Source organism: Ascaphus truei, chromosome 10, assembly GCF_040206685.1.
Source record: "Ascaphus truei isolate aAscTru1 chromosome 10, aAscTru1.hap1, whole genome shotgun sequence".
NCBI classification, from domain to species: Eukaryota; Metazoa; Chordata; class Amphibia; order Anura; family Ascaphidae; genus Ascaphus; species Ascaphus truei.
In genome coordinates, this window is record NC_134492.1 from 63,342,323 (window position 1) to 63,414,411 (window position 72,089).

The window sequence follows — 72,089 nt, forward strand, 5'->3', positions numbered from 1 at the left end:
CATGACCCAGTTTTGATGCCTTCTCCATTTGCAAAAGTATTTTAGCTTCCTCAAACTCACAGATATTTGGTGGTTTATAGCATATTCCCACAAACATTTTCTTTATACTTTTACCTCCACTGCTAATTTCTATCCACAAGGTCTCTACATTTTCATCATTCCCTTCATAGACATCATCCCTTATAATAGGTTTTAGATCTGGTTTAACATATAGACATACAGCAGCGGCAGCTTTTATTCTTACAAATCACCGGCTTTTACCTGGCATGTTCCTGGAATGCCACGCTGTTCACCCAGAGCATGCCGCGCTCCCAGCCAGGCATATGCCCGGCTGACGCGCGGTTGATGTATTAATTGATAATGGTTCAGGATTTACTAGGCTGCAATGCTTCGCGTGTCCGCCAGATGGCATAAATTCATGAATTGTAATGCAGTATATATATATATATATATATATATATATATATATATATATATATATATATATATACTGTATAACAACAACCTCTATAACCCCTAACATACAGTACTGTACACATACAGTACTGTATATGCACATCAATGATACTATAGGCCGGCGGGGGCGAGATGTGTTTGCAGCAGAGAGAGATCCGCTGCTCTCTCTGCGCAAACATCGGCACATTAAAAATTATTTAAAATACATTTTTATTCATAGTGTAGATGTGCAGGGGGTCTCCGGAGCTGAACCGCGTTGGTTTCAGGTCCGGGGACCCCCTGCTTCCCGAGATACAGCCCCCTTTATGAGGTGCCGGTATCCCTCTGCATTTAAAGGTCCCGATCACGTGACCGCGGCATGTAAACAAAGCAGAGGGATACTGGCACCCCCTAAAGGGGCCTGTATCTCGGGAAGCAGGGGGTCCCCGGACCTAAAACCAAAACATTTCTGCTCCGGAGAACCTCTGCACATGTACAGTATAAATAAAACACATATATAAATAAACACTCGTTCCTTACCTTAGCGGCTATGTGCTATGGTAACGAAGCAGCATTTGTGTATTTTAATAATATTGTACAGTGAGCAGGGGGTTCCCTGAGCCAGAAATTAATGCTCAGGGGACCCCCTGCTCCTGCACAATATTATTAAAAATACAGAAATGCTGCTTCATTACCATAGCTGATAGCCGCTAAGGCAATGAAGGGGTTAACCCACTGTGCCCGCTTTATTGTGGGTAGCGGGGGTGGGTGAAGGGGGTATTTGGCCCTTGGTGTGAGTTTAGGACTTGCGGGGGGGTTGCGGGCGCACTTAACCCTTTCACGACCATAGCAGTTAATACCGCTACGGTCGTGAAGGGGTTAAGTGCACCTGCTACCCCCCCGCAAGCCCTAAACAACCACCGTTGGGGATAATACCCCCTTCACCCACCCCCACTACCCACAATAAAAAAAATTCACACACAGCAGCAGCACAATTAATAAATAAATCTAAATAAATAAATAAATACATCAATAGAAATAAATACATTTAAAATACATTTTTATTCATAGTGTAGATGTGCAGGGGGTCTCCGGAGCTGAACCGCTTTGGTTTAAGGTCTGGGGACCCCCTGCTCCCCGAGATACAGGCCCCTTTAGGGGGTGCCGGTATCCCTCTGCTTGGTTTACAGGCCGCGGTCACGTGATCGGGACCTTCAAATGTAGAGGGATACCGGCACCTCATAAAGGGGGCTGTATCTCGGGGAGCAGGGGGTCCCCGACCTGAAACAACGCGGTTCAGCTCCGGAGACCCCCTGCACATCTACACTATGAATAAAAATGTATTTTAAATGTATTTATTTATATTCATTTATTTATTTATTTATTTAGATTAATTTATTTATTTTTTGGGCGGCTGCTGTGTGTGAGTTTTTTTTATTGTGGGTAGTGGGGGTGGGTGAAGGGGGTATTAACCCCAACGATGGTTGTTTAGGGCTTGCGGGGGGGGGGGGGGGTAGCGGTAGGGGTTAACCCCTTCATGACCGTAGCGGTATTAACTGCTACGGTCGTGAAAGGGTTAAGTGCGCCCGCAACCCCCCCGCAAGTCCTAAACTCACACCAAGGGCCAAATACCCCCTTCACCTACCCCCGCTACCCACAATAAAGCGGGCACGGTGGGTTAACCCCTTCATTGCCTTAGCGGCTATCAGCTATGGTAATGAAGCAGCATTTCTGTATTTTTAATAATATTGTGCAGGAGCAGGGGGTCCCCTGAGCATTAATTTCTGGCTCAGGGAACCCCCTGCTCACTGTACAATATTATTAAAATACAGAAATGCTGCTTCGTTACCATAGCACATACCCGCTAAGGTAAGGAACGAGTGTTTATTTATATACTGTATGTGTTTTATTTATACTGTACATGTGCAGAGGGTCTCCGGAGCAGAAACGTTTTGGTTTTTGGTCCGGGGACCCCCTGCTTCCCGAGATACAGGCCCCTTTAGGGGGTGCCGGTATCCCTCTGCTTGGTTTACAGGCCGCGGTCACGTGATCGGTACCTTTAAATGCAGAGGGATACCGGCACCTCATAAAGGGGGCTGTATCTCGGGAAGCAGGGGGTCCCCGGACCTGAAACCAACGCGGTTCAGCTCCGGAGACCCCCTGCACATCGACACTATGAATAAAAATGTATTTTAAATAATTTTTAATGCTAATTTTTAATGAGCAGCGGTTCTCTCTTTGCTGCAAACACATCTCGCCAGGGGACGGCCTATAGTATCATTGATGTGCATATACAGTACTGTATGTGTATGTTAGGGGTTATAGGGGTTGTTGTTATACAGTATATACTGTATGTATACAGTATATACTGCATTACAATTCATGAATTTCTCGGCTTCATAGACAACAGCTCGCAAACGCCCCTATGTGTTTTTACACGGCATTGCAGTATTGCAGCCAGCGGGAATAAAATGCTTAAATCACGGGCGCGAAATAACGCAATACACCCCGGGAGAAAACGACACACAAAACCGCACATCACCGGGATATTCCGAAATTCGCGGAGCTAGCCAAGTAAGAATAAAGTTGGTCGCTACTGTACTCCACCTCCCCTTCTATTTGTTCGATCCTTCTGAAAAAGAGAATACCCCTTTAAATTAACTGTCCAGTCATGAGTTTCATCCCATCATGTTTCAGTAATGCCTATGATATCATATTGCTCCCTTGTAGCTATTAATTCAAGCTCCCCCATTTTATCTGTCAGGCTTCTTGCATTAGCAAGCATGCATTTAAGTTTTTTTTCAGCCTGTACTATTATCTTATCTGCTCCTTCCTTTCTGCTCCCACTTGGTTTAGTCTTTAGAAGTTTTCTAGTATTATCTCTATTTACTATGGGTATCTCACTGCTTGTCAAACTTGCACTTGCCCCCATTCTACCTCCATACCACCTAGTATCCTCATCTATTCCATTTAGTTCATTATCTGTTTCATTCCCATCCCCCCTCCATCCTAGTTTAAAATCTTCTCCAACCTTTTTAGCATTCTCCCCCCTAGCACAGAAGATCCCTCTTCATTGAGGTGCAATCCGTCCCTAGAATATAGATGGCACCTCTCAGAAAAGGAGTCCCAGTGCTCTAAAAACCCAAACCCCTCCTTCCTACACCACGTTTTAACCTCCCTGATCTCTGACTGTCTCCCTGCGGTAGCGCATGACACTGGTAGTATTTCAGAAAATACTACCTTGGAGGTCCTTGCCTTAAGCTTTTGGCCTAGATCCCTGTAATCATTTTTTAGGACCCTCCATCTTTCTCTAACTTTGTAATCGGTGCCAACATGTACCAAGACCGCCGGGTCAATCCCAGCCACCCCCCAACAATCTGTCTACCCGATCCGCAATGTGCCGAACCCGAGCACCCGGGAGACAACAAACTGTTCGGTTCATGCGGTCCCGGCAACAGATTGCCCTATCTACCTTCCTAATAATGGAGTCCCCTACCACCACAATCTTTCTTTGCATCTGAGCATCCTGAGTCCCCAATGTGCTGGAGGAACTATTCCCCTGGCTGCTAGAGGAATTAGTCTCCCCCAGCCTTGCCATTTCTGCCCCAACATTCCCAATATCTTCACTCAACATGGCAAATCTATTGGGATGTGTCAGCTCAGAAACTACGTGCCTCTCCCTATTGCCCCTGCTTCCCCTTCTAACTGTCACCCAGCTACCTACCTGCTCCTCACTAACAGCAACTAAGCTACCTACCTGCTCCTCACTAAAAGCGCCACCATCTGCACCACTAGTCGAAGCAAGGGCCTGCTCAGTGAGCTCTAATTCCCTTTCAAGATTGCCAATGTCCCTCAATATTGCAAGTTGCCTCTTCAGATCAGCAATCTCTGATTCTAAAGAGACCACCCGCTCACACTTCTCACAGCGGTATGCTCCTTGGAACAGCTGCTCCAAGTGCACATACATGTGGCAAGATGTGCATTGAGTGGCATTTTCAATCCTGCTCATTCTAGCAACTATGAAGTTTAGAAGTACTAACAGTAAACTGTACTTCAATAAACTATACCTTGTTTAACTGCTTCTGGTTCTAACTGCACACACTTTAACCAACAAGCACTTCAATCAACCACACATATCAGTCAGTACACGCAAGGGACAGTCTCACCGATCAGGGTCAGCTCAACCAGCAAAGTGATAGAATACTAAGGGTACTAGTAGATCAATAAAAGTATAATTCCAACTAGTTTCGTAGCAACTATAAAGGCCACTTCCCTGATGAAGTGGCCTTTATAGTTGCTACGAAACTAGTAGCGCTCTCAAAATTACAGAAAACTGAAAGCCTTCTCTGGGACCTTGCCCGTCCTGGCGGGGGAGGACAGGATAGAACCTTGGAAAGAACACACCAGTGGTGTAATGGAGGAATGGTCCTGTACCGACGCAGTCAAGCGCCAACGCATCATGGAATGTTTGAGACCCCCAGCGTCCACTCTGGTCAGCATCCACCGGGAGCAACATCCTGCCTTAACCTCCCGGATGATCGTCAAATTTTTGATGGAGGCCTATGGCGTGGCAGAAGATGATGGGGCCCTGTGGGCCAAGTACTATGCCATCAACCAAAAGGAAGGGGAGGACTTGTCGGCCTTTATCCATCGGGTGCAGATAGCGTTGGGACCTCTGCTTCACCACAAATTCGTTATGGCCTTGCAGATGGATGAGTATCTCTGTAAACAATACCTGCGGGGGTCCAGCCCCAGCCACCCCATTGCCAACATGATTCGTGATAACCTCACACGAGGAAGCCCTACTACGTTCACGGGGTTGTTACAGCAAGTTAAGGAGCACGAGGCTCATCTATTACTTCATTCTCCTCAGAAAGCAAAAGGGGCCTCCGCCCCCAAGAAAAAAGGAACTGGTGAAAAGAAAGAGGATCCCCCGGACAAAACCGTGGCGGAGTGGCTGAAGTACTCGGGTAGGAACTCTCCCCCCTACAACCGTCTTACGCCGCCCCGTGATCTTTCATGCTACAAGTGTGGGAAAAAGGAACACCTATCTTATGACTGCCGTATGGGGGAACACTGTGATCGGAGCCCCTCCCCCAAGAAGTTCAATCCTAGTGCTATGGTCTGTGGAGTATACACCGCCAACGGGGAGGTCGTGGAGGCTCCGGTACCCCCAGAGCTCCGAGCCATCAATGACATAGTTCCCACCAATACCGGTGATGACGACTCTCCCCTCAACTGGAACAATCGAGTGGGACCAGTAGCCCTCATATGCGTGTTAGTGGATGGCGTCTATTCCTCGGCCTTGCTGGACACGGGATCTCAAGTGACCATCATATATCAAGGGTTCTATGACCAGCATCTTCAGAAGAGGCCTCTGAAGTCGGCCGAACATATAAAAGTGAGGGACCTGAGCAATGAAGACTATCCTATCGACGGCATCGTGATGGTGTCTTTGGAGATTCAACAGCTCAACACTGGGAAATCCCATCCCATGAAAGTGGATGCCATAGTGTGTCCGGAACCCAAAGACCTACCCAAATATCCAATCATTCTGGGGACCAATGCCGACATTGGGCAGGCCGTTATCCGGGCCTACCTGCAAGAGACCAATGAATTGCCTATGTCCAGTCTTCAACTACAACTTATTCAGGTGGGCAAGGACCCCATGGCCTCTGTCCCTGAGAACTATGGACTGTTATTCTGCGGTCGAGCCGGCCTAACGTAAATCCCGCCTGGAGCGGTGCAGAGGGTGCCAGCCTGGTGTTCATATGACGAGCGTGAAGACAATGAGCATCTCTTCTCATTGGAGAGCACTCCGGAAAAAGACGCCCGAAGAGGATACTGAATAATACCTGAGTTTCGGGATTGGGCCGCCGCCATTCCTCGTCGAAATGTATGTGTCGGTGCAGAATCTGTCCCCCTTCACCATGGCTATAGATGCGGGACAAAAATTGGGTCGAATCTACCCGGTCAGCTTAGTTGAGGAACCTTTCCAGGTCAACGCCGCTCGAGCCGGATGCTCCCAAGAAGGGCTAGATTTCGACTTCGGGTCGTCCGGGCTCCCGATGAGTGGAGAGAGAGGCTAAGGGGCCAATTGGAGGACCGACATGAAGTTTTCTCTACTGGCGAGATGGATGTGGGGTGCAGTTGCAGTGCCCAGCACACTAATCGCATGAATGACACGACCCCCTTTCGTGAGCGCTCTCAGCGCATCGCTCCTAGGGACGTCGATGACGTACGGGCTGTGATTCATGAGATGGAGGAGGCCGGAATTGTCACGGAGTCAAGGAGCCCCTACGTGTCCCCCATTGTGGTGGTGAGGAAGAAGAATGGGACTGTGAGACTGTGTGCGGATTATAGGACCTTGAATAATCGCACGATTCCCGATCAGTATAACCTTCCTCGCATAGAAGAGATCCTGAATGCCCTCAATGGAGCCGATGGTTCAGTGTGTTGGATCTACGATCCGGATACTATCAGGTGCCCATGAGCTCTGAAGACCAAGAGAAGACTGCCTTCATCTGTCCATTGGGGTTCTATCAATTCACCTGCATGCCACAGGGCATTTGTGGGGCACCTGCCACCTTCCAAAGACTAATAGAGAAAACCTTGGGAGATCTGAATCCCAGAGAATGTTTGGTGTATCTGGACGACATTATCGTTTTCGGAAAACTTTGGAGGAACATGAGACCAGACTCCTGAAGGTACTCGACCGCCTTGCCCAAGAGGGACTCAAGTTGTCCTTGGACAAATGCCGATTCTGTAGGACCTCAGTGATCTATGTGGGTCATATTGTGTCCACCGAGGGAATAGCCACTGACCCCGCCAAAATAGAAGCCGTAGTAAGCTGGCTGCGGCCCGATAATGTGGTAGAACTGCGCTCTTTCTTGGGGTCTGAGGGTACAATCGTAGATTCGTGGAAGGATATTCCCGTCGGGCCAAACCACTCAACAGTCTCCTCAAAATATACCCGGAGGACACTGGACGGAAGGCAACCTCCGCACGGCAATCATTCGGGGACAAGTGGACTCCTGAGTGTGAGCAGGGCTTCCTGGATCTGAAACAGAGTTTGACGGCTGCTCCTGTGTTGGCCTATGCTGATCCCGAGCAACCCTATATCCTACACGTGGACGCTTGTCTCAGCGGACTAGGGGCAGTGTTGCATCAGAAGCACCCAGAGGGGCTGCGGCCAGTAGCCTGCATCAGTCGCAGTTTGACGCCCAGTGAGCAAAACTATCCAGTGCATAAGTTGGAATTTCTCGCTTTAAAGTGGGCTATCATGGACAAGCTTCACGACTATCTCTATGGAATTACATTCGAGGTGCGGACGGACAATAATCCCCTCACGTACATTATGACTTCAGCTAAACTGGACGCAGCTGGACATCGTTGGTTGGCCGCGCTCTTCAACTACAATTTCACCTTAAAATACAAACCTGGCGCTCTGAATATTAGGGCTGATGCCCTATCCTGAAGACCAGGGCTGGACGCCACTCCCGATGATGACCAATGGGAAGAGATCCCCGACCCCGGGATGCGTGCCATGTGCTGCACCGCAGCCATCATTAATGACCAAGTAGCGTTCTCCAAATTACGGGTGGCGGACTCTCTCGGGTGTGCGTCCAAAGCCATCCCGGCTGCGTACTGTGACCCCAGCGGAATGCACATCACTCCTGACAAAATCATATCCTGGAAAGATATGTGGATTAGAGTGACTAACTAATAAACCCTATAACTCAGCGCTACGACCATTAAAAAGGTGATTACCATAAGTGAAATAATATGTGATTGAAAAAGACCAAACTCTGTGTGTGATTGGTGGAGCTGCCGTGGGGTTTCTACCTAGCAAATTAACTCACAAATTTGCATACAAAATACAATGGAAATACAATATAAACCCCGGCGCTTACAATTGCAGTTTACCCCAGTCCAAAGAAATGTCCATATAGCTTTGAAAGTTCTCTTGATAGTTCAAGTGGAAATGATGTGAAAAAATCTGCTACTGGCTGGTACCCTGATAATCCTCCTGTATATGGATAGATAAGGGGAAACAGACCATTGCGCAGTGATGAGCACCATGTTTCAGCTCCAAAGACAATAAAGGTGTCAACTTACAAGAATGATGGTGTTATGTTCAATTGAGAGAATCTGTTCTTTGGTCCACGTATTCTCCTATACTCCACGAATCCCACGTGTAGTTAGTCCTCAGCCAGCCTCATCTACTGGTTCGTCACAGCTTAATACCCGAAAGTATTCTCCGTGGATCCCCAGGAATGAAATGACAATAGGAGATAATGGTGCAGACCGCTAGAAAATTTAATATGAATAAAAAACAGCCAAGAGCTTACTCACATAAACTTTGCTGCTGTAAAACAGCTGACAATGTACCGTCCGCAGCTTGTATCGGGTGTTAAGCCTGGTGCACTGAGCTGCAAGCCCTCTCACTGCTCGCAGTCTCAATGCCAGCGCTACTCTCCGCGCAACTGGATGACGTCACACGATGGCGCCACCACGACCCTCCCCGCCGACGGACACCTCAACTCCTCCTTCCCCAAACGCGTTTCATGACGCTAGAACCGAAAAGAAAAAAAGATGATGTATGTTAGCGCTTATGACAATAGATAATATACCCTACTGTAAGGGTGGGCCCTAGTGGTATAACAGGCAGTCTGGTGGTGATCTGACAGTACAATCAGAATAAAGGCATAAAACAAAGAGATATACCGGCGCCAAATGAGTCCAAACAAGTGGAATCCTGGACATCCAGTGGAGATAGTTCAAGTCCCAAGATGATCAACAGTCTCTTAGTCTTTGGGTGACCAGATGGGACTTCATTCATAGGAAGTAGAACATGCAATGAAAAAAGAGATATTTAGTGCAACACAGCTATGACAGTTTACACAGACCTAAAATCACAGACTGGCTGACACATAAAACTTTTGTCCCCTGAGGAAGTGTGTTTAGACACACGAAACGCGTAGGGCCATTTTATTCTGTTTGGACACTTTCTGGAGGATAAGCAGTACAAGTGCTGAGTGTGCTGAGTGTTGTGGTGCTGCGGTCTAGTGTTGTGAGGGGCAGAGAAGCGAGTTTTGTTGTTCCCTTGGCTTTGTTGAAGATTTGCCGTACTTAGACGCCACGTCCGGTGACGTCATCACCGGTTCCGGCACACGACGGAGACGCCATTTCCGGTTCTTGTCAACTTGGAGACACAGAAGGATCGCACGGCTTCCAGGGCACTCTGCGGACCCTCTACACGTGGAGAACAGTCCACACCAGTCCACTGCTTTAAACCATCTGCCGTCCTGTGAGTGTTACTCAGGTTTTAACCGACCGGAGCGGCGTTCCAGTTATTTGTCCAACATTTTATTTAATCTAGTTATATTAAACTTACTTTTATCACTAGCTTTGCTTTGTGTTTATCTGTCCTGTCGTGTCTGTCTGTCTTGTCATTAGTGTCAGCCAGTCTGTGATTTTAGGTCTGTGTAAACTGTCATAGCTGTGTTGCACTAAATATCTCATTTTTCATTGCATGTTCTACTTCCTATGAATGAAGTCCCATCTGGTCACCCAAAGACTAAGAGACTGTTGATCATCTTGGGACTTGAACTATCTCCACTGGATGTCAAGGATTCCACTTGTTTGGACTCATTTGGCGCCGGTATCTCTCTTTGTTTTGTGACGCTAGAACCGGTGCGCTACCAGGTTCGTGATCCGATAGCTGGCATCATCCGCCACGCTATCCAGAAAAATCGTACCGACCTGCTAAAGCATGCCCCTGGTGACGTGGGGGGTATCCTGGTGAGAGAAGCCGATAAATTCAAGATACGGGACAATCTGCTATATAGAGTCGTGGATTATTATAATCATCCAAGTAGGCGACAGCTGGTCCTCCCTAAAATGCTACAACATTTGGTGCTAAGGTCATTACATGACGAGCATGGGCATCTCGGCATCAACAAAACCTTTGGACTCGTGAGAGATAGATTCTTCTGGCCAAAAATTCAATTTTGGACCCACAGAGTCCATGTTTTGTGCCCTCCAATGACCAGGCAGAGACTATAATCCCCACCAGGGAAGAGGCTGAGCCTCAGGACTATAACAGTCAATCAGGGATATATAAAATAAGTAAACATGGGAAGGTTGTTGATCCAGGGATTAATCAGATTGACAATTCTTGGAGTCAGGAAGGAATTTATTTTCCCCGTATGAGATATCATTGGATGATGTGACTCTGGGATTTTTTGTTTGCCTTCCTCTGGATCAAAGTGATGTCACATCCTTTAAAAAAACAAACTGGAAGTTGTTACATGGTTTACTACAACCAATAGGATGATCCTCCTATCCATTTCACCATAACATCCACCTCATCCATTTACCCCTCATACCATCACTCACCTACACTGCTCCCATCCCCCTAACAGCACCCTCATCCCATCACTCTCACCTACACTGCTCCCATCACCCCAACATCCCCCTCATCCCATCACTCTAACCTACACTGCTCCCATCCCCCTAACAGCACCCTCAACCACTCACTCACCCGCACTGCTCCCATCACCCCAACATCCCCCTCATCCCATCACTCTCACCTACACTGCTCCCATCCCCCTAACAGCACTCTCATCCCATCACTCACCTACACAGCTCCCATCACCCCAACATCCCCCTCATCCCATCACTCTCACCTACACTGCTCCCATCACCCCAACATCCCCCCCATCCCATCACTCTCACCTACACTGCTCCCATCACCCCAACATCCCCCTCCCCTACACTGCTCCCATCCCTCTAACAGCACCCTCAACCACTCACTCACCCACACTGCTCTCATCACCCCAACATCCCCCTCATCCCATCACTCTCACCTACACTGCTCCCATCACCCCAACATCCCCCTCATCCCATCACTCTCACCTACACTGCTCCCATAACCCCAACATCCCCCTCATCCCATCACTCACCTACACTGCTCCCATCACCCCAACATCCCATCACTCTCACCTACACTGCTCCCATCACCCCAACATCCCATCACTCTCACCTACACTGCTCCCATCACCCCAACATCCCCTCATCCCATCACTCTCACCTACACTGCTCCCATCACCCCAACATCCCATCACTCTCACCTACACTGCTCCCATCACCCCAACATCCCCCTCATCCCATCACTCTCACCTACACTGCTCCCATCACCCCAACATCCCCCTCATCCCATCACTCTCACCTACACTGCTCCCATCACCCCAACATCCCCCTCATCTACACTGCTCCCATCACCCCTCATCCCATCACTCTCAAATCCACTGCTCCCATCCCACCTAACATCCCCTCATCCCATCACTCACCTACACTGCTCCCATCACCCCAACATCCCCCTCATCCCATCACTCTCACCTACACTGCTCCCATCACCCCAACATCCCCCTCATCCCATCACTCTCACCTACACTGCTACCATCACCCCAACATCCCATCACTCTCACATCCACTGCTCCCATCCCACCTGACATCTCCTCATCCCATCACTCACTTGCACTGCTCCCATCTCCCTAACATCCCCCTCATTCCATCTCACCTACACTGCTCCCATCACACGAACATCCCATCACTCTCAGCTTCACTGCTCACATGACCCTAAAATCCCATCACTCACCTACACTGCTCCCATCACCCGAACATCCCACTCATCCCATCACTCACCTAAACTGCTCCCATCACACTAACAACCCTGTCATACCGTCGCTCATCTACACCGTTTCCATCTCCCTAACATCACCCATCCACTCGCGTACACTACTCCCATCACCCCAAGATCCTTTCACTCTCTCCTACACTGCTCATCCCCCTCATCCCATCACTCACCTACACTTGTCCCATCTCCCCAACATCCCCCTCACCCCATCTCTAACCTACACTTCTATCATATTTATACATCTGGTGCTTCAGGGGTTAATGAGCTACAATTGGTTTAGAAAATACAAACTTTTTGGTGCGTAACACTTGGAGTTCTATCCTGTATTGCTCACTTAAAAGGGCCAGATGGGTTGTATATTGCTGATAGTCTCGAGATGAGAGTAGTTGTCTGCCAGAGGTCTGAATAAAATATGGCCCCTGTGACAACTTTCTAAACATGGTCTTTTTAGAGCTATCTTCAATGGCATTCTCTGGAGGGTTCTGCACGGTCCAGGGGTCGTGGCTAAGAAAGTATTCAACATGAGTGACTAATAAAAATCATAATATCATGTGACGTCATCTCCTCTGCATAATAAGTTATAAATCTGTAATCGTGTCACAGAGGGGGATGTACCGACACTACACACCACATGGTTGAGATAATAAGGGACAGATATTCATTTGTCGTGGAGGTTTAGGGGTAACACCACCCTGATCCCATCACTCTCACCTACACTGTATCACTCATACACAGGCCCGTCTCGCTCATTGGGTGCAAGTGTCACTGATGCATGGGCCGTATCGCTCATTGGGTGCGTGTATCACTCGGACATGGGACCATCTCGCTCTCTTGGTGCGAGTATCACTCATACACCGAGTCGTCTCACTCATTACAGGGAGCCACGGTGCTCATGGGGACCAACTGTCACTCATACACAGAGCCATCTCGCTCCTTGGATGTGTCACGCATACACAGGGCTACCTTGCTCATTGAGTCACTTATAAAATCAGACGTCTTGCTCATCCTAATGTCTGTACATTCTTCCTACCAACCAATTAGATTGTAAGTTCTTCGGGGCAAGGACTCCTTTTCCTAAAATGGTACTTTTGTCTGAAGTACTTCTCCCCTTTGTGTTATTTATATGCTTATGTGTATTACTGCTGTGAAGCGCAATGTACATTAATGGCGCTATATAAAGATATACATACATAGGCGGTATTGTCTCATAACATCCTATCTCGCTCAATTAAAGAGAGTACAGGCATACCCCGGTTTAAGGACACTCACTTTAAGTACACTCGCGAGTAAGTACATATTGCTCAATAGGCAAACGGCAGCTCGCGCATGCGCCTGTCAGCACGTCCTGAACAGCAATACCGGCTCCCTACCTGTACCGAAGCTGTGCGCAAGCGGGGAGACTATAGAGCCTGTTACATATGCGTTATTTACGTCAGTTATGCACGTATGACGATTGCAGTACAGTACATGCATCGATAAGTGGAAAAAAGGTAGTGCTTCACTTTAAGTACATTTTCGCTTTACATACATGCTCCGGTCCCATTGCGTACGTTAATGCGGGGTATGCCTGTATCACTCTAGCCGTCTTGCTAATTGGAAGCAAGTTTCAGTGACATCCTGCCCTGTCTCACTCAGAAGAGTGTCACTCATACTGGACTGTCTCGCTCATCAGAAGCGAGTGTCCTTTATGTAAAGCAGAATGTTAGGAGTGTCACTTCAATCTATGACTACATCACGCTTTGGTTCTTGTTTAACACAAGTCCCAGCCCATCACACCTTCTACACCACAGTTCCAGTTTAAGAAGGATGTAATATTTGCTCGATGGGTTTCTAGGAGCTGTATTATTAGTCCTGGAGAAGAGTAGATTGGCTGCAAGTTGTGATACCTTTTAGTAGAGTTCTTCAGAGATTAAATTAGTTACAGAGCTTTCCAAAACACGTGTTTCTGTCCCCTCTAGGACAATACACTTGGGGATGTAACAGATATAATGCATTCACACCAAATAACAATGACGTGTTTAGAGACACACATTTGATAAAAACGTATTTAATCTCTCTTCCCAGTGAACGTAGTGCATCATATTCCCAAAGACGGCGAGATATTCTATCGCTCGTATACAAACCCACCCCGTAATATTCCTTCATTATTTCCCTTTCCCATATAAAAAGGTAACGGAGAATTGTCCGCTTTCATTCCAAGCTGCACCGCGAAGCGAGTCGGCAGTCAGCCGTCGGCCGGAGATCCCAGCCCAAACTATACCGTTAAAACCCCCTCCCCCGAAGATGAGTGTTTCCTGAGGCGGCGAGATGAAAAAAAAAATATGATAATCCAATGCGAAGATTTGTGTGGCGATCATAAAAATAACGCGTTAAAAAGTTCAAGTATTAAAAAGAATCATCGGAATTTGCTGCCAAAACCAGTCTATTCCCCACATTTCCTTTCCTTTAAATAAAATGTCGACCACCCTACACCAGAGCGCCAGCTTGTGGCCGTGCGGTATCCTCTCCCAGAGCAGCACTGCAGGGGTTTGCGTTACCCGGCCTGTCCCTTTCACAACACGGAACAGCCAGAAAGCATTATGTTCACGAGCGAGTCCTCACGCTTTAATAGGGTTTCCCGACGTTTTGGGTGCATAGCCGTATAGAAACGTCGCGGCGATCACTAACAGCGTCCCGAAGAAAAATACACTGCAAGGAAGAAATAAACATTATTTGTATGTAACGGTTTATGTAATACACGTCACTGATCAACGATATTTTACAGTCAAAACAAAGCGGGTTCCACGGGTCAAAAGTCCTTAAAGCAGCACTTCCACGCCCAAATAAAATAAGCATTTCCTTATAAGATGCAGTGCCATTTACCATGTACAACTACCAAATATATATCTATATTGCTCTGAATGTTATAAATATACGGTGCATTCTAATTGTAATCTATCATAGTTACACGTCCATCAAGTTCAACATATGCTAAATTTAGATGACAGATACTTTATCCTATATCTATACTTACTTATTGATCCAGAGGAAGGCAAACAAAAAAACCCCAGAGTCATATCATCCAATGATATCTCATAAGGGGAAAAATAAATTCCTTCCCGACGTCAAATATTGGCAATAAGATGACTCCCTGGATCAACATCCCTCCCATGTTGACTTATTTGGTATATCCCTGTATACCTTTCCTTTCTAGAAAGATATCCAAACACAAACAGAGCCCAGTGCTACATCCAATGGCAAAAATACACAGTGAAATACCTATATATCTCTTGAATAAAAGGGTCATTTAGTTTAACACTTTGGCCAAAGCATTGTAAGCCTGTGAGACCCTCCAAGGCATGACCATAATTCACAGGTCCTAACACTGATTAACATTCTTAATAACCTGTACAATACTAGGAAGAATGATCAGACAAAAGGCGATATGTTGTAGAGATATTAAGAATTTTAATCAGCGTTAGGACCTGATGGTCATGCCTTGGAGGGGCTCACAGGCTTACAATGCTTTGGCCAAAGTGTTAAACTGAATGACCCTTTTATTCAAGAGTGTTTGTTAACTTTGTCCAGCTGGTTCTCAGCTGTTTGGGAGGTTGGCCCCTCCCTCCCAGGTTTAAAGCTCATCCCATCCCACTTTCCATATGCACAGGTCTTTGCATGCAGCTGATTGCAACAGATCTATTACAGAGCATTCTTCCTGGTATTGTCCAGGTAAATAAGAATTTCAATCAGATTTAGAACCATGCAGCTGATGACGACAGATCAATTATGATCATTCTTCCTAGTATTGTACAGGTTATTAAGAATGTTAATCAGTGTTAGGACCTGTGAATTATGGTCATGCCTTGGAAAGCTCACATGCTTACAATGCTTTGGCCAAAGTGTTAAACTAAATGACCCTTTTATTCAAGAGATATATAGGTATTTCACCGTGTATTTTTGACATTGGATGTAGCACTGGGCTGTTTGTGTTTGTTTGTAGTATATAATGCCATGCCCAGTAGCACACCACACACACACACCACACACACACACACACACACACACACCCCACACACACACACCACACACACTTTGTGGTAACTTTTGGGGCTTAAATGAGCTTACTGGGTATCTGTGTGTTTAAAAAGATATCCAACCTTTTTTTGAACAAACCTATTGTATCTGCCATCACAGTCTCCATGAGTAATGAACCCCACACTGTAACTGCCCTTACTGTAAAGAACCCTTTCCTTTGTTGCTGGTGAAATCTCCTTTCCTCCAACCTTAAGGATGATCCCGTGTTGCTCGTACTGCCCGTGGGATGAATAGTTCTTTTGAAAGCTCCTTGTATTGTCCCTGAAAAAGGCCTATCGCCGTATCTATATATCTTTACATGGCATCGATGCTGTAGGGGGAGTGTGTGCGCGTAGATTCATATATATTCTGGTCATCCAAAGAAATGTGGGTAAGTCTGGCAGAGCCGGTGTTACCCAAGGACACGGGTCAGTACCTGGTGGGGACAAAGTCCTGAAGCCAGAAGTAGGATATGAGGGTTGACAGGATGATGGACAGAGAGGTGGCAAAGCCTTTCAGGATGTTATCTGCATATTTAATGACCGCTGCGATGACCAAGCCTCCCAGAGCCTGGACAGGGCGAAAAGAAGATAACAAGGTCCATTATATGTCACGTGTACACACCGAGTGCTACTGTCCCCATATGGTCACATGGGTACTTTCATTCATATAGCACCGAGATAAGACACACGGCACATTATACAAATCAGAGCATCGTACATTAATGTAACACGGGGGAAACAAGTCACTGCCCTAAGGAGCTTCCAGTGTAACTAGCACGTACTCACCAAGTGTGTTTCATTTCATTCACATGTTAAAGATATTATACATATATAACTTGCACTCTATCACTTGTTCTCTCAATAGCTCTCTGTATAACACACACACTAAAAGAAAAGTGACAAAAATCCTCCATCGTACATTAAATAAAACCACTTGTCTCAGACAGTGGGATTTGTTCCCCCTCTACTATTGCTGGCATTGCCCCCAATTGAGGCTCCATGCCAGTTACTCTGGTATATGTTGTGTTATCAATGCAACGCTCTACATAATGCGTGTACAGCCCGGGACGGACAGCTTCTGGGAGGTGCTCCTCCATACGATACCTGCAGAATCACCACTGCCCAGGTTAGGTTGTTGTATCCTTGGAAGAATCCCTCCTGGGAGACACGCTTTCCGTCGTAAATATACACGCCCATCAGGCCGAATATCCATCCGAAGAACCCTGCGAGGTAAGGAGAAACATTAGCCCCACGTTGGGCGCCAAACTAACCACAGGTGGAAGAAAGGACAGCTTGAACGAGATACAAAATGGACTCTTAGACACACTGTCTTTGACACACACTTTATTCAATTTATTTTTTTAAAGTGGGGCTGGGCGGCGAGTAGATAGTTTATTTCGGTGACTAGATTTTTGGGCGATTTGTACACACAATGTTTTAATTGATTTATACTCTTGTGAGTGTTAATCTCCCCTACCCCCCCCTCCCCCCTTCCTTTTTTATTATTAAATCAACAGTATTATGCTATGGGGCGTGCGCTCTTTCTTCTTTTTCAGGTAATCTTGGATGTGGTTCATCCTTATTGAGAGCAGCCGAAGACCCCCTACACCAGCATCAATTATCCACATGTTTTATGGACTGATTTAAAAAGGACTGGATGGACTCTTTTCCTTTACGTTTTTATTAATAATTCATATGTTGTTTATAAGTAATTACACTTTGCATTTTTACACTTAAGTTCACTATATTTTATTAACACTTTAGTCACTATTAATACTGTGGCGCTACAATTTTTGTTGATATCTATATATAAATATAATCAAAAAATAAATAGATGATACCGTTCTGTGGCTAACGAAATGCTTTTATTTGTGCGAGCTTTCGAGATACACGGTAATATTTGGTCTCATTTGGAGCGTCAGGCGTGATGGAATGTATTAATATGTTTCGCATGCCAGTAAGTACTACTGAACTGAAGTTATGAAGTTATTTAGATAGGGAAAAGCAGTTTTTAAACGTCGTGGGGTGGGAGGAGTTTTACTGTCAACTTCACCGCTGATTTATGAGAGGGGCTGGGTTTAGGTGGTGTTCAAAGGGAAATAATTGTATAAGAACCAGGCTCAGCCTAGGGCTATTGTTCTTTCATGTCCTAATGTCTTCATGCTGCATGTTTTTAAATGTCTTCATGCAAGGTCTTTTCGTGGCTTTTCGTGTCTTGGAATGATGAAGATTGCTGTATGAACCGCCAGTCCAGATGTGACGGTTTCATCATTTCCATCTTTAAGTAAGTGTCTATATTTTGCCTGTTATTTGTACATTTTGTGTGTTCACCTTTATCAAGGAATAAATTATATTTTATCATATCTAAGTCTCGTCCCAGTTCAGACCCAGTTATAAATATATATTATATATATTTTTGTGTAAATTACAGCCTGCCATAAAGTCACTGTGACAGGCTTGTAATTAACTGGTTAGTATCTCGAAAGCTCGCATAGATAAAAGCCTTTCGTTAGCTAAAGAACGGTATCATCTATTTATTTTTTGATTATTGAAGCTCGGCTAACACGGTACTGATACCTCTACGTGTGTGTGTGTGTGTGTGTGTGTGTGTGTGTGTGTGTGTGTGTGTGTGTGTGTGTGTGTGTGTGTGTGTGTGTGTGTGTGTGTGTGTGTATGTATGTATGTATGTATGTATGTATGTATATATATATATATATATATATATATATGTATATATATATATATATATACATATATGTATATATATATACATATATATATATATATACACACATACATATACATATACACACACACACACACACACACACACACACACACACACACACACACACACACACACACACACACACACACACACACACACACACATTGTGAATAGGAGTAAGGATACTCAAAAGTAGGTCTACATACAGAAGGATAGCAAGACTGATAACCAGCAATACACCACCGAGTAGCAAATGAAAAAGCAATTCTAACCAAACAAGGTTATGTAGTACTGCACACCAATGAGAGGAGATGGGTGTGATCGTAGTATAATAATGTACGTGCAATGGATTATATCCTATCCACACTAAGGTAAGATACACAACTCCTCATGAAATGGCTAGCATGTGTATGCTGTTATAAAGTGGCAGTAACCCCACTAACAATGATAGATACAGCTGACCACAGGTGAAATGTCACAGTCAAGAATGTCTAGTAGACGCAGTCAGAGTTGTACATAAAGAATATTAAGTCTTGCAAATGTATCCATATCAATCCATAATCCTAAATGTGCATAGCAGCAAAGTCACATTGGATATAGCTACGTGCTCTCAGAGAAGAGCGAGTCAGGGGGTCCTGCCAGGAGCTCCCACTCCTATGCGTTTCGACCCTTTTCTTAAACTTGGAGTGGTGAAGGCAGCTTGAGCGACATACAATTTTAAAAGAGAAATCTTCGCGCCAAACAGGAACAATCATCTGATGTCAGAGGCGCTTCAGCTGTTCATCCGATCGCATTTGCATTCCATCCTATGTATGCTATCCTTCTGTATGTAGACCTACTTTTGAGTATCCTTACTCCTATTCACAATTTGTTTGTTTACATATATATACCAATTGTTTCATTGTTATTCAATTTGGCCTGAGCATCTTTGGTCTCTTGCGGATACGTACAAGTGTGTGTGTGTGTGTGTGCGCGCGCGTGGGCACACACACTTTTTTTCTTTCCAGGTGCCAGTATGCCACAATGCGGAATACACACACACAATCCCAAAGTGTGATGCACTAGGACCTGGAACACACACACACACACACACACACAATCCAAAAGTGTGATACACTGGGACCTGGAATGCACACACAGACACACAGTGTTGCAGGTCCCAGTGTGTCACATTGCGGGAAAGTGAGTGTTCAAGATGCCAGTGAGTCACACTGCGGGATAGTGTGTGCTCCAGGTACTAGTGTCACACTGTGGCAGTGTGTGCGTTTTTGTAGCTGTGTTCCGCGTGCCAGTGTTACACTGCGGGATAGTTTGTGTATCTATATATGTTCCAGGTCCCAGTGTGTCACACTGTGTTGCAGTGTGTGTGTGTGCGCGCGCATCTTCAGAACATGTCCCAAGTGCCAGTGTCGCACTGCAGGATAGTTTGTATATATATGTGTGTGTCAATGTGTTCCAGGCACCAGTGTGTCATACTGTGGAATAGTGTGTTTTCCAGGTCCTAGTGTGTTTACCTACTTTGTGTTCCAGGTGCTATTGTGTCACACTGTGGGATTGTGTGCGTATTTGTGTGTTCCAGGTCAGTGTGTGCGCGAATCTATGGTGTTCCAGGTCCCAGTGTGTCACAATGCGAGATAGCGTGTGTGTGGGTATATATTTCTGTGCTCCAGGTACTACTTGTGTGTGTGTGTTCAGGGTGCCAGTGTCACTGTGGAATAGTGTGTGTATATATCTAAGTGCGCCAGGTCCCAGTGTGTAACACTGCGGGATAGTGTGTGTATCTATGTGCGCCAGGTCCCAGTGTCACAATGCGAGATAGCGTGTGTGTGTATCTATGTGCGCGTGTGTGTGTGTTTCTATGTGCGCCAGGTCCCAGTGTGTAACACTGAGGTACAGTGTGTGTGTATGTATCTGTGTGTTCCAGATGCCAGTGCATCACTAAGCGGGATAACGTGTGTACATCTTTGTGTTCCAGGTACTAGTGTGTGTGTGTGTGTTCTGGGTGCCAGTGTCACACTGCGGGATAGTGTGTGTGTATCTATGTGCTCAATGTCCCAGTGTGTAGCACTGCGGGATTGTGTGTGTGTTTAGTTCCCAGTGTGTAGAACTGCAAGATGTGTGTGGGGGGTGTATCTACTGTATGTGTTCCAGGGTCCCACACATTACAGAGGATGCACGGCGCACACATGACAGAGCATGCACGGCGCACACACATTACAGAGCATGCACGGCGCACACATTACAGAGCATGCACGGCGCACACATTACAGAGCACGCACGGCGCACACATTACAGAGCATGCACGGCGCACACATTACAGAGCATGCACGGCGCACACATTACAGAGCATGCACGGCGCACACATTACAGAGCATGCACGGCGCACACATTACAGAGCATGCACGGCGCACACATTACAGAGCATGCACGGCGCACACATTACAGAACATGCACGGCGCACACATTACAGAGCACGCACGGCGCACACATTACAGAGCATGCACGGCGCACACATGACAGAGCATGCACGGCGCACACATTACAGAGCATGCACGGCGCACACATTACAGAGCACGCACGGCGCACACATTACAGAGCACGCACGGCGCACACATTACAGAGCATGCACGGCGCACACATTACAGAGCATGCACGGCGCACACATTACAGAGGATGCACGGCGCACACATGACAGAGCATGCACGGCGCACACATTACAGAGCATGCACGGCGCACACATTACAGAGCACGCACGGCGCACACATTACAGAGCACGCACGGCGCACACATTACAGAGCATGCACGGCGCACATTACACACCGAGCTGTATGTTCCTGATCCACACAGACTGCTTGGTTTCCTTTAGGATCTTCTCGAAGTAGACTCCGGCGAAGCCGCTGGAGAAGCAGGCGATGAGGACGGCCATGAGCCCCACGAAGCCGGAGCCAACGGACACCTCTTTGGAAGAAGGTTTGGGGGAATCCGTGGGCCACTGCAGAGAAAAACCAGAGACAACATGTCAGTGCGAGAGATGCGAGACGCCGCGTTAGGGCGCACTGCAGATAGAAAAAAAGGCGAGACGCAGCGTTACTGCGCACTGCAGCGAGAGATGCAGTGTTACTGCGCACTTCAGAGACGCAGCATTACTGCGCACTGCAGAGACGCAGCGTTACTGCACACTGCAGAGAGACGCAGCGTTACTGCACACCACAGAGACGCAGCGTTACTGCGCACTGCAGAGACGCAGCGTTACTGCGCACTGCAGAGAGACGCGTTACTGCGCACTTCAGAGATAGTATTCCGTGATTATATGCCCAGACAGCTTTTCTCTGCAGTAGAACGAGGGGTTTATGGTGTAACTAGAATTAACATGTTTGTTACTTCAGCAACGCTTCTTAAAGCGACCTTCCCAAACATCATGGCAGCAGACATTACCACAATCCCGTTTATCCACTTCCAACACTTGGTGTCCCTCCAAGAGTTCCAGATTGGCAATGATCACGCGTGCCCCGGGTGTGACCAGCCGCAAAACCTGTTCCTTCTTTCCAGCCTCCCAGCCAAAGCACACAGGGAAACGGCAGCACCCAAAGGGTTACCAGGACATTCACCCCCAACATGAGCCGGAGCACCGCACACATGGGATTCACCTGAACCAGAGCCACACCGCCCATCAGGATCACCAAGGAGAGCCACTGGTAGCGGTTCAGCTTCCTCTGGAGCATGGACACGGAGAACAGGGCCGTGGTCAGAATCTTCAGCTGATACGTGACCTGCAAAACAAAAAAAGGGGGGGTCAAGGACAAAAACCCCCACTTCAATTGTAGGTCATGATGCAGTAAAATGGACCCAACACACGAGCGTTCAGATCCAGGGCCGGCTCTCATCAACGACCAATACCAGGACCGACCCAGAAATATTACCCTTTAATTAGGAGCTAATGAAAACTCCGACGGCTTGAGCACATCCACGTAGGACGCACATCAGTTTGGAAATCTCACTGTAAAGATTACTGCTCATCCCGTCAGTTTGAGATCATATTATTATTGTGTCGCTTACACCCAGGAATCATATGGAGAGCGTGCAACACCTCCCGGGGGAAGGAGGGGTTCCCCAGTGAGATCATTGGGAAACCTTAGAAGTCTCATCTTCAGAGGTGGCTGGTCAAATTATTTAGGTGCTGCAACAAGCACTTTTATATAAAACACAGCACATGGGACACGAGTGTCTGAACATCCTCGGGGTGGAAATCTAGGTTACGTTGGTGTAACGGTAGGGGGTAGCCGGCCTTCATAATAAAAGGTGAAGCCTGGCTGGTTGCCCCTAAAAAACGTGTGTCAAGAGCTGAGAGCGTCAGCTCTTGGGTCTAATGTTGTACCTTGTTATGTTTCCCTGTAACTCTCTTTGCATTATATTGTCTCCTACAGCGTTAGAAGCTAGGGATGCCATGTGTGGTTGGGGTCCCTGTTAGGAAATAGCTGCAGGGACTTTGGGAACAGAAGGTTAAGGAGGATCTTTGGGGGCAAACAGGGTTAAACCGTGTGTAAAATGTTAGTCAACAATTCTACCGGTGGTCCTGTAAAAGTATCCGCAAATCATGCCTGTTTCGCGGATCCACGGCTGTAGATAAAGGCGTTGGACATCCTGGGTAGAATCCCCCTGTGTAACTGCAACTGCCAGTCAGCAAGTTCTTAGAACTGGGTCTAAAAGTGTGTATGCAAGGACCAGTTTTTAGAGCCCCAGTTTGCAGAACCACGTGTTACGTCCCAACTTTAGAGTGCAACCTCTAGGAATCAAGGTTTACTTCTACTGTGTGGGGTCTAGAGGCTTGTGTGTCACGGTAGACCAGGTCTTATCTACACATTAATACCGGGATTCTGGACTGAGCACACAAGAGGAGTAAAATAAATTGTAATTTATTTATTTTCAGACAAACACACATCTTGCACAATTACACTTAATAAAACACTTACTGGGTACAGGGAACGAAATCAAATGTCCTTGGGACGAAACAAAGTCTCTGGGCACCCATGCAAGTGGGTGCGCAAATTGATCCGTGTAGCAGTTCCTGGCTAGGGGCACAAGTTGCCACCCCTATATCTCCGCCAAAAGGAAAAAGTTTGTTCAGATCTTAGAGTTCGTTCGGGAACCCTTAGCTCTACCGAATTCCAGAAGAGGGGCACGATCCTTGGTTACGATATAATTAACCCCTCACACTCCGGAACCGCTGAAACTTGGTGAATCCGATGAAATCTTCAGATGGAACTGACTGGGACTGGGCTGCAGGCATTCTTATAGGGTTATGGGCCCTATACCTAACATCTCTACCCAATCCTCTCGTGGGAATAATTTCCCCCACCTATCCTCGACTTGCCAATACTTTACAGAAGTTGCTTCCCAGTTTGCACGGGGCATTTGCGAACCTCACACCTGAGCTCCTTAGCATACCGGTTCAAACCTCTTACCTGGCGACAGTAAGTCTGGGGTTTGGCTACCAAGTGTGAAGTGCCCATACTTCGCACTAGTATCTGGTACTTACAATATCCCGGCCATCCTAACACCTAGGATCTCTGAGGCTTTTCAACTCTGGGACTTCCCATAGACACTGAGGCACCAACTCTGCAGGGTGCCTTGGAAGTACGGCAATGAGAAATCCTTCAGCTCATTTACCCGTGACATATTTACATGTTAAAGGGTTTATTCCCGGGCTTACAGAAAAAGTTTCCTGTCTTTACATTTAAAAACACCAGTACAATACAGTTTATTTATCAAAGTATGTTCTGCTTATGCAACTATTATAAACCTTATGTGTATGGTTTCTTTTTACCTAGCTGCACTCCAAAAATTAGATTGCTAGCTCACTCCTAGCGCAAGTTAGCTACTTAATTGGACGGGCTGTGATGTGGTCTGCGGTTGAACCCAGTTCCCACGCCAATATATTCAAGTTAAGGGGCTAGCAAGACCGGTGGATACATTTTGACAGAAAAGCACTTCAGTTAAACTGCAAACCACTTATCCAATTGACCTTGCGGTGTAGGGGTCTAGGGCTTAGAAAGTGAACCCTATACTTCAAAGTGGCCACCCATACATGGACACGCGTCTTCAATCAGCGCTTGGTTTAGCGCTCGCAGCTCCCCCTTGTGTCGCAAATACAATTGGCACATTTTACATACATTTCTATCACTGCAGCTATGAACTGAGCTGCTAAATGGGGACAATAAAGATGGTGTAGGGGAAAACATGTCGGTGTAGTGAACACACAGTTAACCCCTTCTGTCCCAACGCGATTTAGGGTTAACCAGCCGGGTATAATGCCATTGTTATTGGCCTGATTAACTCCCTATCACCACAGTGTCCTAGACCAGGTTTTAGAGCCCCAGTGTGCACAGAGCCAAGCTTTAAGTCCAAAGGGTAGAGCGCAAGCTCTAGGGTCCAGTTTTAGTTGGGGGGTGGAAGTGGGAAGGTGCCAGGGCATCTGGCAGGGCAGAGGACACGATTGGATGATGGTCTCCCAATGGGCAGTCCCTTTGTAGTGCCAGACTTTGAGGCACCGTCCGAGCAGGTGATTTGGGGCTGGCCAGAGGGAGCCATTGCAGAGTTTAAGTCCTGCAGCGTTATTCCCATAGGCAGCTTTCAAATCTGCCGCTTCCCAGGCACTCTGTCCTTGGCACTGAAGCCCTCCCCATGTTACAGATAGGGTTTGCTGCCTATGCAAGGAGACCGGCGAGTGCAGGGAGGCGTGCAGACAGAGAGAGAGAGGCAATGTCAGCCTGTGTGGAGCATTGCAGGTAGCGGTCCGGTGAGGCGCTGGCGGGAGTTTTAAAAAGTGCCATGCAGGAAATAGCAAAGCACTCGGTGAAGCTCCGCCCCGCTGCGGACCCTGCCTGTGGTCACGGTTGAGCGCAGAAGACGGGGACAATGTCTAGGAACGCGGCCAGGTACTCCAGACCCCTTATGCTTGCTCCAGGCTACTCCAGTGACGCGAGTGGCGGGGGCTCTGCAGAGAATTGCCAGAGCAGCCCGGCCAAGCACAGCTGGAGCGCCAGGAGTGAGTCTTGCGGCCAAATTCCCAAGACCAAATCCGGCGTGTTGCAGAGGGCTGGAACCAGCGGGAGCGGGTAAGCCTTTGCTGAAGCAGGCGCCCTGCACCTAGGTAGTGTCTCCACCCAGACCCCAAGTGTGGTGTGTATTTTACCTGTGTATTGTACATTTGCTGTATTTTTGCGTGCTTACACGAATAAACCCCATTTTATTCAATGACTCGGTCCTTGCTAGTGTAAAGATCCCAGAAGGTTAAAAAAAAGGTGTTAAAAGTTTCTGGTCTCCCGCGACAGTTGGCATGTAGATTGTAAGCTCTGCAGGACAGGGCCTCCCTTTGCCTTGTTATTTACCTGTGGTGCTTATTTCCACGGTTTGTGCTTTATTTCCCTTGTATAGTCATCTTGTGTGTGCTGAACATTTGCTCATTAGATGGGTGCAAATAAATGCCCCACCTTTCAATATATATCAAATAGTCCCCGGTCCGGTTCTTTTCTCCATTTATTCAGAGACAATAGAAAACACCTGTCACAGCGTCAGGTCAGCCAGTTGCATCATTCAGGCGCATAGAATGTAGTGATAGTGGGGAATCTGCAGCTCTGTTCTTAGCTTGGTGTTAAATGCTTCTGAATTCTATAAATCCAAATGCAATCTTTATACATTTGTCTTAGCCAAAACATAGCAATCACCGGTTTTTCTCAGTGTCGGACCAAAATGTTCTTAGTCAATTAATGACAGAACACCGTTTTTCTATTTAGCAATATTTAATCTGATCTAGAAGACCTTCTTTGTTCTGTCACTAATTAACCACCCTTAATCCTATGCTCTTTATCTTTTAAGACCTCTCTATTGTATTGTCTTTCTAAGTATTTAACTAACCTTTGATTCCAAACTCAAAACCATATACTATGCAACTCAGCAGACATTAAACATACCAAGTTTCTAAATCGCATAAAACATGTCTACTTCTGCCTGTCTTCAGACTGATTTAGCTTATTTTCCCATATAATTTCTAACTTAATACTTAAAATAAGTAATTAACTAGTTACATGCTGAATATATCTGTATATAGAGAATATAGCATAATTAATATTTAGGCTTGAAATCCTCTTCATGTGCGTGTCGCCCACAGATGTACTTGGCGCTTTACAGTACTGAGGCCATACAGTACAGGGAATTGTAATACAATAAGTGCGACAAATAAGATCAAACAATAGGGAAAGAAATCCCTGCCCCGGAGAGCTTACAATCTAAGTGGTATGTTGGGAGAGTTACAGAGACAGCAGGTGAGGGAATAAGTGCCGTAGATGGCAGCGATTGATCACAATGGTTGGTAAAAGCGAATGTGGGTGTGGGACGGTAGCCATAAGCCCAGGCTATTGGGATGCTTAATTTAAGAGGAGAGTATTAAGGTTTGACTTGGTGGTGGGGAGAGAAGGTGTATACTCGGCGTATACGGAGAGTGAGGAAGTGCCAAAGGTAAGTGATAGTGAGGGACAAGATTTAATGCGAGAGAGCAGTAAAGGTGAAAGGGCTGGAGAGGAAACAGTTATGGGTAGAGCGCAGGAGACGAGCAGGGACAGAGCGAGAGATCAGCGCGGATATGTAGGGAGGAGCAGATGAGGGGAGAGCCTTAAAGGTAAGGAGGAGAACTTTGTGGGCAGATCTGTCCCCTCCTGCCTGGGAGCCTCTCTGTACCTGATAAGTCGCTGCATCGAGGTTCGACAGCGCTACGTAGAGCAGATTATTTTGCAGCGTGTAAATCCCGGAGGGAATCGCGAGCTTCAGGGTCTCCATCGGCTTGTTGATTATTTCGTCGTGTAGAACCCGGTTCAGGGCGCGGAAGCTGCAACCTGCGAGACAAAAACGGTCAAAGGGACATCAGAAACCCAGGGGGGGAGGTGGAGGGGAGAAAGAGGGAGGCTCTCACACAGCCGAGGCAGGTTACTGATGTATCGAGCTTAAGAATTAACGAGGCAGACACAGTCCCCAGCAACCTGAACTTCTGCTTCTTCGGCCGCGGTGCAGGGAAGTGTCTGTCTGGTTACATCTGTATCCCAGATACTTCACACCGTCATTATGAACGATTATCCGCCCTGACGAGATCACCTTTTCTGTCCTAGTTCGGACAGGGACTTGCCCAAGATAAGGAGCACCAGAGTTCTCTCTAACTAAACTTAAGGTTTGTTCCAGGTCGTTGAAAAACACAATGACACAAACGTCTGATGTCAGGGTCTGCAAACCAAGAGAAGCCTCATTAACGGGTAATATTACCCATTCACTGCCAGGTGGGGCAAACAACGCATTGGCTTTACATTGCTTTGCACAGCCCTAGGCTACTGGGGCCCATCCCTGTACCAACTACTACTGCCGCCCTTTTATATCCAGCTGGGTGTAAAAGTGCATGCGAGACGCTTCCACTTACAGGCAAGAAATATTCCATGCACCGTGAACTTTCTGCCACGGGAAGGTCCCCTAAATAACTCAGACCGATTCCCAAAAATTTTCCTTGACCCACAAGTTATTCTACCTAAAATATTGACATTGAATTAAGTTAGCGGAACACAATCAGGAATGTCAATGTGGAACGGTATCCGCATGAGTGAACGACCTAAACAACTTCATTGTTAAAAAATGGCATCTATAAATCGGTCCTGTTTGCCATATAATTTACAGAGATTTGTATTGATTAAAAGTGCGTAAGCTACGTGCCGACGTTTCCTCCACTTACTGTGGTCCTTGTATACCAGCAGGACGCACGCCACAATCTTCAGCACCTCCGCCGCCACCACGGCTGTGGACGACAGATACCGTGGCCCCTCCTCCTTCAGCGTCCGGGAGTAACGCATGGTCAGCACCAAGCTGGTGGTCTGGAACACCAGGATGCCCAGCGAGATGTACTTGAGGTGGGACGCCATGCTGACCTCGGGCTCCCTCTGCAGGAGGGAAACAGGAGGGAGAGGAGAGAATTAGCGCTGACATCTGAAAAAAATACATGTACATATCCCCCCAAAAGTAAAAAACCGGGGTGATGAATATTTTCATATAAATTTAAAGCAGCAATACTCCGTTGATTTTTTTAAAAATTCCCTATGTTCGCCTCTACCACCCCCACTGGGAAGCTATTCCATGAACCCGCCTCCATTTCTGTAAAGTAGTAATTCCCGCCACCGAGTGTGACCTCCGTGATCCAGCACTCCCGTCTCCGAAATATCGCACGTTAAAAAGCAGCAATACAGGTTTTACTTTACTCAGGGGGTGTCCAGAGTTGAACCGCATTCAATTCAGCTTCAGGGACCCCCTGCTTCCTGAGATACTTACCTCTGTAGGGCACGCCGGTATCCATGGAGTGTAAATGTCCCGGTCACACAGGAAATAGAAAGCCTGCCCGGGTGACTTCACGGCTTCCAATGGGGCCACACGGCGTGGGGCGTTTAAATGCCATTAAGTTAGGGATACCGTTTGACTACAAAGGTACCGGCGCCCCCTACGGAGGTCTGTATCTCTGGCAACTGGGGGTCCCCGGAGCTGAAATTAACGCGGTTCAGCTCTGCAGACCCCCTGCTTCAAGTCTATAATAATAAATTGATGATTTTAAAGCGAAGCCCGTATTTGCTGCTTAATGTGTGATATTTCAGAGATGGGAGTGCTGGATCACAGAGGTCACGCTCAGTAGCTGGTGGCTGAGAATGACTACTTTACAGAAATGGCGGTGGGTTCACGGAAACGCCTCCCAGTGGGGTGGTAAATGCAAACACAGTAAGAATTAGAAAATTATGGGGGTAGACAAAAGAATAATCTTATAGTATGACAAAGCCAAGGATCAAATAGGACTGACGGGAGTTTGGGCTTCTGGGTTTCTACAGGTCTTACTCTGTGCACGTTTAAAAGATTTCCTCCCCATGTCGCACAATACAATGCCCGTTTAAATCTTGCCCATTTTACTCCTTAAGGGTCCAAAACCTACAATTATCCGGCTGGTAAGCCCTCTCAATTAGTGACATTGGTAAGCCTCCGAACCGTATCCGAGCGGATTAAAAAAGGAGCCATCTTTTTCTGACCAGACCCATTGGAGTCTGCCAGGCAACTGCCTGGTAGACTGGGAGCAAGAACAAAACAGTAGCCGTTGCCATGTGGACACTGTACTGCAGGCTTTGGGCCTTTTGAAAGAAGAATTCAACCACACGTTAAGGTGGGATAAGAAAAGTCTTCGGTGAAGGGGAGCGCGGCTACACATAAGAGATAAAAACACACTAATAGTGTAATATGTAGAGGCTGGGAGGATGAACTCACACTAATAGTGTAATATGTAGAGGCTGGGAGGATGAACTCACACTAATAGTGTAATATGTAGAGGCTGGGAGGATGAAGTCACACTAATAGTGTAATATGTAGAGGCTGGGAGGATGAAGTCACACTAATAGTGTAATATGTAGAGGCTGGGAGGATGAAGTCACACTAATAGTGTAATATGTAGAGGCTGGGAGGATGAACTCACACTAATAGTGTAATATGTAGAGGCTGGGAGGATGAACTCACACTAAGTGTAATATGTAGAGGCTGGGAGGATGAACTCACACTAATAGTGTAATATGTAGAGGCTGGGAAGATGAACTCACACTAATAGTGTAATATGTAGAGGCTGGGAGGATGAACTCACACTAATAGTGTAATATGTAGAGGCTGGGAGGATGAACTCACACTAATAGTGTAATATGTAGAGGCTGGGAGGATGAACTCACACTAATAGTGTAATATGTAGAGGCTGGGAGGATGAAGTCACACTAATAGTGTAATATGTAGAGGCTGGGAGGATGAACTCACACTAATAGTGTAATATGTAGAGGCTGGGAGGATGAACTCACACTAATAGTGTAATATGTAGAGGCTGGGAGGATGAACTCACACTAATAGTGTAATATGTAGAGGCTGGGAGGATGAACTCACACTAATAGTGTAATATGTAGAGGCTGGGATGATGAACTCACACTAATAGTGTAATATGTAGAGGCTGGGAGGATGAACTCACACTAATAGTGTAATATGTAGAGGCTGGGAGGATGAACTCACACTAATAGTGTAATATGTAGAGGCTGGGAGGATGAACTCACACTAATAGTGTAATATGTAGAGGCTGGGATATGTACATTAGAAAAGGGAACTGGGCCCTCACACTTCCCATTGCAAGCGTATCAGAGACACTCCCTCTCTCTGATTGGAGCTAGGAGTTCCTCTGGGGACTTTTAAAGATGGATACACAATGGATGCATCAGGTGGCACCAAAACTAATGTAATGATCCTCAGGAGAATGAGACAAACAAGCCTTGACGTAGTTTGTTTGGTACAGATTTATGAACAACAAAAACATTACAATGTGCACGCACATCAGGCACAGCAGCGTGCGCAATGTACAGAGCGAGGGGACAGGAAACGCTCCACGTTGGCGCTGTGATCAGGGTTCTCTCTCCGGTTGCAAGAACTGTCCGGTCTGTAGCACAGGGTTGATACGGAGGTTTCCCGTCCGATCGCCGGACTTCTGGTTCTGTCGCGCTGTCCTTTCTTGCGAGCTCCCCCAGGGCCGCCTCACGTAACCGGAAGTCCAGGGATCAGAAGGGAAACCACCGTATCAATGTTTTTAATACTGCAGCTTCTTGCCGGACTAAATTCATGCACGCACGCTACCACGCAGTCCGAGGACCAGTCAAGCAAGGGGCCAGGATAAGGCAGAGATGTGGGCAGTTAAGACAAAAAAATTAAAAAAAAAAAAAATGTAATAAATAAAAAATACCCCTCACATATTCCAGGTTCAACCGTTTGCAACGTTTCCCAGGATGAACTTTGAAATGTTCTTCTAAAAAATATTTATATTATAATATTTTCATTTTAGCCACATGGGACTGGCTTTAGAAGTTGAAAAACTGACGGTCCTATTAATTCAACTACGAGTGTTTTGGAGGGATAAGCGAACCTACATATCTTGCAAGCCACACATCTGTAAAAACCTTTTGTTGTTTTTAATGTTGGTGTTACTGTATTTACTTTTGATGAGAAAAGACTAGGGGAGAGATGATTGGCTAGAGTCTTGGGGCGTGTTGACTCTCATTGGCTGAGAGCACCGATACGTCATTGCTGAGGGAAGGAATTGTGGGTATTTAAACGAAGTGATTTGTTTTGTGTACTATACTCTTTGACAAAGGCCCTTGCGGCTGAAACACGTCAGAGTGCTTGCTGTGCTGCTGTTTTTTATGTGCCAATAAACTTTTGTACCCAGTACCCTGCAATCTTCACTCCCACGTTTTTTCAAAGGCAGTTGTACCGCCATCCACGACTTCCTACACGTCTCAGACACACTGCTTCCCCTGCAGGCTGGAATTCTGGGTAATAACATGCAAATGAGCGCAGTGTCACCTTCATGTACATTAGAGAATGGAGCACCTACGGCCGCATTACACAGCTTTTCAGTGCAGCCTGGGTTAAAGAAGTGCAGAGCCAGTAACCTACTCACAGACAGCACTTTCTACCTTTAGGGTTCCATCATTATTATTCTGATTATACTGGTTTTGCAACGTGAAGCTGGGATAGGTTTCAACCGCACCGTATATAGGTTATGGTGGGTAAAAAAGTGACACAAACGTGTCACTGAAAAGCAAATAAAAAGATGAAATACCGGGCGGGATTCTCTGCACGGGGAGGATGTGTCACTTTGTTTTTTTTACCCATAAGTTATTTAATGTGGGGTATAATAAAATATAGTAATTCACACAAATTGATGCACCCCCGCACCTTTCAGTAAGGTGCGACACTGCATCTCCTGGGGACAATCTCTCCGGGCACGAACAAAGATTTTATCCAACTCTGGGTCAGAGGTTTTCCAATACAAAGATAGATATAGTGATATTCAGCTTGGGGTGATGACACAGCTACATAATTGAAGGCAGGGTTCTCAACTGCAGTCCTCAAGGTCCCCCCCCCCCTTCAAAGACTGAACCACATGTGCTGAAGCAGGGGCTGATTGAGCTACCTATGCTGAAGCAGGCCTATCCTTAAACCTGTCCTGTTCGGGGTGTTCTTGAGGACTGGGGTGGAGAACCCCTGAGTTAAGGAATGATGTGGTATACAAGGAGAGGCAGGTTACTATAACCGGGCGCCGTCTCTCTGATACACAAATTGTGTCATTGTTATAATGTGTCATTTTCAGGTCTTTATGTATATAGTGACATCCATGTACATAGCGTGTCGCAGCAGTAACACACGGAACATAACACACTGGGAATAAGCGCGTCCTGCATAAAAGTAACACTAGGAAAAGGAGTCCCTGCCCCGAAGAGCTTACAATCTAAGAGATTCATTGCATCAGATTGCGTTCCAGCCGGCTCTGTTACGGTCGGTACACCAATCCCATCCCAAGCGCCTGACCTGTCCCAGGAGAACGGGGTGGGGGCTTGGTGCCAACCCTACAATTATTAGGGTATCAGTCATACGACACATACCTCCTGCCGGTCCCGGCTATTTACACAACACACGGGAGGATCCGGATCTGAAAGCCGTTGCTAAATACGCCCTGGGAATAAACTCTCTGCTGACATTGCATTGTTCAGCCGGAAAATTATTCTAACAACAATAGTTTTAGGTCGGGGGAAAAAAATTAAAAAGATTCCACCGTCCACCCGGGCGAGACGCTCTTATTGTAAATGTGTTTGCAGTGATCCGGGGTTTGGGGATTTAGGGGTTAAAGTTTCGGATTTTAGGGGTAGGGAATAAGGTTTGGGATTTTATGGTTAGGGGATACATTATCTGCGGCAGCCAAGAGCCCTGGTGATGACAAAGGTCGCAGCTATATAACCGCATGTAGTTATCCTAATTAACGCTTCAACGTCGCCACTTTATCTGCCATCACAGCCCCTGCCGTACACCCCACACGAGTCCGTCTGCTGCGGGTGGAATCTCCCGTATTGTCACGGACAGAACCTGCGCAGCTCCCTGTAACTTCCCTGCACGGACAGAACCTGCGCAGCTCCCTGTAACTTCCCTGCGCGGACAGAACCTGCGCAGCTCCCTGTAACTTCCCTGCGCGGACAGAACCTGCGCAGCTCCCTGTAACTTCCCTGCACGGACAGAACCTGCGCAGCTCCCTGTAACTTCCCTGCACGGACAGAACCTGCGCAGCTCCCTGTAACTTCCCTGCGCGGACAGAACCTGCGCAGCTCCCTGTAACTTCCCTGCACGGACAGAACCTGCGCAGCTCCCTGTAACTTCCCTGCACGGACAGAACCTGCGCAGCTCCCTGTAACTTCCCTGCACGGACAGAACCTGCGCAGCTCCCTGTAACTTCCCTGCACGGACAGAACCTGCGCAGCTCCCTGTAACTTCCCTGCACGGACAGAACCTGCGCAGCTCCCTGTAACTTCCCTGCGCGGACAGAACCTGCGCAGCTCCCTGTAACTTCCCTGCACGGACAGAACCTGCGCAGCTCCCGGTAACTTCCCTGCACGGACCCTGGGCACAGCTGTAAGAGTAATAGTGCTCTCTCTCAGGCGCCATTATTGGTATTATAATCAATAGTATAAGAGAACAAAGCAAATCCTTTCCACAACACCCCCCTCGAGGCTACAAGGATCAGAATAAAGTCAGGCGGGACCATGTAACAGTGAGGTGTGAGACACACACACACACACACACACACACACACACACACACACACACACACACACACTGAACACTCTTCAGTGGCCTCCCTTGCAATTCGGGATTCTGTTACTGCCTCTCCCACTACCAGCTGTGCTGGGAGGCTGTCCCATGGATAAACCACCAGAGAGGCTACCCCTTCCCACCTTCTAATTCGGGATATTACCGCTTTATACATACAGTCGGAGGGGTCTCGGGCTCTGCTTCTGCGCGTTCTTCAGTGTTTGACATGTCGCCCCTTCACGTCCAAGCGACACCCAAAATCCCATAGATTTGGTCCCTTAACCAAAGCCTGCCTCCTGGTAGATAAAGAATATTCTGAACGGTGAGGACTTCTTAAAACTTGTGCGGGACGCACGAACCCCGGATGATGAGAGATCCTGGAGGCGGCTTGTGTCTCTTCCCGCGATCGAGGAAGTGAGACGAGATATTCGGCTACCGGCATCAAGAAGGGCAGAGGCCGTCCTAGGCTTCTAATCAGAACGATACAATGTGCTGGGAGGTTAATTGATGGTTCGGTCTGGAAGATATTGGGTATTGGAGTTCCTCACCCTGTATTAAAGTCATGTACGGTGTTCCAGGATGCTGAGAGACGTCATCTGTGTGTGTCTGGCACTGGAGTGGCTAGTGCAAACAGCAGCTCTTTATACACACACTAATGTCAAAAACTCTTCCTGTCTGATCTCTGGGAGAGAACCCAATGGCATGGTGAAATTTATAGATCAGCCACTCCCCACAAGCAGGGATCACCTCCGCCTGTGATTAACGACTTATCTGTGCTTGTGTGTGATATACTGTATATGAGGGCGGAGCAGGTCTGTGCTGTCAGTGTAACCCCGCAGGGTTGGTGTAGAAATAATTTAAAAAATAAACTCAATACTAATTTATGCTCGTGCATATTACAATTGTTTCCAGTCGGATTTCTCTTTTTATACTTCTTAATTAAAACCTGCTAACAAAATACAGTAATAATCTCCCGTGTGAGCACATACACGTCCGACAGGTCTGCAACCCTGCCCTTCCCCATCATCTCAGCATACAATGCTTACACTGCAGCCAGGGATTCTGGGTAATGACATACAAAATGTGCACACAGTGTCATTTGGTAAAAAAATTCCCACCAATGACAAATCACCGTGAAACAAGACCGCGATTACAAAGTGACACTGCACATCTCTGCCCTGGAGAGGATTGGTGCTAGCCTGTGCATCTCCGACTGGTCCCGTACCAATCCCACCTCTGTGCATCTCCTCCGACTGCTCCCGTATCAATCCCTCCTTCTCTGTGCATCTTCTCTGACTGCTCCCGTATCAATCCCTCCTTCTCTGTGCATCTTCTCCGACTGCTCCCGTATCAATCCCTCCTTCTCTGTGCATCTCCACCGACTGCTCCCGTATCAATCCCTCCTCCTCTGTGCGTCTCCTCCGACTGCTCCCGTATCAATCCCTCCTTCTCCTTGCATCACCACCGACTGCTCCCGTATCAATCCCTCCTCCTCTGTGCGTCTCCTCCGACTGCTCCCGTATCAATCCCTCCTTCTCCTTGCATCACCACTGACTGCTCCCGTATCAATCCCTCCTCCTCTGTGCATCTCCGACTGCTCCCGTACCAATCCCTCCTCTGTGCATCTTCTCTGACTGCTCCCGTATCAATCCCTCCTTCTCTGTGCATCTTCTCTGACTGCTCCCGTATCAATCCCTCCTTCTCTGTGCATCTCCTCTGACTGCTCCCGTATCAATCCCTCCTTCTCTGTGCATCTCCTCTGACTGCTCCCGTATCAATCCCTCCTTCTCTGTGCATCTCCTCTGACTGCTCCCGTACCAATCCCTCCTTCTCTGTGCGTCTCCACCGACTGCTCCCGTATCAATCCCTCCTTCTCTGTGCATCACCACCGACTGCTCCCGTATCAATCCCTCCTCCTCTGTGCGTTTCCACCGACTGCTCCCATATCAATCCCTCCTTCTCTGTGCATCTCCACCGACTGCTCCCGTATCAATCCCTCCTTCTCTGTGCATCTCCACCGACTGCTCCCGTATCAATCCCTCCTTCTCTGTGCAGCTCCACCGACTGCTCCCGTATCAATCCCTCCTTCTCTGTGCAGCTCCACCGACTGCTCCTGTATCAATCCCTCCTTCTCTGTGCATCTCCACCGACTGCTCCCGTATCAATCCCTCCTTCTCTGTGCGTCTCCACCGACTGCTCCCGTATCAATCCCACCTCTGTGCATCTCCTCTGACTGCTCCTGTATCAATCCCTCCTTCTCTGTGCGTCTCCACCGACTGCTCCCGTATCAATCCCTCCTTCTCTGTGCGTCTCCACCGACTGCTCCCGTATCAATCCCTCCTTCTCTGCGCAGCTTAACCGACTGCTCAGGTATCAATCCCTCCTTCTCTGCGCGTCTCCACCGACTGCTCCCGTATCAATCCCTCCTTCTCTGTGCATCACCACCGACTGCTCCCGTATCAATCCCTCCTTCTCTGCGCGTCTCCACCGACTGCTCCCGTATCAATCCCTCCTTCTCTGTGCATCTCCACCGACTGCTCCCGTATCAATCCCTCCTTCTCTGTGCATCTCCACCGACTGCTCCCGTATCAATCCCTCCTTCTCTGTGCGTCTCCACCGACTGCTCCCGTATCAATCCCTCCTTCTCTGTGCATCTCCACCGACTGCTCCTGTATCAATCCCTCCTTCTCTGTGCGTCTCCACCGACTGCTCCCGTATCAATCCCTCCTTCTCTGCGCAGCTCAACCGACTGCTCCCGTATCAATCCCTCCTTCTCTGTGCATCACCACCGACTGCTCCCGTATCAATCCCTCCTTCTCTGTGCATCACCACCGACTGCTCCCGTATCAATCCCTCCTTCTCTGTGCATCACCACCGACTGCTCCCGTATCAATCCCTCCTTCTCTGGGTGTCTCCACCGACTGCTCCCGTATCAATCCCTCCTTCTCTGCGCAGCTCAACCGACTGCTCCCGTATCAATCCCTCCTTCTCTGCGCAGCTCAACCGACTGCTCCCGTATCAATCCCTCCTTCTCTGGGTGTCTCCACCGACTGCTCCCGTATCAATCCCTCCTTCTCTGCGCAGCTCAACCGACTGCTCCCGTATCAATCCCTCCTTCTCTGTGCATCTCCACCGACTGCTCCCGTATCAATCCCTCCTTCTCTGGGTGTCTCCACCGACTGCTCCCGTATCAATCCCTCCTTCTCTGTGCGTCTCCTCCGACTGCTCCCGTATCAATCCCTCCTTCTCTGTGCAGCTCCACCGACTGCTCCCGTATCAATCCCTCCTTCTCTGTGCGTCTCCACCGACTGCTCCCGTATCAATCCCTCCTTCTCTGTGCGTCTCTTCCGACTGCTCCCGTATCAATCCCTCCTTCTCTGTGCATCTCCACCGACTGCTCCCGTATCAATCCCTCCTTCTCTGTGCATCTCCACCGACTGCTCCCGTATCAATCCCTCCTTCTCTGGGTGTCTCCACCGACTGCTCCCGTATCAATCCCTCCTTCTCTGTGCGTCTCCTCCGACTGCTCCCGTATCAATCCCTCCTTCTCTGTGCAGCTCCACCGACTGCTCCCGTATCAATCCCTCCTTCTCTGTGCGTCTCCACCGACTGCTCCCGTATCAATCCCTCCTTCTCTGTGCGTCTCTTCCGACTGCTCCCGTATCAATCCCTCCTTCTCTGTGCATCTCCACCGACTGCTTCCGTATCAATCCCTCCTTCTCTGTGCGTCTCTTCCGACTGCTCCCGTATCAATCCCTCCTTCTCTGTGCGTCTCCACCGACTGCTCCCGTATCAATCCCTCCTTCTCTGTGCGTCTCCACCGACTGCTCCCGTATCAATCCCTCCTTCTCTGTGCGTCTCCACCGACTGCTCCCGTATCAATCCCTCCTCTGTGCGTCTCCACCGACTGCTCCCGTATCAATCCCTCCTTCTCTGTGCAGCTCCACCGACTGCTCCCGTATCAATCCCTCCTTCTCTGTGCGTCTCCACCGACTGCTCCCGTATCAATCCCTCCTTCTCTGTGCATCTCCACCGACTGCTCCCGTATCAATCCCTCCTTCTCTGCGCAGCTCAACCGACTGCTCCCGTATCAATCCCTCCTTCTCTGTGCATCTCCACCGACTGCTCCCGTACCAATCCCTCCTTCTCTGTGCGTCTCCACCGACTGCTCCCGTATCAATCCCTCCTTCTCTGCGCAGCTCAACCGACTGCTCCCGTATCAATCCCTCCTTCTCTATGCATCTCCACCGACTGCTTCCGTATCAATCCCTCCTTCTCTGCGCAGCTCAACCGACTGCTCCCGTATCAATCCCTCCTTCTCTGCGCAGCTCAACCGACTGCTCCCGTATCAATCCCTCCTTCTCTGGGTGTCTCCACCGACTGCTCCCGTATCAATCCCTCCTTCTCTGTGCAGCTCCACCGAGTGCTCCCGTATCAATCCCTCCTTCTCTGCGTCAAAGCTGCCCAGTTCTCTCACTTGCATGATAATATTTGTATTACACGATGGCGACGGTATATGGGTTTCTGCACAGAAAATGTTACAGGTACCAGCTCTGAGGGAGCTTACCTCAAATGATCAGTTCAAGGGTCTGCAAACCTTTTAAAGTAGGTTATTCTTGGCCCAAAGTATGTTTCGAGTAGGAACACATTTATCCACAACCGACATATAAAAAGACAACACACAGTCACAACTGGGTACAATCCTGGGATCCCCTGCTGACCTAGTTGTAGGGACCTCCTTGCAGATTTCCCCTGTCCTTCTCTTCCCTGCAGTGTCCCCGGAACAGGACTCCAGGCCTGACCGCAGCACAGGAGCGGACACTGCAGCTGTGCTCAGTTTCAGCAGTAACTTCTGTAACTCCTACAGCTCACTTCATTCAAATGCCGCGCTTATACACAATGCGGCTAGGCACACAGCGCCACGCGGCGCCAAAACAAATCCATGGGTTCCACTGAGCGCGTGCGTGAACAAGGCAGCCAAGCGTGCGAATTTAGAGCACAACTGGGAAATTGATTTCCCTAGCGACGGACGCTCACATGACGTCATGGCCACGCCTCCGGCATGCCTCCCTGTCACCTCCCGATGTTTCCTGCCTGCCGTGCAGGTTTCAGACGTGCGCGCCCTGCTGGGGCTGGTATAATCGCTGCCTTAGGCCGTGGGCATGGTCAGCGCTTAGCCGCTGACCCGAACTCACGCTTGACAGTGTGCCCCTGCAGCCGCAATGAGAGCGGCTTCAGCAGGGGCTCGCGCACGCTTCCGCAGGCGTAGTACTTAAATTGTTTTTGGTTTGCGCGCTGAGGGGAGCGGAGGGCCAGTCACGTGAGCGGTTCGCGCTCCGTGACATCACTACCCCGCCCCCAGACGGCACCCGCTTTCCCTCAGCCTCCACGCGCCTCCGCAATGCTTGAGTCTCTATGGACTCAGCCTAAGGCCTAGGACATAGTAAAATCAGCGTCGCTGAGGCGCGCTGAACAGATGCACAAATCCCCTGCATCTGTAATCAGCGCGGCTATAGTTTCTCCCTCCGCATGCGCGCTGATGCGTACAGAGGCTGAGAAACTTTCCAGAGACAGGCAGTTTTGAAATTTGCCGCTCGGGGAAGCGGAGGGGCGGTCACGGCCCCGCCTCCCGCTTTGCCTCCTGGCACGCCCCCGCTCCGCCCCTGGCCCATGAGCTCGCTCACTGCCTCGCCTGCAAGGACAGGAAAAGCATCATTTTCAGCAGGCGAGGCAGAGCAGGAGCGCGCCTCAGCGAGCTTCAAGGCCACTATGTCCCAGGCCTTAGTCTCAATCTAACTAGGGGTCTCGCTCCCCACCTTTATATGCACTAAACCCACAACACTGAAACATTCAGGGCCAGGTGCTGACTGCTGCCCAGCCCCTGATTGGTGGATAGAAATGCAACATAAAGAGAGTAACATACACAATGCTACAGGAGAAGGTCACAGACTTTTGCAACATTTTCCTGCAAACAAAATTACACACACAATATATAAATATAAATATATATAAATATTATATATATATATATATATATACATACATACATACACACACACACACACACACACACACACACACACTATACAGTATACACACACACACACGCTATAGATGTACACAGTATACACACACACACGCTATAGATGTATACAGTATACACACACACGCTATAGATGTATACAGTATACACACGCTATAGATATATACAGTATACACACACACACGCTATAGATATATACAGTATACACACACACACGCTATAGATATATACAGTATACACACACACGCTATAGATATATACAGTATACACACACACGCTACAGATATATACAGAATACACACACACGCTACAGGTATATACAGAATACACACACACGCTACAGGTATATACAGAATACACACACGCTACAGGTATATACAGTATACACACACACGCTACAGGTATATACAGTATACTCACACACACGATACAGGTATATACAGTATACACACACACACACGCTACAGATATATACAGTATACACACAGACACGCTACAGATATATACAGTATACACACACACACGCTACAGATATATACAGTATACACACACACGCTACAGATATATACAGTATACACACACACACACGCTACAGATATATACAGTATACACACACACACACGCTACAGATATATACAGTATACACACACACACGCTACAGATATATACAGTATACACACACACACGCTACAGATATATACAGTATACACACACACACGCTACAGATATATACAGTATACACACACACACGCTACAGATATATACAGTATACACACACACACGCTACAGATATATACAGTATACACACACACACGCTACAGATATATACAGTATACACAAACACACGCTACAGATATATACAGTATACACAAACACACGCTACAGATATATACAGTATACACACACACACGCTACAGATATATACAGTATACACACACACACGCTACAGATATATACAGTATACACACACGCTACAGATACATACAGTATACACACACACGCTACAGATATATACAGTATACACACACACGCTACAGATATATACAGTATACACACGCTACAGATATATACAGTATACACACACACACGCTACAGATATATACAGTATATACACACACACGCTACAGATATATACAGTACACACACGCGCTACAGATATATACAGTATACACACGCTACAGATATATACAGTATACACACACACACGCTACAGATATATACACACACACGCTGCAGATATATACAGTACACACACACGCGCTACAGATATATACAGTACACACACGCGCTACAGATATATACAGTACACACACACGCGCTACAGATATATACAGTACACACACACGCGCTACAGATATATACAGTACACACACACGCGCTACAGATATATACAGTATACACACACGCGCTACAGATATATACAGTATACACACACACACGCTATAGATATATACAGTATACACACACACACGCTATAGATATATACAGTATACACACACACACGCTATAGATATATACAGTATACACACACACACACGCTATAGATATATACAGTATACACACACGCTATAGATATATACAGTATACACACACACACGCTATAGATATATACAGTATACACACACACGCTATAGATATATACAGTATACACAAGATATATACAGTATACACACACACGCTACAGATATATACAGTATACACACACACGCTACAGATATATACAGTACACACACACACGCTACAGATATATACAGTATACACACACGCTATAGATATATACAGTATACACACACACACACGCTATAGATATATACAGTATACACACACACGCTATAGATATATACAGTATACACACACACGCTATAGATATATACAGTATACACACACACGCTATAGATATATACAGTATACACACACACACGCTATAGATATATACAGTATACACACACGCTATAGATATATACAGTATACACACACACGCTATAGATATATACAGTATACACACACGCTATAGATATATACAGTATACACACACACACGCTATAGATATGTACAGTATACACACACACGCTATAGATATATACAGTATACACACACACGCTATAGATATATACAGTATACACACGCTATAGATATATACAGTATACACACACACGCTATAGATATATACAGTATACACACACGCTATAGATACACACACACACGCTATAGATACACACACACACACACACACGCACACACGCTATAGATAACAACAGTATGCCCACACATGCTATAGATATATACAGTATACACACACACACACACGCTATAGATATATACAGTATACACACACGCTATAGATATATACAGTATACACACACACGCTATAGATATATACAGTATACACACACACACACGCTATAGATATATACAGTATACACACACACACGCTATAGATATATACAGTATACACACACACGCTATAGATATATACAGTATACACACACACGCTATAGATATATACAGTATACACACACACGCTATAGATATATACAGTATACACACACACGCTATAGATATATACAGTATACACACACGCTATAGATACACACACACGCTATAGATACACACACACGCTATAGATAACAACAGTATGCCCACACATGCTATAGATATATACAGTATATACACACACACACGCTATAGATATATACAGTATATATACACACACACACACATGCTATAGATACACACGCTATAGATATATACAGTATATACACACATGCTATAGATATATACAGTATATACACACACACGCTATAGATATATACAGTATACACACACACACACGCTATAGATATATACAGTATACACACACACGCTATAGATATATACAGTATACACACACACGCTATAGATATATACAGTATACACACACACGCTATAGATATATACAGTATACACACACGCTATAGATATATACAGTATACACACACGCTATAGATACACACACACACACACACACACACACACACACACGCTATAGATACACACACACGCACACACGCTATAGATAACAACAGTATGCCCACACATGCTATAGATATATACAGTATATACACACACACACACACGCTATAGATATATACAGTATATACACACACACACACATGCTATAGATACACACGCTATAGATATATACAGTATATACACACATGCTATAGATATATACAGTATATACACACACATGCTATAGATATATACAGTATATACACACACATGCGATATATATATACAGTATATACACACACATGCTATAGATATATACAGTATATACACACACACACATGCTATAGATACACACGCTATAGATATATACAGTATATACACACACGCTATAGATATATACACACACATGCTATAGATATATACAGTATACACACACGATATAGATATACACACACAGGCTATAGATAGTCATACATACATACATACATACATACATACATACATACATACATACATACATACATACATACATACATACATACATACAGTTACTGACCCTTCTCTGCTCCCCGCTCCGACGCCCGGGTCTTGCCTGACACATACACACAGCACTTCCGGGATCCGGTTCCAGACTCCGCCCTCAGCGTCATCAGACCCGCCCCCTGCGTCATCATCCCTCCCAACAAAGTGACTGCTATCTCCTTGTCCCCACGTCCCCACGTCCCCACAAGGGAAACCACGCCCCCGGACAAACGCTTTCTACATAGCCACGCCCTGATGGATATAGCCCCGCGCCGCTTGTCGCACGTGGGTCAGAGACTCAACCTTGATATAATTATTGACTTACTAATTTCTAAATAGTGCCTGGGAGCTAGAGAGAGGGGGGATGTGTCACTCATTGGGAGGGGGCAGTGTCACTCATTGGGAGGGGGCAGTGTCACTCATTGGGAGGGGGACAGTGTCACGCATTGTGAGGGGCCAGTGTCACTCATTGGGTGGGGGACAGTGTCACGCATTGGGAGGAAGGCAGTGACACTCATTGGGAGGGGGCAGTGTCACTCATTTGGCGGGGACGGTGTCACTCATTGGGAGGAAGGCAGTGACACTCATTGGGAGGAAGGCAGTGACACTCATTTGGCGGGGACGGTGTCACTCATTGGGAGGAAGGCAGTGACACTCATTGGGAGGGGGGATAGTGTCACTCATTGGGAGGGGGGGCGTGTCTCTTTTGGGGTGGCAGGATCAGTGTCACTCATTGGGGGGACAGTGTCACTCATTGGGAGGGCGGGGGCAGTGTCACTCATGGGGGCAGTGTCACTCATTGGGAAGGGGGCCGTTTCCCTCATTGGGACGGGGGCAGTATCACTCATTGGGAGGGGTATGTGTCACTCATTGGGAGGGAGCAGTGTCACTCATTGAGAGCGGCAACCATGTAACTCATTGGGAGGGGGCAGTGTCACTCTTGGGAAGGGGGCAGTTTCACTCATTGGGAGGAGGGCAGTGTCACTCATTGGGAGGGGGACAGTGTCACTCATTGGGAGGGGGAGCAATGCCACTCATTGGGAGGGGGGGCGTGTCACTCATTGGGAGGGGGCAGTGTCACTCATTGGGAGGGGGAGCAGTGTTACTCATTGGGAGGGAGAGCAGTGTCACTCATTGGGAGGGGGAGCAGTGCCACTCATTGGGAGGGGGCAGTGTCACTCATTTGGAGGGGACAGTGTCACTCATTTGGAGGAGGGCAGTGACACGCATTGGGAGGGGGGATAGTGTAACTCATTGGGAGTGGGGCAGTGTCACTCATTTGGAGGGGGGCCGTGTCTCTTGGGGGGGAGGGGCAGGGCCAGTGTCACTCATTGGGGGGAGAGTGTCACTCATTGGGAGGGGGCAGTGTCACTCATTGGGAAGGGGCAGTTTCACTCATTGGGAGGGGGCAGTGTCACTCATTTGGAGGGGGCAGTGTCACTCATTGGGAGGGGTATGTGTCACTCATTGGGAGGGGGGCCGTGTCTCTTATGGGGTGGCAGGATCAGTGTCACTCATTGGGGGGACAGTGTCACTCATTGGGAGGGCAGGGGCAGTGTCACTTATGGGGGGCAGTGTAACTCATTTGGAGGGGGCAGTGTTACTCATTGGGAGGGGGCAGTGTCACTATTGGGAAGGGGAGCAGTGTCACTCATTGGGAGGAGGGCAGTGTCACTCATTGGGAGGGGGCAGTGTCACTCATTGGGAGGGGGACAGTGTCACTCATTGGGAGGGGGACAGTGTCACTCATTGGGAGGGGGAGCAATGTCACTCATTGGGAAGGGGAGCAGTGCCACTCATTGGGAGGGGGCAGTGTCACTCATTTGGAGGGGACAGTGTCACTCATTGGAGGAGGGCAGTGACACTCATTGGGAGGGGGGATAGTGTAACTCATTGGGAGTGGGGCAGTGACACTCATTGGGAGGGGGATAGGGTAACTCATTGGGAGTGGGGCAGTGTCACTCATTGGGAGGGGGATTGTGTAACTCATTGGGAGTGGGGCAGTGTCACTCATTGGGAGGGGGGCCGTGTCTCATGAGGGGGGGATGGGCCAGTGTCACTCATTGTGGGGACAGTGTCACTCATTGGGAGGGTGGGGGCAGTGTCACTCATTGGGAGGAGGATAGTGTCACTCATTGGGAGGAGGATAGTGTCACTCATTGGGAAGGTACAGTGTCACTCATTGGGAGGGGGAGCAATGTCACTCATTGGGAGGGGGCAGTGTCACTCATTGGGAGGGGGCAGTGTCACTCATTGGGAGGGGGCAGTGTGTCACTCATTGGGAGGGGGACAGTGTCACTTAATGGGGGGGCAGTGTCACTCATTGGGAGGGGGCAGTGTCACTCATTGGGAGGGGGCAGTGTCACTCATTGGGAGGGGGATAGTGCCACTCATTGGGAGGGGGAGTAGTGTCACTCATTGGGAGGAGGCAGTGTCACTCATTGGGAGGGGATAGTGTCACTCATTGCGAGGGGGCAGTGTCACTCATTGGTAGAGGGCAGGGTCACTCATTGGTAGGGGAGCAGTGTCACTCACTGGAAGGGGGAGCAGTGTCACTCATTGGGAGGGGAATAGTTTCACTCATTGGGAGGAGGCAGGGTCTTTCATTGGGAGGGGGAGCAGCGTCACTCATTGGGAGGGGGCAGTGTCACTCATTGGGAGGGGGCAGTGTCACTCATTGGGAGGGGGCAGTGTCACTCATTGGGAGGGGGGATAGTGTAACTCATTGGGAGGGGGGTCGTGTCTCATTGGGTGGCAGGGTTAGTGTCACTCATTGGGGGGACAATGTCACTCATTGGGAGGGCGGGTCAGTGTCACTCATTGGGGGCAGTGTCACTCATTGGGAGGGGGCAGTGTCTCATTGGGAGGGGAACAGTGTCACTCATTGGGAAGGGGCAGTGTCACTCATTGCAAGGGAGCATTGTCACTCATTGGGAGTGGGGTCAGTTTCACTCATTGTGAGGGGGCAGTGTCACTCATTGGGAGGGGGATTGTGTAACTCATTGGGAGGGGGCAGTGTCACTCATTGGGAGGGGGAGCAGTGTCACTCATTGGGAGGAGGAGCAGTGTCACTCATTGGTAGGGGGACAGTGTCAATCATTGGGAGGGGGCAGTGTCACTCATTGGAAGGGGGGCCGTGTCTCTTATGGGGTGGCAGGGTCAGTGTCACTCATTGGGAGAGGAGCAGTGTCACTCATTGGGAGTGTGCTGTATCATTTTTTGAGAGGGGGCAGTGTCACTCATTTGGAAGGGGGCCGTTTCCCTCATTGGGAGGGGGGCAGTGTCACTCATTGGGAGGTGTATTTGTCACTCATTGGGAGGGGGCAGTGTCACTCATTGGGAGGGGGAGTAGTGTTACTCATTGGGAGGGGGCAGTGTCTCTCATTGTGAGGGGGATAGTGTCACTCATTGGGAGGGGGCAGTGTCACTCATTGGGATTGGAGCATTGTCACTCATTGGGAGGAGGGATAGTGTCACTCATTGGGAGGGGGCGTTGTCACTCATTGGAAGGGGGGCCATGTCCCGCATTGTGGGGGAGGGGCAGTGTCACTCATTGGGAGGGGGGGGTGGTGGCAATGTTGCTCATTGAGAGGGGGGCAGTGTCACGCATTGGGATGCAGGTAGTGTCACTCATTGGGAGGGGGAGCAGTGTCACTCATTGGGAGAGGGCAGTGTCACTCATCGGAAGGGGGCAGTGTCACTCATTTGGAGTGCAGCAGTGTCACTCTGGGAGGGGAATACAAAAGAGATTAGAAGTGGCACACCACTGTTTAAAGAAATAATTTCTCAAGGTGTTTACATTTGGTGCTCATGTGTTATCACTTTTGAGGTGTTAGGTCTGAGGAAGGGACTGCTTGTCCTGAAACGTTACCATTGTTAGCTCTGATGCATTAATACATTTGAAATCATTTGATTCCACTACAATTTGTGTGCCTCTTCCTTTCTCCTATCTTGCTATTACTCTGGGAGGGGAGGTAGTGTCACTCATTGAGGGGGGGCAGTGTCACTCATTGCGGGGGGGGGGCAGTGTCGCTCATTGGGAGAGGGCGACGTCACTCATTGGGAGTGGAGCAGTGTCACTCACTTGGAGGGGGAGCAGTTTCACTAATTGGGAAGGGGCAGTGTCACTCATTGGGATGGGGAGCAATGTCACTCCTTGGGAGGGGGACAGTGTCACTCATTGGGAGGGGGCAGTGTGTCAATCATTTGGAGGGGGCAGTGTCACTCATTGGAAGGGGGAGTAGTGTCACTCATTGTGAGAGGGATAGTGTCACTCATTGGGAGGAGAATAGTGTCACTCATTGGGAAGGGGCAGGGTCACTCATTGCAAGGGAGCATTGTCACTCATTGGGAGTGGGGTAAGTTTCACTCATTGTGAGGGGGCAGTGTCACTCATTGGGAGGGGGATTGTGTAACTCATTGGGAGGGGGCAGTGTCACTCATTGGGAGGGGGAGCAGTGTCACTCATTGGGAGGGGGAGCAGTGTCACTCATTGGTAGGGGGGCAGTGTCAATCATTGGGAGGGGGCAGTGTCACTCATTGGAAGGGGGGCCGTGTCTCTTATGGGGTGGCAGGGTCAGTGTCACTCATTGGGAGAGGAGCAGTGTCACTCATTGGGAGTATGCTGTATCATTTTTTGAGAGGGGGCAGTGTCACTCATTTGGAAGGGGGCCGTTTCCCTCATTGGGAGGGGGGCAGTGTCACTCATTGGGAGGTGTATTTGTCACTCATTGGGAGGGGGCAGTGTCACTGATTGGGAGGGGGAGTAGTGTTACTCATTGGGAGGGGGCAATGTCTCTCATTGTGAGGGCGATAGTGTCACTCATTGGGAGGGGGCAGTGTCACTCATTGGGATTGGAGCAGTGTCACTCATTGGGAGGAGGGATAGTGTCACTCATTGGGAGGGGGTCATTGTCACTCATTGGAAGGGGGGCCATGTCCCGCATTGTGGGGGAGGGGCAGTGTCACGCATTGGGAGGGGGAGGGCGGTGGCAATGTTGCTCATTGAGAGGGGGGCAGTGTCACGCATTGGGATGCAGGTAGTGTCACTCATTGGGAGGGGGAGCCATTTCACTCATTGGGAGGGAGAGCAGTGTCACTCATTGGGAGAGGGCAGTGTCACTCATCGGAAGGGGGCAGTGTCACTCATTTGGAGTGCAGCAGTGTCACTCTGGGAGGGGAATACAAAAGAGATTAGAAGTGGCACACCACTGTTTAAAGAAATAATTTCTCAAGGTGTTTACATTTGGTGCTCATGTGTTATCACTTTTGAGGTGTTAGGTCTGAGGAAGGGACTGCTTGTCCTGAAACGTTACAATTGTTAGCTCTGATGCATTAATACATTTGAAATCATTTGATTCCACTACAATTTGTGTGCCTCTTCCTTTCTCCTATCTTGCTATTACTCTGGGAGGGGAGGTAGTGTCACTCATTGAGGGGGGGCAGTGTCACTCATTGGGGGGGGGGCAGTGTCGCTCATTGGGAGAGGGCAACGTCACTAATTGGGAGTGGAGCAGTGTCACTCACTTGGAGGGGGAGCAGTTTCACTCATTGGGAAGGGGCAGTGTCACTCATTGGAATGGGGAGCAATGTCACTCCTTGGGAGGGGGACAGTGTCACTCATTGGGAGGGGGCAGTGTGTCAATCATTTGGAGGGGGCAGTGTCACTCATTGGAAGGGGGAGTAGTGTCACTCATTGTGAGAGGGATAGTGTCACTCATTGGGAGGAGAATAGTGTCACTCATTGGGAGGAGAATAGTGTCACTCATTGGGAGGAGAATAGTGTCACTCATTGGGAGGGGGCAGGGTCACTCATTGGGAGGGGGCAGTGTCACTCATTGGGAGGGGGGCTGTGTCTCTTATGGGATGGCAGGGTCAGTGTCACTCATTGGGGGGGGGGGGCAGTGTCAGTCATTGGGAGCGGGCAGTGTCACTCATTGTGAGGGGGATAGTGTCACTCATTGGGAGGAGAATAGTGTCACTCATTGGGAGGAGAATAGTGTCACTCATTGGGAGGAGAATAGTGTCACTCATTGGGAGGGGGCAGGGTCACTCATTGGTAGGGAAGCAGTGTCACTCATTGGGAGGGGGGCTGTGTCTCTTATGGGATGGCAGGGTCAGTGTCACTCATTGGGGGGGGCAGTGTCACTCATTGGGAGCGGGCAGTGTCACTCATTGTGAGGGGGATAGTGTCACTCATTGTGAGGGGGATAGTGTCACTCATTGGGAGGAGAATAGTGTCACTCATTGGGAGGAGAATAGTGTCACTCATTGGGAGGAGAATAGTGTCACTCATTGGGAGGGGGCAGGGTCACTCATTGGGAGAGGGCAGGGTCACTCATTGGTAGGGAAGCAGTGTCACTCACTGGAAGGGTGAGCAGTGTCACTCATTGGGAGGGGGCAGTGTCACTCATTGGGAGGGGGATCAGTGTCACTCATTGGGAGGGGGAGCAGTGTCACTCATTGGGAGAGGGACAGTGTCACTCATTGGGAGGGGACAGTGTCACTCATTTGGAGGGGACAGCGTCACTCATTGGGAGGAGGGCAGTGACACTCATTGGGAGGGGGGCCGTGCCTCTTATGGGGTGGCAGTGTCAGTGTCACTCATTGGGAGGGGGCAGTGTCACTCATTGGGAGGGGGAGCAGTGTCACTCATTGGGAGGGGGAGCAGTGTCACTCATTGGGAGGGGGACAGTGTCACTCATTGGGAGGGGACAGTGTCACTCATTGGGAGGAGGGCCGTGTCTCTTATGGAATGGCAGGGTCAGTGTCACTCATTGGGAGTGGGAGCAGTGTCACTCATTGTGTGGGGAGCAGTGTCACTCATTGGAAGGGGGCTGTATCATTTATTGAGAGGGGGCAGTGTCACACATTTGGAAGGGGGCAGTGTCACTCATTGGGAGGGAGAGCAGTGTCACTCATTGGGAGGGAGACATTGTCACTCATTGGGAGGGGGCAGTGTGTAAGGAATCCACTACTGGCTTTGACTATAGCCTTGCAGACTTCTGCAGTTGCAAGCTTCCTCTGGCAATCAATGGCACATGTACTGCCTCTCATTGCAGCTTCTGCCCTGTGCTCCATCATTGGAGGAATTCTCACACACCCTCCTCCTGTGATTGGATCTCCGCCCTTTATATCCTGGGCGTTGGCACTGAACCAGTGCCGAGCATAAAATCTCCTACCTTGTATGTTACTGTCTCTGCCACAAACCACCCAGGCCTCGCTCCTAGTGTTCTAACCTTCCTAGTTCCTGAGTATCCAGAGGCCTGTTCCTGTCTCCTGTGCTGAAGCGTGTTTAGCCAGCACTGGTACCTGCTGCATTCTGTCCCAGCAGTGGCTATCCTTTTTCTGAGGTCTGCTGCTAATATCCATGCAGTGACCCGCCTTGGACTTCTGTGCTGAAGCGTTGGTTTCCCCGACGCTGCCCTGCGGTGTACTTCGGCCAGCCTGCTGTCTCCTCCTGCTGAGATCGGCGTCATGGGCCGAGGCCGCTCCTCGCGCAGAAGCCGCTCACGCTCCTAAGCTGAAGCGGGGAACTCCTGACTACCTGTTGCCGAACTCCTGCTTGAATAACGACGATGCTGCCTTCTCAAATCCTGACCCTGCTACGTACGACTACGAACTGCGCACTCCGGATCAGTCTGCGCGGACTAAGGTCGGTGATTATATAACCCCACCTCAGCCCCGCGGTCCGGTCCCGGTTAGTGGCGAGCATCGGCGTAACAGTATCCTCGGCCCAAAACCGGACCGCGCCGTGGCGGGGGTTGGTAAATGTTTAACTGTACCTATGTCCCAGGCTGCGGACCAGTCCCTGTTTGAAAAACAGTATCTGTTTGAAAGACTGCCTCCACCTAATCTTGCCTGTATGTATGAAGGGTTAACCCCCGCAGAAAGACTAACTCGTAAAGAAATACTTACAAGGTCTCAGGAATGTAGAGAGGTAAAGAAAATGTTACAAGCCCAGTACTCCCAACTACTCCTTCTTATGTCTACTCCAGGTCTGGAAACTGCAGATTTTGGGGTACCGGCTCAGGCCATAGACACCACCCTTAAATTATTCCTGGAATTTGACAAGAACATAAGTGAGCTTGAACCTCCATTGGTAAATTCCTGTAGTCCGCCAGTCAGGGACACCTCCTTAGCTTCAGAGGATGAACCCCTTATGTCCCCTGACTCAGCTAAAATTCTCGGGGCTACGCACCCTGAACTTTCGGCAATAATACTGGCTCCAGTTAAAAATATTCTGGAACCGTTTGTTTCCCTAAGCCTGTTCGCAGAATCCCCACTCCTAGGTATTTCGCTGACTCCGTCTGTCACTCAGAGAGCTGAAATCCCTGCTTCTGAGCATAGACCCCTTTTCGTGGAATCTGTAGTCGTTTCTGATGTCCCAGACACGCTTTCCCAAATACCCACTTCAGAGACCAGCACAGTTGTGGTTGCCCCCCTTGTACTGTGTGTTCTCCTCTTCTCAAATCCTAGGGTTAAAAGTGAACAGTACATACTATGCCCCTTTCCAAGTGACCCCTTCTGGTATCAGCGTATCTACTGTTGCTCCCTTAATACAATTACAGTCAGAGTCATCCTTTTTGAAGGGGAACAAACAAGCAATGGGGGAGCATGGGATTAAAGAAGCATATAAACAATAAAGACGATATGGTACTGACAATGGTTCCAAAGGTAGGGTAGGGGGTAGGATATAAATACTAATGTACTTACACGGCCATGTGTAAGCAGACACAGTAATTGGTATCTTTCTTAAGGCAGTCCTGGCCCCTCCCTGCAATAGTAGATGAGAATTGGTAGGGTTAAGGGGTAAATATATATATATATCTGTACTCACACGGCCCAGTGTGAGCAGTCGCAGAGGGTTGGTAACTTTGGGGTTAAATTAACCCATCCACATCTGCTGGCCGCGCGATAGGGACTGTCCTCAAACTTCAGATCAGCATAGGACTCAATCCCCAGTCTCAGGCGTCAGGCAGGGTCTCCCCCCGGTGTTGTGGTGTGAGAGGAGGGGGGAACAAGTGAGGCACGATTTCAATTGAGTGATTTTTGGGAATACATTTATTAATTAAAATCAACAACGAGACTCACATACATAAAGGATGGACCCCTGGCCTCCTCACGCAGTCCAGGATCGGGTGTTAGCAGCTGTTTGCACCGGTCCCGCGTCCGGGAGGCAGGAAGAAAAAACTGTCCTACTTGGCTGCAAAGGCTGCTCTGCGATCTGGCTATGGAAGCCTCCGTGGGTCAAAATCAGTTGGTGATTAGAGCAACGCGTTTCGCTGACGCATCAGCTTCCTCAGGCTCATATGTTGACGTAGGGGGGGTCTCCTAGCTTTATATAGACCCTCTGTATAATCAAATGCTGATTGGAGCGGGCTGTGTATCCAAAATTCTTATTAGTGTTGAATTCAGCTTGGCTATGCAGTTTCCGATGCCTGAATTCTCACTGTCTACTCATATAAGATTGATTGTGTGCATATTGCACAGCATATGTATAAACATTCATGTTCAGCAAAATAAAACCCCAAGAGCTCAATGAGTTCACATGTCAGGGGTTACAATATGGGGATCATTAATCACATGTAAATTAAGGCAAAAATTTATCTATATATGAATAATTTAATCAATGCCTCATTGGGTCCATCTCTTATACCTTTATACATAATCATCTAAAATTACAGATTTTATACAATCACCTCTAAAATCATTAAACAAACTGAGACCTCAAAAGCTCAATGGGGTCATATGTCATTAATTATCATATGGAGATTACAGCTCACATTGAATTTAGGTCATTAATTCTAAATAAATAATTAACGCTTCATTGGCTCCTTCTTACATACATATTTAAAAAGTAATTCAAGATTACTACTTAATACAAATACACCTAAAATTCTTTAAAATTCACTAATGCAAATTTGCCATATATTCAAAAACTCAAAATGGATAGATCACAGCTATATAAATTAATAAACAATTTCTAAATAAATCGTACTACATGTGATATTTACGTAAAAACACATAATTTATTTATAAATATACTAAAATCTAATCCATACAATCATTTTCATTAATATTTAAAAAGTCTAAAAAAGTCCTGAGGGGTCTCCCCCGTGATGTTGAATGAAATGAAGTGGCACACTATGTGTAGTCAGGCCCCTCCTTATATTGCCCAAGTGCTCAAGTATGCGGACTCTAAGACTTCTTGAGGTCCGGCCCACATACTGTAGTCCACATGGGCATTCGAGCAAGTATACCACAAAGTTGGTTCTGCAGTTAATAAGTTGTTTGGTCTTAAATACCTCTTTAGTAACATTTGAACTGAAATGAATTTTGTCTGTCAGTGCGTGTTTACAGGCTTTACACTCAAAACACCTGAAAAATCCCACCGGTTTTGGCAGCCAGTTAGTACCCTTGGTCTTAGAGTCCGCATACTTGAGCACTTGGGCAATATAAGGAGGGGCCTGACTACACATAGTGTGCCACTTCATTTCATTCAACATCACGGGGGGGTCCCCTCAGGACTACTCTACAGAGGATTAGAGGTGGTCCCTGAGAACTGGAGAGGGGGAGATAGATTGAGGCGTCTCCGACAGAGGGAGACGTTCTGGATATATCGTTTAAAATCCATGTCCCCTGCGGGTCTCAACGTTGACCTTGATATCGCAGCATTTAATTAAACACAATGGGTTACCTGTGAATCCCCAGAGGTATACGGTGTTTTGCATAAGTGTGATATATATGTTAAACTGCTAAGGAAGGGATTATTTAGCCCAATGAGATATCTAACAAACTTTTTGTTTGGTTTTTGTCCCTCTCCCTCTTTTTTCAGACTTTTTTAGACTTTTTAAATATTTATGAAAATGATTGTATGGATTAGATTTTAATATATTTATAATTTTTTTATGTGTTTTTACGTAAATATCACATGTAGTACGATTTATTTAGAAATTGTTTATTAATTTATATAGCTGTGATCTATCCATTTTGAGTTTTTGAATATATGGCAAATTTGCATTAGTGAATTTTTTTTTTATAACTTGAGTTTTATTGGAAAAGGCATACAAAATGTACAGTACAGAATATGGGTTTAAAATGGCAACTTGTGTACATTGGATGTACATAAAACAATGTAGATCATTCAGGCTTATTGGTGTAGATGGTGTAATCATGTGGTTTTTCGGTCCCTACTCGGCCACATGATGTATGAATAAATCATATAGTAAGAGCAATAATAAAAATAATAACCAGGATTAAATTACAATGGAAATATGTATATACATATATAAAATAAAATACGTAAATAATAATAATAAAAAAAAAAAAAACTCGGGGGGGGGGGGGGGGAGAGAGGGTGTGGGAAGGGGGGAAGTTGTGGGGGGAAAGGGGGGGGAAGGGACGGAGATCTAGTCCTCGGGTTGATCTTGAGGTCATATTGGGAGTCTAGTCCCTCTTCGTTAGTTGCGTGTTCGTTTGTCTATGTTGACTCCCCCAGAGGAGAACGCATCTGGTAATATTAATGCCAAATTGTGGTACTCTCAATCCCCGGGATATCTGTCTGTGCCAGCCAAGGCGTCCAGACTTTTAGAAAATTGTCGCCAGTGTCGTTAACTAAACTGGTTAACTTATCCATCTGGCAGATGAACCAAATGCGATTTCGAATCTTTGGGATGTTTGGTATATCAGGGCGTTTCCACAGTGCTGCGATCTCGCATCTCGTTGCGAGTGCAAAATGTGCTATTAGCTTGGAATTTGCTTTTGATAGGCCCGGCAGCGGTCTGTTTAGCAAGAACAGCCACGGGTCAGGGGGAATTGTGAGGTCAAAAACCCTCTGGATCCAATTTCTGATTTCGTCCCAAATCGGGAGTATTTTTGGGCAAGACCACAGCATGTGTAACAAATCTGCTGATCCGCCACACTGCTTGGGGCATAGTGGGGAGGATCCCTGTATGTATTTAGATAAATTCAGTGGGGTGAGGTACCACCTCATGAGGACCTTATATGCGTTCTCCTTTAGGGTGGTACATATGGAGCTTTTGGCGGAGGCCAAGTAGATAGCGCTCCATTCCTCCTCCTCTAGGGTTTCCCCTAGGTCTGTTTCCCACTTAGTCCTATATGTGGGGATTTGTTTTTCAGGGTCAGCAGAACCGATTACCTCCCCGTATACTGTCGATATAAGTCCTTTTGTGTCAGAGTTAGCCCGACAGAGCTTTTCGAATTTTGTCAAAGGGGGGTATGGGGCGTATTTGTTGTAAAATGCTCTGGCCTGGAGGTATTTAAAGAATTCAGAGTGAGGTATTTCTTTTTCTAATCTTAATTGATCAAAGGTCTTGATTTTCTGGTTGTCTCCTTCCAGGTCTTTTATTCGTGAATAGCCTTTTTGTTTCCAAATCGGGATACTAGACCCCACCATGCCGGGTGCGAACGCTGGGTTATTCCAAATGGGGGACATCATCGAATGTTTTGATGTCAGGGAATTCTTAAATTTAGTCGTCTCCCAAATCGATAAAGAGTTGGTCATTGAGGTGAGCGGCATCTCTCTGCGATTAAACGCTGTTTTCGGTAACCAAATCAGGCCACTAAGCTCCTTTGGGGAGCAAGCGGCGTTTTCTAAATCTACCCATCGTTTCAATTGGGGCTTAGAGTGCCATTGAACAATTTGGCTTAATTGGGCCGCTTTATAGTATGTTAATAGACAGGGTACCGCCAAACCGCCAGCCGCAACAGGTCTTTTCATATTGGAGCGATTGACTCTCGATTTTTTCCTACCCCAGATAAATTTATAGATTTCTGTTTGGAGCGAGAGTATATCTGTTGTTTTAAGTGGCACAGGGAGTGTCTGAAAGAGGTATAGGATACGTGGCAGTAGGTTCATCTTGACACTATGTATCCTACCGATCCATGATATCCTCTTGGAGGACCATCTATTTAGATCTTTTTTAAGAGTCCGAATTAGTTGGGGATAATTTGCGCTATAGATGAGGTTGGCCTCTCTGGTGATGTGGATTCCTAAGTACTTTATGTGTTTCTGTTGCCAGTTGAACTGGAAGTTTAACCTCAACAGCTTTTCTGTGTGACTAGGGAGGTTAATATTGAGTGCTTCCGATTTGGATTGGTTAATTTTAAAGCCAGATATCTTTGAAAATCTGCTCAAGAGGTCAAATAGGTTGGGTAATGTGGTAAGGGGTTTTGTTATGATTAATAGGATATCGTCTGCATACAGGGCCGCTTTGTGTGATTGCGAGTAAGCGTTTAACCCTGCGATATCCGGGTTAGCTCGTATTCTAGCAGCTAGCGGTTCGATACAGAGGGCGAATAGAAGGGGAGATAACGGGCATCCTTGACGAGTGCCACTTTTGATTTGAAATGAAGGTGAAGGGAAGCCCTGATGTATCACCCTAGCTGTCGGGTTTGAGTATAACGACATAATCGCCCTACTCATCTGATCCCCGAAGCCAAATGCTGCGAGCGTTTTTTGTAAGTATGGCCAGTCTATCCTATCGAATGCTTTTTCAGCGTCCAGACTTAACAACATGCTTTGGGTGTTATTTTTGTTAGCCAATTCTATCAGATCAATAATACGTCGGGTGTTGTCCGCTGCTTGTCTCCCTGCGATAAACCCGACCTGATCTGGGTGTATAAGTCTGGGTAGGATAAGACACAATCTATTGGCCAGTAATTTAGCATACAACTTAATATCTGTGTTAATTAGGGAGATCGGCCTGTAACTTTTGCAGTCCAGCGGGTCTTTGCCAGGTTTATGTATTAGTGATATGGACGCTCGCAGCATATCCTCGGGGATGGGAGCTCCTGCTAAGATTGCATTAAACATGTGGAGCAACCTTGGGGCTAAATATTTCACATATTTCTTGTAGTAGAGCCCTGAGAAGCCATCTGGTCCAGGTGCCTTTGAATGCTTAAGTTCTTTAATAGCCTGGGATACCTCTTCCAATGTGAAGTCAGCTCCCAGGGCCTGTCGGTCGCACTCTGTCAATCTACCCAGGTTCGAGTTAGCTAAGAAATCTCTTAAGGCTGTGCTCGTATATTGATTATGTGCCACTTTTTTCCCATCATATAGGGATCTATAGAATTCTCCAAATTCTTCTACTATTTTCTGTGGGTTGGCCGTAATAATATCAGATTTTAAGCGTATAGCTTGGATGTTAAACTTAGATTGCCTGTTTTGTAGTGCTCGGGCTAGCATCGTATCCGGTCGATTGGCTTTTTCATAAAACTTCCTCTTGGACCAACTCAATGAATTATCGGCTTTGGAGGTGGGAGGTGGGGAATGGGGGGAGGGAGAACGGAGAAAGCAGGATACAGATAAGACATAATGGGCTGGATAGAAGCAATACACGTTAGGACAAGATGGGCTCACAGAGGCGAGTGGATACGTCCAGTTTTATTATAAGTTAATATTGTTAACACCACTGCTATCATTATATTTAGGAGTGTTAGTGTTTAAGTCTATGTTGAGGTTATAGCACTAAGGTGCAGGGGAAATTAGTGTGTTAATAGAAGTTACCTTTAGCGGCATATGCTACAAAAACATGTTATACATGCGGATTGAACTAGAGTTGTATTCTACGCCGGGCCGGTGGGGGCTCCCACTTGCGCCGGGCATGCGTACTATGGTGCAGCTCCCAACATTCTGGAGCTGTACTCAAGTCCCAGGGAGGTCAGTCCCTACTAAGGGGATTGGACCCCATGTTCCTAGGGAATTAACTGACCTACCCTCTGGGCACAAGAGCCGAACTCGGGGGCTCCCGAGGCGAGCTCTTGCTCTATTTAATTTCTTACATTGTATTCTTATTTTTCTCTGTGTTAATTTGTTTTTTTTATTTTGCTCCCCATGTAACTCTCCTTGTTCAGTAAACCTACCCTCCCCTCCCCCTCCTTCCCATCCCCTCCCACCCCCCAGGAGACGAGAGAACACCCCCGGACGAGGTAAGAATTCCTTTAGAAGCAACACGGACTCAGACGCACATCTGCAAACCCCTAGACACACCAGGATGGGTGAGTACATATATATCATAGCGAAACATTGGTCAAGATATACAATATGGCATTGACACTACTCTCGCACAATGTTAAAGGCTTTAATAGCCAGATTAAAAGACGGATAGCCTTTTCTGACTATAAGAGGAAAAAGGCAGACATATTGTTATTACAAGAAACGCACTTTAGCAGCACAAACACACCCAAATTCCTAGATAAGGGTTTTTCCCATTTCTACACATCCTCAGCCCCAGTGAAGAAACGAGGAGTAGCCATCCTTTTCAACAATAACACACCATTTGTGGCCCAGTCAGTTAAAAAAGATAGAGACGGTAGATTCCTCATACTAGTAGGAACAATATACGAACAATGGATTACAGTGGCCACCATTTATGCCCCATGCATACAAGATGCAACGTTCTTCAGTAAATTCTTCCAAACCCTGCAGTCGATAGCAAAGGGATGCGTTATACTGGCGGGAGACTTCAACACGACATTGCATCCGGGCCTAGATAGATCAGGAGGAGGGGGGTCAGATAATAAGAAAACAAGGGCATCCCTGCTCCAGGGTTGCAAAAACAACCACTTGGCAGATATATGGCGGGAGATGCACCCATTGGACAGGGATTACACGTTCTTCTCCCACCCACACCACACATACAGCAGAATCGATTACTTCCTTATTTCATGTCGAATGGTTCCGATGGTCTCCCATACGGCGATCCATGATATTTCATGGTCGGACCATGCACCAATCGAGCTAAGGTGCAAAGATATCCGGCTCAGCCGGCCGGGGGCGAACTGGAAAATAAACGAGGCAATCCTTAAGATACCCGAAACCTGCGGGATGATCGGGAACGAAATAGAGCAGTTCTTCCGTATCAACACGGGCTCTGTTGAATCTCACGCGGTACTGTGGGAGGCTCACAAAGCTACACTACGTGGTGTCATTATTAGCATCACAGCCAAGCGGAAAAGGGAAAGAGAGGCCAAGATCACTGCTCTACAATCCAAACTACACACCCTAACATCCAAACACAAACATAACCCTGATATACAATTACTGCAGGCAATCAAAGACACCAAGATAGAATTGAATATGCTATTAACCTGCATTAGTGAATTTTAAAGAATTTTAGGTGTATTTGTATTAAGTAGTAATCTTGAATTACTTTTTAAATATGTATGTAAGAAGGAGCCAATGAAGCGTTAATTATTTATTTAGAATTAATGACCTAAATTTAATGTGAGCTGTAATCTCCATATGATAATTAATGACATATGACCCCATTTTGAGGTCTCAGTTTGTTTAATGATTTTAGAGGTGATTGTATAAAATCTGTAATTTTAGATGATTATGTATAAAGGTATAAGAGATGGACCCAATGAGGCATTGATTAAATTATTCATATATAGATAAATTTTTGCCTTAATTTACATGTGATTAATGATCCCCATATTGTAACCCCTGACATGTGAACTCATTGAGCTCTTGGGGTTTTATTTTGCTGAACATGAATGTTTATACATATGCTGTGCAATATGCACACAATCAATCTTATATGAGTAGACAGTGAGAATTCAGGCATCGGAAACTGCATAGCCAAGCTGAATTCAACACTAATAAGAATTTTGGATACACAGCCCGCTCCAACCAGCATTTGATTATACAGAGGGTCTATATAAAGCTAGGAGACCCCCCCTACGTCAACATATGAGCCTGAGGAAGCTGATGCGTCAGCGAAACGCGTTGCTCTAATCACCAACTGATTTTGACCCACGGAGGCTTCCATAGCCAGATCGCAGAGCAGCCTTTGCAGCCAAGTAGGACAGTTTTTTCTTCCTGCCTCCCGGACGCGGGACCGGTGCAAACAGCTGCTAACACCCGATCCTGGACTGCGTGAGGAGGCCAGGGGTCCATCCTTTATGTATGTGAGTCTCGTTGTTGATTTTAATTAATAAATGTATTCCCAAAAATCACTCAATTGAAATCGTGCCTCACTTGTTCCCCCCTCCTCTCACACCACAACACCGGGGGGAGACCCTGCCTGACGCCTGAGACTGGGGATTGAGTCCTATGTGATTAATGATCCCCATATTGTAACCCCTGACATGTGAACTCATTGAGCTCTTGGGGTTTTATTTTGCTGAACATGAATGTTTATACATGTAACGGGTTTCCCCCCCCCCCCCCCAATCGCAGATTTATACTGTGTGGGTGCAGGAACATGTAATGTTACACAGTGTGGTGCATAACCTGTTGGCTCACAGGAGGGCTGAGCTTCCGCCACGGGGAACCTGGGGCAATTATACTATGGACAACTTATAACGATGCAGCGCCTCCACCTGCGATGGCTCCCACCAGAGGGGGAGTGGTTCCTCGCAGGACAATCAATAACCACATACAATAACATGTGAGAACGAATACTTCTTTACTGATCACTAGGCATAGAAGTAGAACAAGTAATAACAGGGGTTCCTCTCTAAAGGTAACCCAACTCAGCGTTTCCTCCAAAGATTAGCTATAACGGACACCACGGCGGGTGTCCACACTTTATGCGTCTCGGCGGACGCTCCCGTCTCAACACAATAATCCCACCCTCAAGTCCAATGAGTCCCACCCAACGTCTTACGCTCCCAATACGTAGACCAGCGTATATGTGTTTGTGTGTGACTGCGCAGCCACTATGTCAATGGTAGGCCTGGTTGGTGCACGTGTGTTGTGGTGTTACCTGCCCGGGCTCCAGCCGCGGGTGCTGCTATACCGCAAAGGAATCGCTGGATGTCCTCCAATTGTGAGGTGAATTCCAGCGTGGATAATATCACCGCTTCTTCTGTCGTCAGTACTTATTGGCAACCCGGTTGATGTCCACCGGCTGTAGTCACTCCGCATGGAGCCTCCGCACGTATAGTCTATAGGTCCCGTTAGGACCCAACATAGGCCCAAACCTCTCGGTGGAAACCGCAGCGTCCGCTGCGTTCCTTACTAGCTTATAGCTAAGGGGCAGGTCCCTAACTTTGGGCCGGTCCCTATCACACTCCGCTAGCGTGGCTCAGGGCTGTCTGGGGCCTAGGGGAGTACTGGCCTAGTGCTCGGAGTCACGGACTCCAGCACCCTACCTCTTACCCCTTGCCGCTCCAGTCCCCAACTCACTACGTAGTTCCTGCACGCGGAATATATCTCCGGATGCCCACAGAGATCCTCCTTCCCTATTGGCTAGTCCTTCGCGGGCTTTCTAGGCATTAACTGCGCAGACGCGAGCTCCCTGTAGTCCTGGAGTACTCCTGCTTCTCGCGCATGCGCAACGCCCCTGACAATGGCAGCGCCGTGCTCCGCGAACCGGCAGAACCATTACAACGCGATACTTGCCGCAACCCTTAGTGCTAATCGCTCGCATATACAGGAGAGAAGGTAATACCGCAGGGGACCTGGCTACATCCTCCCCCCGGAAAAATCCCCAGCGCCCTCGCTTGGGACACCAATATCATAACTATATACAGCATTTATATAATGAAAAATGCATTGGAGACATAACTTAGCACATGCATGACTCTATACAATGTTACACAACTCTGTGAGCATCACAATCACAGATTGGATCTTGCTCCGAGAACACTGCTGAGTCTCATAATGGGGTGCCCCCATCTGATCATAGGCTACCCGCGTTGGAGGGTACCTGTTTCTTTGACCCCGTCTGAGCTGTTCTTCAGCAACTCCCTCTGGGGAGTAATAAGCACAGTCCTGAGGCTCAGCCTCTTCCCTTGAGGGGAGAAATGTCTCTGAATAGTCTCTGTTAGGAACAAAGCTCGGGCTCTGTGGATCCAAAGGCTGGCCTGTTGGTGCCACCTCAGTAGGCGTTGGCCTACAGGGCCCTTTACCCGTAGCTCCTTCGGGAGATGCCCCTTCTGTGGAGTGGTCCCTTTGAGAGGGTCCTTCCAATGGGTCTTCCGTAGTATCACAGGGGGTCTCATTATGGACAGTCTCTTGACCCTGCTCTGGTGAATCGGGCTCACCGTTGAGTGGTGTGGCCAATATCTCAATCTCTTCATCTTCCACTTGCGGAATGGGAAGAAGATGATTGCGGTGCCATACCTTTACCCGGCCGTTGGTGTCTTTGATACGATAGACCGGGAGGCCAGGCATTTGGGATTCTATCTCATACACTCCATCTCTCCAATGGTCGGCCAGCTTATGTTTTCCTGGGACACCTAAGTTCCGAAGCAACACAGCATCTCCTGGCCGAAGTTCCCGATATCGGACTTTATGGTCATATCGCCTCTTATTATCAGCATTGAGCTTAGCGGTGGATTTCTCTGCCTGCCGATATGCCTGTTGCAAGCTGTCTTTGAGTTGTTGCACATATTTAAAATGGGTAGCATTATGTATCCCATCCGTGGAGATTCTAAGACGCACATCCACTGGTAAGCGGGCTTCTCTCCCAAACATCAGGAAGTACGGGGAGAACCCGGTTGACTCGTGTCGGGTGCAATTATACGCATGCACCAAGGTTTCTACATGTCGAGTCCATTCTGATTTCTGGGCGCTCTGTAGGGTTCCGAGCATATCTAACAATGTCCGATTAAACCGCTCTGGTAGAGCATCTCCTTCAGGATGATATGAGGTCGTTCGAGATTTGGCAATGTTCAATATTCGTAGCAGTTCCCTGATCAAGGTACTCTCGAAGTCCCGCCCTTGGTCAGAGTGGAGGCGGTTGGGAAGGCCGTAATGCACAAAGTATTTTTCCCATAATATCTTTGCCACGGTGATGGCTTTTTAGTCTTTAGTAGGGAAAGCCTGAGCATAACGCGTGTAGTGGTCGGTGATAACCAGCACATTGCATATCCCCCGGCTATCCGGTTCAATACACAGGAAGTCCATACACACAAGGTCCATGGGCCCTGAACTCTGCAGATGACCCATGGGGGCCGCTCGGGTGGGCAGGGTTTTTCGCTGTACACACCGGGTGCATCGGTGACAATGACGCTCAACAGCCTCTCTCATTTTAGGCCAAAAGAACCGGTCTCGGACCAGCCCAAAAGGTCTTGTCGGTACCAAGGTGTCCATGATCATCATGTAGAGCCTTTAGCACCAGAAATTGTAGGTTCCTAGGAAGGACTAGTTGTCTTCTGTCCGGGTGGTTGTGGTATTGTACCACCCAGTAGAGTAAGCAATTGTCTATTTTGAAATGATCCCACTCCCGCATGAGTAGGGCTACCAAGTTTTTGGGTGCACACTTGAGCAGGGTCGGGTTCTCCTTTATTACGACTCTCCGGATGATACCAATAATAGGGTCTCGCACTTGGTAATCTACTAGGTCCTTCCACAAAGCGGCGGTAATACCCGCAGAAGCCCAGGAAGGACCGCAACTCTGTGACGTTCTCGGGGCGCGGTCAGTTTACTACGGCTTCCACCTTGGCAGGATCAGTGGTGATCCCCTTGGCGGACACTATGTGTCCCACGTAGGTCACTGATGTGTGGCAAAAACGGCATTTGTCTAGGGATAGTTTCAACCCTTCGTTCCCCAGACGGTCGATTACCTTGAATAACCGCTCTTCGTGTTCCTCTAAAGTTCTCCCGAAGACGATAATGTCATCCAGGTATACCAGACATTCTCGTGGAACCATGTCCCCGATGGTCTTTTCCATCAACCTCTGAAACGTGGCCGGCGCCCCACATATACCTTGGGGCATAAGGGTGAATTGATAGAATCCTAAGGGACAGACGAAAGCAGTTTTTTCTTGATCCTCTGCGCTCATAGGCACCTGATAGTACCCGGATTGGAGATCGAGCACACTGAACCAATGACTTCCATTTAACGCGTTCAGTAGTTCTTCGATGCGCGGTAGGGTGTACTGATCCGGTATCGTGCGGTTGTTCAGTGTTCGATAATCAATACACAGTCGTACGGCTCCATTTATTTTACGCACCACCACGATGGGGGACGCATATGGGCCCCGAGACTCTACCAAGATCCCGGACTCTTCATATCATGGAGAACATTCCTTACATCGTCTATATCTCGTGGGGTAAGGCGGCGCGACCGTTCTCGGAACGGGGTGGTATCACTCAATCGGATGGTATGTTGGGCACTGCGGCTACACCCCACATCCATCTCACTCGTGGAGAACACATGTCGTCGTTGGGTCAGCTGCGCGATCAATCGTTCTTTCCACTGGGTAGATAGTGTCGACTCACCGAAATTGAAATTCATTTCAACGGGCCGCTCGTCCGCGGCCGCCGCCTTCACCTCTGGTGGGCCTATGACAGGGCTGACCGGATATATGCTCCCCATCTTCTGTCCGGCATCCAACTCCATCAGAAAGGGGGAGATATTCTGTACGTACACGTGGGTTCGGCGGGGAATCTTAGTGGTCCATTCCCTCACCTCCGGGAGTATCTTATATCCTTTCCGGACTTCTTCCTCCGGGGTACTTTCCAGCAAGAACAACTGATCCTCCCCCTCTCGGTCCGGGTAGCAACACCAGACGGGCAGCCTCCGCATTCCCCCCGGTAATATGGTCATCAGCCCGGCTTGGCGATTGTATAGGTCCCCATGCCGTTCCAAGGCATAGATCCATTGGCACTCGTCTCGTAGAACTGGGTCTAGAAGAGCGGTGGCTAAGGGTAACTCATTAGTCTCTTTTAGGTACTGTCGGAACACTTCTTGTACTATATCCGCGTTAGTGCCTAGAATGATCGGGTACTTGAATTGACCTTGGGGTTCTGGGCATACCAAGGCCGCTAACTGCATGGGATGTCGTTTCCCGGTGTTCAGCTGGAGTATTTCCATCTGCACCTGTACAATTCCAGTGATAGGGTAGTCTTCATTGCTTAGCCCTCGTACGGTCACGTGTTCAGCCGGACGCAGGGTACAGTGCCGGAGGTGCTGAGCGTAGAACGGATGATATATGATGGTCACTTGCGACCCTATATCCAGTAGGGCTGAGGCGTAGATCCCTTCTACTAAGACGGGTACAATGGCTGCAGGGCCTACTTGGTGGTACGGCCCTCGGTTGGAGGGGTCCGTCTGGGTTTCGGTATTGGCCGGGGCTGAGGGGTTCCCTTGAGGGGTCTCCCCGTCAGGTTCGACGGCTCGCGCTTGGTATACCATCGTCCGAGCTGGGTTTGGTCGAGTGGAAGTTTTGTCTTCGGGGAACTCCTCCCGTTCTGGGCAGGCCTGAGCGAGATGGCTCTTCTTACCACAGGTGTAGCAAAGGCGGTCCCTTGATTCCGGATGGCCATGGTACGGGGGTGGGGAATTTCGACTCGGCCTAGCTTTGGGGGCCGCACCCTTAGGGGCGACTTCCTCTTCTGGAGTCGCGGGAGTCTTGGCTTTAGCCCCAGTGGCTTTAGGCGGGTCACTGGGGGTGGACTCCTTACTCTTGGCGGGAGGATGCAACCGGCCATATGCCTCATGCTTGTTGATCTCACCTATTAGCGCTTCCCAGCTAGGGGGTTCGTTCCGCATCAGGGAGCATTTGACCAGGAGGGCGATAGGGTTGTCGGGCAAGGCTCCTTTCTGGAATTGATTCCAACAATACTCGTCTACCTGAGTGGACTTGATCTGGTCTCGTTTCCGCATATCCCATAGAACTAGCCTAATTCGGTGGAGATAGACAGACAGCTCCTCCCCCGGCTTCTGGCGAAGATTGAGGTACCTCAGCATCAGTTGGCCTTCATCCTCGGTCCGCCCGTAGGCACGCTCAAGTGTCTCCAACATTTTCTGAGCAGTGATGTCGGCATGTTGATCTTTAGCCAGCCGTATAGTGATGGAAGCGGGGGTCCGTAGACACTCCATTATGCGTTGGCGTTTGACTAGCTCAGGACATGTCCACTCCTCCACCACCTGCGAGGTATATTCTATCCAGGCTTCGAATGCCTCTTCGCCTGTGGGAGTCGGCCTAGTGCCTGAAAAGGTCTTCAATTTACGATATTGTTGTTGCATTGATGCGTCAGCCCTGGCTCCTCCCAACTCGGCAAGACTTTGAGCTAACAATTGAATCTCACTTCTTCCGCTAGTCGGGACCGGGGCAATACTGAGCGGAGGGCTGTGGTCAGCCACTGGGCCTACTATAGACTCGCAATCACTCTCAGGGGTAGAAGACAAGGCGCACATATCCGCCTCCTCTAAGTTCGTGTGAGAGCTGTCAAGTTCTGACTTGATAGGCCGCGCAGGGTATACTATCGCACAGCTCGACTCGGCCGGTTCGTCAAACCATACACTAGATGGTCCTTGTTCTTCATTTACATCTTGTCCAAGGTCCACTAACACTGAATAGTGCCCTTTGGTCTCTGTGCATTGATCCACCAAAGCTAGGGCGTTTTTACCCCGAAGATGAGAATGTTGGCGCAGAGCCACTCGCATGGCCATAGATGGGATGTCTATAGGGACGCCGCACACCGCCAGAGTGTGTGCGGGTGGCACTTCCAGCCTCGTAGCCCACTCATATACTTCTGAGCGCGACAGGCACGGGAATACGGTAGACATTCTAGAACGTTTGTTGAATAGGGCACCCCAGGTCTAAGTCTCTCAGCAGCGCCTCCAAATGTAACGGGTTTTTCCCCCCCCAATCGCAGATTTATACTGTGTGGGTGCAGGAACATGTAATGTTACACAGTGTGGTGCATAACCTGTTGGCTCACAGGAGGGCTGAGCTTCCGCCACGGGGAACCTGGGGCAATTATACTATGGACAACTTACTTATAACGATGCAGCGCCTCCACCTGCGATGGCTCCCACCAGAGGGGGAGTGGTTCCTCGCAGGACAATCAATAACATGTGAGAACGAATACTTCTTTACTGATCACTAGGCATAGAAGTAGAACAAATAATAACAGGGGTTCCTCTCTAAAGGTAACCCAACTCAGCGTTTCCTCCAAAGATTAGCTATAACGGACACCACGGCGGGTGTCCACACTTTATGCGTCTCGGCGGACGCTCCCGTCTCAACACAATAATCCCACCCTCAAGTCCAATGAGTCCCACCCAACGTCTTACGCTCCCAATACGTAGACCAGCGTATATGTGTTTGTGTGTGACTGCGCAGCCACTATGTCAATGGTAGGCCTGGTTGGTGCACGTGTGTTGTGGTGTTACCTGCCCGGGCTCCAGCCGCGGGTGCTGCTATACCGCAAAGGAATCGCTGGATGTCCTCCAATTGTGAGGCGAATTCCAGCGTGGATAATATCACCGCTTCTTCTGTCGTCAGTACTTATTGGCAACCCGGTTGATGTCCACCGGCTGTAGTCACTCCGCATGGAGCCTCCGCACGTATAGTCTATAGGTCCCGTTAGGACCCAACATAGGCCCAAACCTCTCGGTGGAAACCGCAGCGTCCGCTGCGTTCCTTACTAGCTTATAGCTAAGGGGCAGGTCCCTAACTTCGGGCCGGTCCCTATCACACTCCGCTAGCGTGGCTCAGGGCTGTCTGGGGCCTAGGGGAGTACTGGCCTAGTGCTCGGAGTCACGGACTCCAGCACCCTACCTCTTACCCCTTGCCGCTCCAGTCCCCAACTAACTACGTAGTTCCTGCGCGCGGAATATATCTCCGGATGCCCACAGAGATCCTCCTTCCCTATTGGCTAGTCCTTCGCGGGCTTTCTAGGCATTAACTGCGCAAACGCGAGCTCCCTGTAGTCCTGGAGTACTCCTGCTTCTCGCGCATGCGCAACGCCCCTGACAATGGCGGCGCCCTGCTCCGCGAACTGGCGGAACCATTACAACGCGATACTGGCCGCAACCCTTAGTGCTAATCGCTCGCATATACAGGAGAGAAGGTAATACCGCAGGGGACCTGGCTACATCCATATGCTGTGCAATATGCACACAATCAATCTTATTTGAGTAGACAGTGAAATTCAGGCATCGGAAACTGCATAGCCAAACTGAATTCAACACTAATAAGAATTTGGGATACACAGCCCGCTCCAATCAGCATTTGATTATACAGAGGGTCTATATAAAGCTAGGAGACCCCCCCTACGTCAACATATGAGCCTGAGGAAGCCGATGAGTCGGCGAAACGCGTTGCTCTAATCACCAGCTGATTTTGACCCACGGAGGCTTCCGTAGCCAGATCGCAGAGCAGCCTTTGCAGCCAAGTAGGACAGTTTTTTCTTTCTGCCTCCCGGACGCGGGACCGGTGCTAACAGCTGCTAACACCCGATCCTGGACTGCGTGAGGAGGCATGGGGTCCATCCTTTATGTATGTGAGTCTCGTTGTTGATTTTAATTAATAAATGTATTCCCAAAAATCACTCAATTGAAATCGTGCCTCACTTGTTCCCCCCTCCCCTCACACCACAACACCGGGGGGAGACCCTGCCTGACGCCTGAGACTGGGGATTGAGTCCTATGCTGATCTGAAGTTTGAGGACAGTCCCTATCGCGCGGCCAGCAGATGTGGATGGGTTAATTTAACCCCAAAGTTACCAACCCTCTGCGACTGCTCACACTGGGCCGTGTGAGTACAGATATATATATATATTTACCCCTTAACCCTACCAATTCTCATCTACTATTGCAGGGAGGGGCCAGGACTGCCTTAAGAAAGATACCAATTACTGTGTCTGCTTACACATGGCCGTGTAAGTACATTAGTATTTATATCCTACCCCCTACCCTACCTTTGGAACCATTGTCAGTACCATATCGTCTTTATTATTTATATGCTTCTTTAATCCCATGCTCCCCCATTGCTTGTTTGTTTCCCTATCTCTATAAGGGCTCTGGATTAACCCTTTTCTGGGGTCGAAGCAGAAGGGATTTTAAAGTTGGCTCAGAGCATCTGCTAGAGAGCCGTTGTTGATTTGACTGCTTCACTGTAAGCACATTTTTGTTTTAAACTCGAGGTAAGCGCCTGGTTGTTTTTTCTATACTGTTATCCTTTTTGAAGGATCAGGTTTTCAAATTTAAAACTCCCTTTTCCCCTGATTTTGTAAACCTGCAGTCCCTTCTCACTGTCGTTAAAAGTTCTCCAGCAGCCGCTGAGTTAAGCTCTGCCGCTGCTAAAACTTCTGTTGTAGAAGCAACCTTCCCTAGCTCACTTCCGTTTGTCCTATCTGTTATTCCTGTCCTTGACTCTAAGTCTGTCTCCTTGGAACCGGTAACAGCTATTAGCCTCCCTACTACGGTCCCTCAGGCTATCACTTCAGAGATCAGCTTATCTGCCCCTGATCCCTTACTATGCTCTGAGTCTTCCCTTATGGCTTCTAGGGTCTCCCCAGCACTCCCTGTATTAACCCTTGGCTTCTCTCTGACTCCTGAGGTAGAGCCTGACTGCCTGCTCTCCACCTCTGCGGTAGTCTGTGAGATGCCTATCACCTTTACTAAAATTCCTGTTTTGCAAGGTATTTCTCCTATTAAGTCTGTGATTCCGGCAATTCCTTTAATTGGTTCCAAAACTCCTGTCACCGAGTCTCCCATGGAGTCTGATGCCCTCACAAGGGATTCTCAGGGACCCAATTCTGAAACAAGTGCAATGTTCTCTGATTTCATTACAGTAGCTAGTTCAGTTCCTGCTGGTTCTCAATCACCCACTTCAGTGACAAGCAAGATGTCCCTTGTTTCTATTGGAAAGTCTATCCCAGTTTCTTTCACGGATCATGCCACAGCCTCCGGGATGATTAAAAATGACTTTAAGTCTGGGATGCCCACTCCTTTAATAATACTGTTTCACGCTGTTTCGCCCACAGTATTCGGGGTATCCACTACTGACTGTATGTCTACTACCACGAACTCAGGGGTATCGCATTTGGAACTTTCAGTAATACCCGCTGTGTCTCTTTTTTTGAAAAACCCCATCTTTAAAATGGACTTATATTTCCCTGTGTCTTCCACAATACTTGGGGTACTTGCTATTGACTGTCCTGTCGCAAAACTAGGGTTACCTCTCAAGAAGGTGCCTGGAGCTACCGATGTTAAGAACCCTATGTTTAAAACAGTAATATTTTGCATTGCTTCTCCCACAGTATCATGCGAGACCTTGGTACCTGGGACCTCCACTCCTAAGCCAAGCTCTAGTTCTCTGTTTTCTTTCTCTGTGTTGGAGGTACCCAGCTTTAACCCCAAGACTGTTTTTCCTAAGGCTGATGCACCGCTTAACCGCCTGCCTGTTTTTTTGGATAAAATCTGTTTTCTCACCTTTCAAACGGACTCCTTACTCGCAGGTCTCTGTGCGGTGCCTAAAGTGCCCTTTCTGGATGGCATTTGGCCTTTCTCTAAAACGAAGACACCCTTATTGGACCTCGTCGCTTTACCTAAAGCGTCGTCCCTGTTCTCTATGGGTATGGACATGCTGTCCCCTACCGTCTCCTTAATGCTTACTATGCCCTTCGCCAAGGCCTGTAGAGGGAGAAAGGGGGTGGCCCGGTATTTAAGGGGTTGTACCCCATTTGGCCATCCCCTGACCTCACCAGGGAGATAAGGGGTTAACTGGGCTGAGGCCCAGAAATGTGATTTAACCCTTGTTATGACATGTAAATGTATATTCCCCTGTTCCCATGTTTTATTGTAATGTCTGGTTATATCGGTGTCTGCATCACACATATACTGGGATCCATCCGGGAGGACAAGGGTTAATAGTTCTTTAATGATTATAGCCCTTTGTGTAATTTTCCCGCCTTTTCAGGCACCATTTTGCAGGGTCCCATAGGCCGCCATTAGAGCTCCATGCATTTCAATGGCGGATCTGGCTGTTTTGGTCCTGTTTCCTGTGAAGACCAGCAGATGGCCTCCGAGAGGAGGAGCGGCGGTTTCCCATTGTAAGTCAATGGGCTCATTGACTTCAATGGAGATTCCTCGACGGCTCTTTCCAGGAACGAGTTGGCTGCCGTCCAAACCGCAAAACCGCAAAGCGGATACTTTTTCTATAAGAGAGCATTGATCA

General features: G+C 47.9%; 1 protein-coding gene across 5 annotated transcripts; it reads right to left on the minus strand.

Moving 5' to 3' along the window:
* Positions 1-14,167: 14,167 nt before the first annotated feature.
* Positions 14,168-44,305, minus strand: SLC35A3 (solute carrier family 35 member A3). 5 transcript variants are annotated; one of them, XM_075617096.1, is made up of 9 exons: positions 34,820-35,335; positions 32,229-32,328; positions 28,686-28,890; positions 27,653-27,807; positions 22,567-22,689; positions 21,740-21,911; positions 17,296-17,414; positions 16,626-16,759; positions 14,168-14,824 (listed from the first exon to the last, which is right to left on the minus strand). In XM_075617096.1, exons 1-9 carry the CDS (start codon positions 34,906-34,908, stop codon positions 14,734-14,736), a joined length of 1,188 nt encoding a protein of 395 aa, XP_075473211.1. In that variant the 5' UTR covers positions 34,909-35,335; the 3' UTR covers positions 14,168-14,733. The 5 variants fall into 5 exon arrangements, with proteins under 5 accessions (XP_075473211.1, XP_075473213.1, XP_075473212.1 ...); XM_075617098.1 differs by lacking the exons at positions 32,229-32,328; positions 34,820-35,335 and adding an exon at positions 44,233-44,305; XM_075617097.1 differs by lacking the exon at positions 32,229-32,328.
* Between the last annotated feature and the right edge of the window lie 27,784 nt (positions 44,306-72,089).

Bases quoted from the DNA above. Each gene is read 5' to 3' on its own strand.
- SLC35A3 (XM_075617096.1), bottom strand. From the start codon at position 34,908: ATGGGATTTTGGGTGTCGCTTGGACGTGAAGGGGCGACATGTCAAACA. The intron at 17,415-21,739 runs GTGTGTAATGTG...CTTACCTCGCAG, and splicing joins GATCAGGAACATACAGCTCG to GGTTCTTCGGATGGATATTC. The intron at 14,825-16,625 runs GTACTGACCCGT...TCTTCCTTGCAG, and splicing joins CAGGACTTTGTCCCCACCAG to TGTATTTTTCTTCGGGACGC.